Here is a 71,553-nt window from a genome sequence, read left to right on the forward strand (position 1 = left end):
CATGGAAATCCTGAAAAATACAACTCTGGAGGCAGGCAAAGCCAGCAGCATCACTGGGGTATCTTGGCTGTGGATTCAAATGCTCTCCCACCCTCCCATAAAGCAATACAGTGGGACATCAAGGCAAATATTCCAACAGAGTGGGACCCTGGAAACCACTTTCTCTTCTGCCTGGGAAACATGAGCAGATCCTTTTTGTTGCTGCTGTTTAAGAGTCTGTGGAATTCATTCTAGTCCGTTACATGGTCCTACAAATATTCTTGAAACCTATTGTCTAGAGAGCTGGTCCTTCCTGGTCAGAGTCCATCCTTCCTCAGAATTTTTCCTTACTATTTCTCCATGTCAGTTGGAATGAGAAAGAAGAAAAAAAATTTCAAATCATATAAAAAAAAAGAGACACTGCTTCTCAGCGAGAGTGCTGGGCTCTGAGGAGCACTGCTGGTTTAGCCACATTCAGGCAATCAGAGCATGATGTGCAAGAGTGACTGGGTACACCAGGTGCTGCCTGACATCCTAAAAAAGCTGAACAAGGCAGTTTCAACCTTGATGAAGCAACAGATTTTCCGTGGTAGAGAATTATAGTTGGTTAAAAAAACTAAGTTCAATTTGACTTTCAAACACCAAATTTTTACACTTTTTTCAGAAATAAAGTTAAGTCTCTGCATGATAAATCTAAAAACACCTCTTCAGCTCCAGGTGCTGAAAAATGTTCCAGCACAACCAGGAATGTGCACCTAATTTAATGCAAAAAAATCCAGAACTGAAGAAAATAGGAGACTTTATCTATCTTAAAAATAGACTGGAAGACCTGGGGAAGAAATGGTTAACTCTGCCTGTTGTCATCAGGTACTGCTGTAAGTGTTCTCTATACATAGTTCCAGGAGAGCCATGGCACCAACAAAACACATCTTAAATCTACTGTGGGACCGAGAGCCTGGGACAAGCACAAGTTTTGAGAGAGGAAAATGTTGAAGTTCAAGATGGGAGCACAGGAAGGGGTTGATTTTGAGTTGGGTACTAAAATGTGGTCCAGTCTGACTTTTCTTATAAGAGTAGGAAAACTCTGAAACCTCGAGCTAAAAAATGTAATTTCCAAATGCACTGATCTTAGTAATTTTAAAGTTTTCTCTTTAAATTTTAAATTAAATTTAAAATATAAATTATTTTAAAATAACTTATTTATAACAACTTTTCAGTTTAGTCTCTATTTTAAGATAATCGAGTTTCTTTAAAAAAAAAAATCTGTGTGTTCTCTATATTCAATTGCAGCAAAAGTTACCTTTGGTTTTTTTTGAGGTGGGGGTGAAAGTCTATGATCTCTTCTTCTTCTGGTGGGACTCCTTGATGGCTGAAGAGGTAACGTGTCATCTGCGTCGTCATCCTCAGACTCAGATTCAGAGTCACTCAGTTCCTCTGTCTCACCACCATATTCAGCATCCATCCTGAGCAGACCTTCCTCAATTGTTCCAACTTTTTTATTTTTTATCAGAACTTTGAATTTTAATGCCTATAGAAAAGAGGTTGAACAATAGTAACTAGAATTACTTAGGTTTTCATCTCTTGGTGTTATTTAACCAATCTTCAAAGTTGTTTATTAAATATAATGATGTGAGGTTGCAAAATGAATTAAAATAGAGTGAGGCAGAAGCCAAAGCCAAAGAAACCAAACAGAATCTGGGGATCAATGTACACAACAGAATGAGCCTATCTAACACCATGACAGGAAAAAAGGCTCTCTTCCACAGGAACCCAGATGCTGAAACTATGAAAAGATAAAAGTAGAAAGCTAAGTAAGAGCCAAAAGTGATAGCCAGGCAAGACATAGAAGGTATATTTTTTTACTTATTTTTTTACTTCTATTTTAAGCCTAAATGTACTTCTATGTGTATATACACACTTAAAGATGTGTCTGCTATTCATTTGGAATGTTTTCATCTATCACTAAGCCTGCAGGAAATTTGTTATTTGATTAATGCCTTTGTGCATATCTCTCTGGTGTACCAAATGAAAACTTTTGTTTATAACTCGTGTTATTTTACAGTAGAACCTTATGCTGGTCTTACCTGGCCAGGGAAACAAAAGTTTGGTGATTTTGCCTAAGCAGTTTCTCTATTTTTAAATGGACGTATATCAACCTCCATAATATGTAATGTAAAGGGAGAAAAACATCATTGAATTATATTGATTCTAACAGCATGGCTTTCATCTATGGAACAGAATCCTATGAGTATATATTTCACTTCAATTTACAAAACTATATTAATAGTAAAGCTTCTATTATGCAGCAGTACATCTGTGCACAGGAGCTGTCAGGGAGTAACAGGACTTACTGTCACTCTTGAATAAAGTGATCCACAAAAATGTTCTTTGAATTTCCTATGCTCTAGTGGAAAGGAAGATTACACTACTGGGAGTGTGGCGGGAAGAGGGAACAAAAAAATTCACAATAAATGAAAGGTAACTGAAATGCTGTGTTTTAAGGTATCCACGAAGTAAATATGAAAGGTATGGATAACAGAAATATATAAAGCCAAAGTTTTTTAGTAGAAACCAGAGCCATAGGCAAGGATAGAGACATTCCATTTATTTCCATTGCAAGCTCCATTGCTCATAATCCCCCTATCGCTTCAGATCTCGTGTTGGTAGTTTGCCAGGGTGCCAGTGGAATGAGACATCCTATGCCCAATATCTATCAATGCCATGCTGCTGGAAGGTTTGATTAGTCTCTCTGCACTGGTGACTCAGGATAAGGATGCCCTTTAACATTGCCTTCATTTCTTATTAATGCACTCTTTTTTTTATTTTTCTCTGGTATTTTTAGAAGAGTTTTAATATGATTAATGCTACTCATGTTTTTTAAGAGTTCTGAATTTTGCTTTGCATGTTCACATTTCCCAGTATCTAAAAGCAATTCTATCCACTTTTGATCTTGTATTTTGTTATTCATGGGAAGACTTCATTCTACAAATAAAAAAAAATAAAATAAAATAAAAAAAGACCTGGTATACAAGGGAAGAAAAAACTATCTATGGTTACATTACTGCCTCCTATATGCAAACATAACTTTAAGTAAAAAAAGACAATAGTGTGTGTGTGTAATGATATAAAAATGGGTCATGATGTCAATCAGTCTCTAAAATTCTGTTTGCGAGCTGTTAGCAAAAACATAAACATCCTGAGGTAGGAGAAGTTTTTTAAGGTTTGCTTTGTTTTCTACAAAGGTAACATTCTAAAATCATGGTTCTTTTCAGAAACAGTTACAAAAATACTCCAGAGAATTTGCTATTTTTTGGCCAGAAGCAAATGACAATAATAGTTACCCCCAATCACTGAAAGTGAAACACAGAGTGAAAAAATGGCATAGGCTTTTGTCTGAACTTCACACATCTTCAAAAAAACTTATAACAAATGTATGGTTACAAATTCAGTGACTGTGTGAAATCTGAGTTCTTTAATTGGTAATCAGCACTGCTAAACATGTGACACCTTTTTCTCTACATGTCCAGGTCTTCTAAGAGAGCTGAAAAGCCTTTTAATGAGCTGAAAGTCTGAGCATTCACTATAACTTCTCCTTTCTAGTTTTATTATGAAAGGCAAAATATGTTAAAAATACATTTGCTGTTTACTTCTATAAAAACTGCAAGCATACTAAAAAATTCAAATATGTAAAACATCATAGGACCTCCCTAGAGCATAGTGGGACTTCAAGACTGGCATAAGCAAAAACCTCGAAGTGCAATCAACTAGAACAAATATTTACATAATTAAATGAACAAAACCTTTTTCTTGTACATTCTGGTTAATGGGATGTACAACACAAATCAGCTGAAGTAATGCCAAGTTTCCAAGATAAAAATCACAAGCACTTTGGATCGGGCAAACCCACCTATTGATGACTACAATTAATGTGAAAATTCAGTGCCCAGAAATGTAAGGAACAAACCCTGGATTTGAGACAGAAGTATTAAAGACAGAATAGCTTCTCCTGTTTAAATTGAGCTTGTTGTTCTCCCTTCTTCTCTCCTGACCAGCTGTAGGTGCTCAGTTAGAGGAATATCAAGCCTTGAAAATCTTGCTAAGTAACAAAGTTAAAATCTCTTCTGAGTTTTACATAATATTCTATTTCAAGAATGATACTGCTGCCTTAAATACTGATATAGGGTTAAGATACAACACCTCCTGTGAAGTCTGACACAGGGAAAGGTTTTGAGACAATGACAAGATTTGTTAAGTACAACTGTTAAAAAAACCCAACACCAGCTATCTTTAACGAATCACACTTAGTGAAGTGTGAATGGATGTCTTTGTGGCAGCCTTATAAATCACAGTTATCATCTACAGATACTTTATATCAATACTGTATACTTATTATACAGATATTTTTAATCAATACCACCAGCAAGGTCTGAGCTCTAGGCAAACAAATACTAATTATATCAGGAGCAGCATTTTAGCTACCTCATAGCAAGTTTTCCTACAACACATTTACCCAGTGAGAAGCACCCTACCCTGAAAATTCCATTTCTGCGTTGTGCTCTGTAGTAGACTTCAGGTAAGTCTACTTACCTTAAGTCTACTTAAGGATAAATAGCTGTGCTATAGCTGAAACTATATTCTACATGGGCAACTAAATCTCTGGATGCATTGGAAATAAGTCCAGATGATTGCAGAGAAAGATGGTTACAGGTTGGCTCAGAGTCTTCATTGCACAGATTCCTTACCAAAGTTCAATGGTCCAAGAAGATGCCTTAACAAACAAACCACATGATTTTTATACACCAAATAAGCCATTGACCCAAGACCTACCTGGATAGTGATATAAAATATGGCAATGTCTTGTTTTTAGTTACCTCCTGAAGTTGCTTTACAATGCAAAGAAGCTATTAACAGATAATGACTGTCACATGTTTACCACATTTCTGGGAAAATCATGTTCCCTCAAGAGTGCAATGCCTAAAAATAGTGAAGGAATTAGATGAGTCTTCTGTATGTACTTACTACAGCCTAGAGATTCCTGAAATTTTATGAGAAACAGTATGGATTTTTTTATTATTATTTTTGAGGTCATCACCAAGACATACCACATTCTCTTTTTTTTTTTTTCATATTTTTTGTAAAGAATAGATGCCATAGACTGATCAAAAGGCATAAGAGTGACTAGAAACATTTTGACTTGCTAAGAAACAAAAGTATTTCTGATGCAAAGACTTGGTCAAGACATTTGCATATGTGAATGTGTTGGTCAAAATAAATAGGAATTAATCTCATAAATGAAGCAACAGAATTAGATGTGCTTAATCTTGAATTTCTCACTGAAAACACTCACTGTGTAGAGAAAGCTCTCCTTTTTATACTGAGTAGATAAAGGTGAAGAAAAGTGTGAAGGATGAGTCCTGGCTTATGGAGTTAGCTGGTTTTCCCCATAATAGCAGAATTTAAAATATCCATAGCCCATGAAGTTGTACTGGAGGCCTTCTATTGATCTTTCTCAAGGATCTCATTAAACAGATCCTTTTATTTGGACACCACAGGTTTAACAACCATAGGGAAGCCTTGGCAATCCTGGCCAGAAATGCTTCTGAGACACCACAATACAGTAATTGATCTTGCAGCTGTGTGGTAAACATTAAAGAGAACTTGTAAAATCACAGTAGTTGCCACTTCACTTTCAGTTAATCACACATCAATATCTCATTCCAACTTTGTGACAGGAAACCTGCAAATAATAAAAGATTCCTAACTATCTGATATATCTATCCTGTCAGCAGTGTAAGGCAGTTCAATGCTCTACAATGCAAAATAATTGAGGAACAAACTTTCATCAAAGCATCAATGTGCTTACATTCTTTTCTGTGTTATATTGGATGCCCACATGCTCCTTTCAATTGCTGTCAGATCTCTTGAGAGGAAGAACACAGCAGGGTAAGTAAAACCTTCTCTCTTCTAGCATCCTGATATTTTCTAAGTTCATCCACAAATTGCTGCATAAGGCACTTCATTCCTTCACTTTCTATCAGCACATCACCAGGAGTGCTGGTACAACCAGCAGAGATGTCTGGCGCCCGTCACTGATGTCAAATCTAATTTAATGCAGGACCTGACTCAAAGGACCTGTTATTCCAGTGAAGATTAGAGGGAGTTCATGAAGTCTCTTTAGAAGCACCATGATGGCCAAGACTGGGAGCAGAGAACTGTATCAGGTCTGTGGCTTTGGGTGGCAAAACATCTTCTTGGGAAAGAGATGGGACAGGTGAAGCTTAAAAGCAGCCTCAGTTTCTCATGGGATAAGGTTTGTGGGAAAGAAAGAAGTAGTGCAAAAGTCTTCTCCTTCCTCCATATGTAGAGGAGGAATTGTGTGCTGAGATGCCACAGAATACAGGAATTGCAGGGCATTAATAATATCAATATAGTCAGATGGAAGTGTGAATATATGACTGAAGGCAAAGAATTAAAAAACCTTTAGTCCTGAAATTTTCTGGGGTTTGTTTTTCAGATGAAGCATGTGGGTACGGAGGAGCCCGCTGGGCCCGAGATACTGGCCCTCCCCTGGAGAGGAGATACTTCACTGTAAGAGCGACACAATGTCGCTCCCAGGGGTCTTTGAGTTAGTTATGTTAAACTGTTGTGTTTCATTGGTGTTCCCCCCTGCTGTCCCACCCCGATACAGGTATCTCGGGCTTCTCCCCGCCCCTCTCCTTCCCCATAAATATCCCAGGTTTTCCTCTGTTCGAGAGATTCGCTGTTACCAGCACCCTTTGCCGAAGCTTTGCCTGAATAAAAGGTTTTGCCTTAGTGGAACGCTGGACCAGCTGTCTCGTCCCTGCTTCCTGTGTTGCCTGCCGCTGCTGCTGCCAAGCTGAGCTAAGCTGAGCTGAGCTGAAATCACTATACTATTACTGAGCTGAGCTGGAATCACTCAACTGCTCGAAGCTGCTCACATGCGCTTCGGGCTAGCCTTTCTCAAGGCTGCTTCTGGAGAAGTTGCGGTGTTCCGGGCTTTCCGTCGCCGCGGCAAGTGGCGCCCGACCGTGGAGCTTTGAAGAAGCCCTGAAGAAGCGTCCGCCTGCACCTTTAGCTGCGAGGCGAGCCGCCGTTGGAGCCGCTGCCCCTCGAGGAAGCTTGCTTGCGTTCTAGCAAGAAGCGATCCAAGAGGCTGCGACCGGGACCCTCGCTGACCATCTGGGGCAAGGGAAAGCCCCTGAGGACCGGCCGCCAGGTGACCACCCACCCAGCAGCTTTGTTTTCGCCCGCCGGCATCTGCCGAAGAGAAATTGTAAGTGTATCCCGTGAAAGGTTTTTTCTTCGGGCTTTTTTTCTTTTTTTTTTGCTGTTTTACTGCTGGGTGGGGAGTGAAAAAGGATGGGGAATGAGTCCTCTGTATTGAGGCTGACCCCACCTGAGAGGGACTTTTATATCCAAGCTGTAACTACCTTAAAAGCGGGAAATTTTAAGTTTTCTAAAGGGGATTTAAAAAGATTTATTCATTGGGTTTTTAAGCATTTTAAGATTAATTCAGACTCTGCTAAATCAGGAATTTTTTGGGATAATGTGGGGAGAAAGTTATATACAGTTCAAGCTAAAGGGGATTTTTCTGTTGCAAAGTTTTTTCCTGTGTTTCAAAATATTATTTTCTCATTGGAAAAAGAGGGAAAAAAAGAAGAGGGAGTTTTGGGTCCCCAGTTAAACCCCCCAACCCCGTCAGCCCCTCCAGGTGTCCCTGAATCCCTTTCCCTATCTGAGAGCCGGTCGGCGGGTGGACGTTGCCCCCAGGCACAGAGCTGCTGCCGACTCCCTGACAGCTTCCCACTGTCTCTCTACCCATACCAGGGTGGCAATGGCCATGCCGCTCTGGGTCTTTCCTCTACTCTCTCTCCTATGCCCTCACACCCGGTTGTGTCCCTCCCAGTTCCTAGCGTTAGCACAGATGGCGCCGGCAGCGTGGCCAGCCCCGCCATTTTGTCCCACTCCCACCCCGGTTTTCCCGCCCTCGATGCCCAAAATGGCCACTTTCCCGCCTTCACCCCTTCTCTTCCTGCCGCGTCCTGCAGCTCCTCCCCCCCCACTGCGTCTTTGGGTGTAACCGCGTCGGGCCCTCCCCTATTCATTGGGAAACCCCTCCCCATCGCGGACCCCGCTCCTGTCCCTTTGTGCCGGGGCCCCGTCCCCAGCGGCGCGCCCGCTCCAGGGTCCCTGTGCCCCGGAGGTCGGGACGGCTCCGGCCGGAGCGGGGCCACCCCCGCTTCCCCACGCAGCCACAAAAGGGCCAGCTCTAGACACCTGAGCCGGCCCCGTGCTGCTACCAAGCACCCCCCATCTCCACTAGGAGATGAGAGCAGTGAATTTTCTTATTCAGATTCTGAGTATGAAGATCACTGGGCTGAGGTGCAGAGGGAAGCCACACGGGCGGGGAACTCTGCTCTGTCCCAGAAAATACTTGCCTTTCTGGTAATAATGAAGAGAGACAGGACAGGGGCACAGATTGCTGCGTAGGAGTCCCAGAACAAATTAAAACAGACAATGGACCTGCTTACACCTCTCACAAATTAAGAGACTTTTTCAATGAGTGGGGGGTGAAACACACCACGGGCATTCCTCATTCCCCTACAGGGCAATCAATAGTAGAAAGAACCCATCAAAACCTAAAAAGACTCCTTGATTACCAGCGGGGAAGAACCCCGGGAATGGGATCATTCCTCCCATTGAGAGGCTCTGTAAGGCTCTATATGTCATGAACTTTCTAAATTGCTCAGCTACAGAGCCTGACCCCCCTGTAATACTGCACTTCTCTAACTCAACTCATGCCAAACTCACAGAGAAGCCACCAGTGCTGATCAAGGATCCTGAATCACAACTGGTATCGGGACCCTTCCCACTGATTACCAGGAGTAGAGGGTATGCGTGTGTGTCCACACCATCAGGACCTAAGTGGCTCCCAGGGAAAAATGTAAAACCTTATTTAAGTCCTACAAACCCTGCACCAGATTCAGAACTTTCAAAGTCTCCTGAGACCCACACAGGTCCAGAAAAACAGCAGCCCACTGCAGCCTGGAAACGGAGACGTCCTCGGAGTCCACAGAACCGACCTGCCACCAGACCAACAACCAGACAGAGGCCAAACTGTCCTGCTACCAGGGCCGCAACGAGACGACTGCCAACGTCACGCCTGACACCGTGACAGTACGCAAATCTTCTTAACTCCCTCCCCCTTCCCCTTCTTGCCCTCGTTGCCCAGCCCAAATTGCCAGTTTACACCAAAATGCACCTCTGTGCTGCTGGTGGTGTCAGGTCATGTGTCCCCAATACACAGAATAACCTTGCTTATAATTGTTTGGTTTTTTGTTGGTTTTTTTTTAAAGAGGGGGGAGATGGGAGAGGAAAGGGAGAAAGAAAATAGCTCCCCCCCCCTCCAAAAATTAGAGCTAATCTTTTATGTCCTGTTGTAGAAAATGGAGAGCAAAACCATCCTTGAGTTCCGGATGTTCCTGATTATCTGGATGCTCCTGAAAACATCAGCTGTGGATGCCTGGCTAGTAGCACAGCCCCAGGAGAACGTGTGGATCACCCTCGCAAAGACACTCCAACAAGACCACATGTGCTTGTCCACAGGCAGTGCCACCAACCCTCTAGACCTTTTGCTCCTGGCCCATGGACATGGCTGCGAGGAATTTAACGGACTGTGCTCTTTGACCTCCTCAGCCCCAGTGAAGGCATCCACGCCGTCATCCAGAGACCCCAACATGCGGTCCGGTCCAGGAACTCCAGACTGAAAAGGAGCCCCAGTGGCTTGAGGACCTTTTTGAGAGCTAAGGGCTCAAAGGATGGGTTGCCTCCCTCCTCAAAAATATTTCTTTTTTTTGTTTGGGTTTTCCTAGTTGTTATTATCTTCCTGAGTATGTTTTCATGTTTTAAGAAGCTATCAGCTAACTCTCTAGGGGATGCCTTTTTAATAAATAAAGAAGTGGGAGTTGTGGGTACGGAGGAGCCCGCTGGGCCCGAGATACTGGCCCTCCCCTGGAGAGGAGATACTTCTCTGTAAGAGTGACACAATGTCGCTCCCAGGGGTCTTTGAGTTAGTTATGTTAAACTGTTGTGTTTCATTGGTGTTCCCCCCTGCTGTCCCACCCCGATACAGGTATCTCGGGCTTCCCCCCGCCCCTCTCCTTCCCCATAAATATCCCGGGTTTTCCTCTGTTCGGGAGATTCGCTGTTACCGGCACCCTTTGCCGAAGCTTTGCCTGAATAAAGGCTTGTGCCTCGGTGGAACGCTGGACGAGCTATCTCGTCCCTGCTTCCTGTGTTGCCTGCCGCCGCCGCTGCCGAACTGAACTGAGCTGAGTTGAGCTGAAATCACTATACTATTACTGAGCTGAGCTGGAATCACTCGACTGCTCGAAGCTGCTCACATGCGCTTCGGGCTAGCCTTTCTCAAGGCTGCTTCTGGAGAAGTCGTGGTGCTCTGGGCTTTCCGCCGCCGCGGCAGTCTTCCTTGAGTTTCTTGAAATTTTCTTCTGTTTTGTCGTGGAAGTTTTGCATGCGTGTTCCCATAACTGCAATTGTTGCCTGTTTGGGGCCATGCTTCTTCGCCATACCCAGCACGGTCTCCTCTCTGTCATCCCGCTTCATTATTGCTGTCATAGTTTAGGGCAAATTAGGGAGGAAAACTCCAAATGGGGATTTCCCCAGGGAAATGCCCCTCCCTACCAACTGGTCTGGGAAAGGGAAAAAAAAATAAAATTCCTTGGAGAGAAGTGGAAAAAGCTGTTTATTTAACAGAAATTTGAATAATATTAAATAATAAAACCTCTTGCTGTTCGATGGGATGGCAAGTCTAGGAAGAAAAGTCCTTTTCATGTGGTGTAGCTCGGCTTGCTCAGTTTCTTATCAGTTCCTCCGGCGCTGGAAAGTGCCAAGGCCCAGGCCCCGGTGGGCCACAGGCGTGAGCTCCCGGGGTTTGGCTGGGTGTTCAGTCCAGAGCAGGCTTGCACAGATCTAAGAAAAGGAGAAAACAAAGGTCCAGGGAACTCCTCTGCCTCAGCTAGCTAAAACTAACTAAAAGCCAGAGAGAAGCTCTGTCCCGCTGTCTGTCCGTGCTGCAGACACCACAGTCCAGGAGCGAGATGTGTGGGAGTGATGTTTTTCTTTAACACAAACTGCGGCTTCTTCTTCCCCCTCTCTTGCTCTCAGAGCCAGTCTTAAAGGTGCAGAACTTAATATATAACATAAACCAGACGATTGGGGATACCAGTATCATAAAGTCACCCCAGGACATTCCACCCCTTATCCCCATATCGTCAACTTATTATCAAAATTAATATATATATATATTTTAACTCTACAACACATACATTATATACAGACAAGGGCATTCATTCATGATCTTCACCCAACCATGAGATCTCTCTGAGGTACACATTGTGTTGTTCCATCTTTCCGCATTATCCACCATGTGCAACCCGGTCCCTGAGCAAAAACAACTCCACGAATGGGTTTGCCTGCACTCAAAGAAGAATTGATCCAAACTGTCTTTCCTAACAAACCTCTGAGATGTACCGCTGGGACTTTGTCTCCATCTACTATATTCAGGGCCTCGGATTGGGCTGGGCCTGCTCAGTTGGTGGAACCTCGGGTGTTAACTATCCAGGTGGCCTTTGCTAGATGCTGCTCCCAATTTTTGAAAGATCCCCCACCCAACGCTTTCAAGGTAGTCTTTAGCAGTCCATTGTACCTCTCCACTTTCCCTGCAGCACGTGCATGGTAGGGGATATGATACACCCACTCAATGCCATGTTCCCTAGCCCAGGTGTTTATAAGGTTATTCTTTAAATGAGTCCCATTGTCTGATTCAATCCTCTCAGGGGTGCCATGCCTCCAAAGGGCCTGCTTTTCAAGTCCCAGGATGGTGTTCCGGGCAGTGGCATGAGGCACAGGGTAAGTTTCCAACCATCCAGTTGTGGCTTCTACCACTCATTTCCAGTCAGGCTCACATCAGCTTCTACTAAAGTAAAGTCCTGTGATCCCCCTGTCACACCAGCAATAGAAACAGATTCTGCCCCTACATATCTTGATGGGATTAGGGTGCACTGTGCACCAGTGTCAACCAAGGCCTCATATTTTCGTGGTTCTGATGTGCCAGGCCAACGAATCCACACAGTCCAAAAGACACGGTTTTCCCTAGCCTCTACCTGGCTAGAGGCAGGGCCCCTCTAAGCCTTGTTATCCTTCTTTCCTTGGGTATATGTCTTGGAGGTTCCTTCAAGAGAATCAGACATGTCATCATCATACTTGTCAGTTTGACTACAGGCTACTGGAGCAGCTTTCTTTTTGGTGGAGTATCCCTCCTGAGTCTTGCTGTCTTCTAATTCATGCACCCGTTTTGCCAGAGCAGCAGTAGATTTTCCATCCCATCTTTTCATGTTTTCTCCAGAGTCACGTAGGAAAAACCACAGATCAGCTCGTAGCCATTTCTCTCTATCTGGGGAACTTCTGCGTTGAGTACCAGGGCTCCTGGTCTGTACTGCCGAGACTGGAAGAAGGTCCTCCCTGAGTTTCTTGAGATTCTCCTCTATTTTGTCTTGGAAGTTTTGCATACGTGTTTCCACAGCTGCAATTGTTGCTAAAGCAGAAGCGTATTCTTGTGGCTCAAGTCGAACAAGTTTTTGCCACATCACAGATGTACATGGCACCAAGTCTGGATTTCTAGTACCTAAGTCACCCACAAAGACAATCTCTGCTATTGCCATTTCTCTCAAGTGCTGAATCCCTTGTTCTATGGTTTTCCAACAAGTTTGCTGTATATAGAGATCGTCTGCACACAGATATCTTTGTGCCACACTTCTCAGGACCCGTTCCCAGAGACTATAAGGGTCAGCTCCCCTCATCACTTCTTGATCGATAACCGGATCGTGTGACAGGGATCCCAGATGCCTCGCTTCAGTGCCATCCAGAACTGTAGCCTCACCTGCAGCATCCCACAGACGGACTAACCAACTAATTATAGATTCATCAGGTCGTCGAGTGTAATCTTTTCTCAGGCCATGAAGGTCCTTCAGGGAGAAAGGTTCACCAGTGCCTTCTGATTTTTGATCAGTTGCTGGTCTTGAGGGTCCTTCCCCCGCATCGCCATTATCATCATCTACTGGCCGATCGGTTTTGGTTTTGAATTTCATACCTCTCGTGGTAGGAGCAACAGACACTGGCTTAGGCTCACTGTCCGGTTTGGCCACTGGCTTAGGCTCACTGTCCGGTTTGGCCACTGGCTTAGGCTCACTGTCTGGTTTGGCTGCTGGCTTAGGCTCACTGTCTGGTTTGGCTGCTGGCTTAGGCTCACTGTCTGGTTTGGCTGCTGGCTTGGCTGCAGCCGGAGTGACTGGGGTAGCTGCTGATTTATCTGCCTGCCTTACAGTATCTAGCAGCGTGCGATAAGCATACGCTAGGGCCCAGCTTATTGCAATGATATTTTTCTTCTTAGAATCATCACAGCAATACTCTTCCAGATATTTCCCTACTTCATCTGGGTTCTGAATTTGTTCACGTGAAAATTCCCAGGCTGGGGGATCAGAAAATTCCTTCAGAGTTCGGCCAATTCTCTCCCATTCTCTACACCACTCAGGATTTCTCACACCTGAGTCTACTTCTGGGACAGGGGTCTCGTTGGCTCCTCTGGATATCTCAGCCCTCATTCTAGAGAAGTTGCAGACCATATAGAGGAAGCTTAACAGCTGAACTACAAGGAAAGTGACCAGGAATGTGGTATCCTTAACACTCAGGGGAAACTGGATATTCTCAAAGAGGAACATAACAGATTCAAAGGAGAAGAAGGAAAGAAAAGGCTGAAAAGCCTCATCCCCTGCTCTTCCTCTAACAAACTGGGTACAATTACTAATGAACTCCCAAAATGTGCAACTGGGACTGGGAGGCAGAGTCGGGCGAAGAAACCATAAGCCAAACATACCTGACAGAAACTTCAGTCGTTCTATGAATTTCCTATAAATCATTATCACCAAGCCCAGCACAATAACCATTCTAATCCGTGCCTCTCTACTGTGAAAGAGGGCAAAGACAGGTATTAAAACCTCAAACAATTCTAGGGACCAGATCCACATGAAGGCCTCCACCCCGAGAGATATTATGTATCCAAACAACATGGCTACTGACTGCTTTATCCCAATACAGAATAAATACAACCAAAAATACAACCAACAATCAGTACAGGTTTTTCCACTTTCTCTTGCCCCGCACTGGGCGCCAAAAACTGTATTTGTCCTAGTTTAGGGCAAATTAGGGAGGAAAACTCCAAATGGGGATTTCCCCAGGGAAATGCCCCTCCCTACCAACTGGTCTGGGAAAGGGAAAAAAAAATAAAATTCCTTGGAGAGAAGTGGAAAAAGCTGTTTATTTAACAGAAATTTGAATAATATTAAATAATAAAACCTCTTGCTGTTCGATGGGATGGCAAGTCTAGGAAGAAAAGTCCTTTTCATGTGGTGTAGCTCGGCTTGCTCAGTTTCTTATCAGTTCCTCCGGCGCTGGAAAGTACCGAGGCCCAGGCCCAGGTGGGCCACAGGCATGAGCTCCCGGGGTTTGGCTGGGTGTTCAGTCCAGAGCAGGCTTGCACAGATCTAAGAAAAGGAGAAAACAAAGGTCCAGGGAACTCCTCTGCCTCAGCTAGCTAAAACTAACTAAAAGCCAGAGAGAAGCTCTGTCCCACTGTCTGTCCGTGCTGCAGACACCACAGTCCAGGAGCGAGATGTGTGGGAGTGATGTTTTTCTTTAACACAAACTGCGGCTTCTTCTTCCCCCTCTCTTGCTCTCAGAGCCAGTCTTAAAGGTGTAGAACTTAATATATAACATAAACCAGACGATTGGGGATACCAGTATCATAAAGTCACCCCAGGACAATTGCAAAAGCAGAAGCTTATTCTTGTGGCTCAAGTCGAACAAGTTTTTGCCACATCACAGATGTACATGGTACCAAGTCTGGATTTCTAGTACCTAAGTCACCCACAAAGACAATCTCTACTATTGCTATTTCTCTCAAGCACTGAATCCCTTGTTCTATAGTCTTCTAATGAGTTTGCTGTATATAGAGATTGTCTGCACACAGATATCTTTGTGCCACACTTCTCAGGACCCGTTCCCAGAGACTGTAAGGGTCAGCCCCCCTCATCATCCCTTGGTCGATAACCAGATCGTGTGACAGGGATCCCAGATGCCTCGCTTCAGTGCCATCCAGAACTGTAGCCTCACCTGCAGCATCCCACAGACGGACTAACCAACTAATTATAGATTCATTAGGTCATCAAGTGTAATCCTTTCTCAGGCCATGAAGGTCCTTCAGGGACAAGGGCTCACCAGTGCCTTCTGATTTTTGGTCAGTTGCTGGTCTTGAGGGTCCTTCCCCCGCATCGCCATTATCATCATTTACTGGCTGATGGATTTTGATTTTGAATTTCATGCCTCTCATGGTAGGAGCAACAGACACTGGCTTAGGCTCACTGTCTGGTTTGGCTGCTGGCTTAGGCTCACTGTCTGGTTTGGCTGCTGGCCTGGCTGCAGCCGGAGTGACTGGGGTAGCTGCTGATTTATCTCCCTGCCCTACAGTATCTAGCAGCGTGCGATAAGCATACTCTAGGGCCCAGCTTATTGCAATGATATTTTTCTTCTTAGAATCATCATAGCAATTTTCTTCCAGATATTTCTTTACTTCATCTGGGTTCTGAATTTGTTCACGTGAAAATTCCCAGGCTGGGGGATCAGAAAATTTCTTCAGAGTCCGGCTCATTCTCTCTCATTCTTTACACTACTCAGGATTTCCTGCACCTGAGTCTACTTCTGGGACAGGGGTCTCGTTGGCTCCTCTGGATATCTCAGTCCTCATTCTAGAGAAGTTGCAGACAATATAGAGGAAGCTTAACAGCTGAACTACAAGGAAAGTGACCAGGAAAATGGTATCCTTAACACTCAGGGGAAACTGTTTTTTTATTTTCAAAGAGGAACATAACAGATTCAAAGGAGAAGAAGGAAAGAAAAGGCTGAAAAGCCTCATCCCCTGCTCTTCCTCTAACAAACTGGGTGCAATTACTAATGAACTCCCAAAATGTGCTACTGGGACTGGGAGGCAGGGTCGGACGAAGAAACCATAAGCCAAACATACCTGACAGAAACTTCAGTAGTTTTATGAACTTCCTATAAATAATTATCACCAAGCCCAGCACAATAATTATTCTAATCCGTGCCCCTCTACTGTAAAAGAGGGAAAAGACAGGAATTAAAACCTCAAAAAATTCTAGGGACCAGATCCACATGAATGCTTTCACCCCGAGAGATATTATGTATCCAAACAACATGCCTACTGCCTGCTTTATCTCAATACAGAGTAAGTACAACCAAAATACAATCAGTAATCAGCACAGGTTTTTCCAAATTCTCTCGCCACACGTTGAGCACCAAGAACTGTATTTGTCCTAGTTTAGGGTAAATTTGGGAGAAAAACTCCAAATGGGGGTTTCCCCAGGGAAAAAAATTCAAATGACCCCTCCTCCCCAACTCGTCCGGGAAAGAAAAAAATTTCCTTGGAGAGAAGTGGAAAAAGCTGTTTATTTAATAGAAATTCAATAATATTAAATAATAAAACTTTTCGCTGTTTGATGGGATGGTAAATGTAGGAAGAAAAGTCTTTTTTATGTGGTATAGCTCGGCTTGCTAAGGTTTTTATCAGTTTTTCTGGTGCTGGAAAGTGCCGAGGCCCAGGCCCCGGTGGGTCACAGGCGTGAGCTCCCGGGGTTTGGCTGGGTGTTTCTCAGTCTAAAACAGGTTTGCACAGATGCAGGAAAAAAAAAGATAAAAAAGGTCTAGGGAACTCCTCTGCTGCAGCTAGCTAAAACTAACTAAAAGCCAGAGAGAAGCTCTGTCCTGCAGTGTGTCTGTGCTGCAGACACCACAGTCCAGGTGCGGGATGTGTGGGAGTGATGTTTTCCTTTAACACAAACTGCAGCTTCTTCTTTCCCCCTCTTTGCTCTCAGAGCCAGTCTTAACGGTGCAGAACTTAATATATAACATAAACCGGACGACTGGGGATACTAGTATCATAAAATGACCCTAGGACACCAGGTTTAGGCTGGACAATAGGAAGAAATTCTTCCCAAAAACGCTGATTGGGAATTGGAATGGGCTGGCCGGCAGGAGGTGACAGAGTCACTGTCCCTCTCCAGTGGCACTTAGTGGCACAGTCTGGGTGACAGGGTGGTATGAGGGCATTGCTTGGGCTTGATGATCTCAAAGGTCTTTTCCAACCAATTGGATTCTGCCATTCTGTGATCATTGGGACACTCTGGGGAAGCAAGGGGCCCTTGTGACACTGCGGGGCCTCACGGAACTGACAGGACCACAGTGACCCTGTGCAGCCCCATAGAACCAGGGGTCCATTGTGGTGCTGTGGGGCCAAAAGGAACCAAGGGGCCTTTGTGATACTGGAGCCTCATGGAATCAAGGGCCCATTGTGACACTGCAGGACCTGGTGTGACCAGGGGTCCATGGTGACACTGCACAACCAAGGAGAACATTGTGGCACTCTGCACCACACAGTGGCCTCATGCAGCCAAGGGGCCACAGTGACACTATGGGGCCTCAAGGAATCCAGAAGAGCGCTGTGACACTGTGGCCTGGCTCTGAGCCAGAAACCAATGAGCGGCAGAGACCTTGCTTTTGAAGGGCGTCACATTGCCAAAGCTGAAGCGTCCGAGTATCAAGGAACAACTTGAGGTTACCAAAGTCCCAGCACCCACGTTCCATTCCCTCATTTCAAGCTGAAAGCAGAGCTCCACTTGTGACTCTGCTTTTTAATAATAAATGTAAAAATTCAACAAAATTCCTTTAGAAAGACCCCACAAAGGTTCACATTGTGAGAGCTCACTCGAGGCAGCCCCAACTCCTGTCCTGGTTCAGTCCCTGTCAAGCCCACTGTGGTTTCCAGCTGCTTTGCTCTAGCTCCCCCCAAATCACCATTAATTCCACTGAAACAAAACAAATCCAAGTCCTTGTGGGTTGGGACAAGTGCAGGGAGAGGTCACTCAAGGATCACCATCACGGGCGCAACAGCCCAACATGGGGAAATGAACTGAACTTAGGACTGAGCAAATCAGTACAGGAGAATGAGGATTAAAATCAATCTTAAGAAACACCTCCTCCTGCTCCTGAATTTTTCTGTCCGGGCCGCTGCTCGCAGGGCACAGAGAGGGGCCCGGCCATGTCCCTCAAAACCTCCCTGGGAATCGCCCCAGAGCCCTCAGCCTTCCTTGTGTCCATGCTCGGGGCCTCTTGTCCCTCCCAGTGGCTCCCGTGGCTCTCCCAGTCTGTCCCAGTCACTCCCAGCGACCCCGCCTGTCCATCTCGACCCCTGCGTGGATTTGACGCCCGTCAGCCAATCAGAGCGCGGGTCTCGGATGACTCATCAGTTGCCAGGCAGATCCCCAGAGCCGAGTGCCCGCGCTGGACCCGGCCTCCCAGTGCCCTGCGCTTCATTCACAGTCCCTCGCAGTGCCACCACAGTCCCCTCCAGCGCCACCACAGTCCCGCCCAGAGGCCCCAGAGTCCCTCCACTCCTTCTTAGCCCGTTCCCATTCCACTTCCAGTGTATTCCCAGTTCATTCTCACTTCCCTCCCAGACCTCCACGCTCTTATCCAGTGGCCCCACATCCACTCCCATCTCTTTCAGTGCCACCCAAGTCCATTCCCACTCCCTGCCAGTCCATTCCCAGTCCCTCTCAATACCAAACTGCTCCTGTCCTCTCCCTCCCACTGCCCCCCCCCCAGCTGATCCCAGTGTGTCCCCGCTCTCTCCCAGTGCCCCCACCGTTTCCATCTCCCTGGTGCCCTTTAACTCCCAGCCCGGCCCCGGCCGCCTGCTCTGCTCCGAGATGGATTTCTACCCTGCTGAGATCCAGCGGAGCTGATCCCAGGGCCAGCAGGAGCTCTCGGGGCACGTGGTGGCCACTGCCATGACCCCAACGAGGACTGGACCCAGCAGCTCCCGGTGCTGCTGGAAACTGCCCCCGGCAATGCGGGTTCAGCTCCAGCTTCCAGGTGGAGCACGTCAGCCTGGAGCACCCCCTGAGCCGGCACTGGGGCACGGCCCGGCCCCCACAGCGCCGGGGGCAGCGGGGGAGGCCCCGGGGAGCCTGGGAGGGGATTGGGGTCTGCTGGGTGTAACTGGGAGGGAGTTTGAGAGAGACTGGTTTAAACTGGGAAAGGGAGTCAGGTGCCTAGAATGGCTGAGAAGGGGTTTGAAGGATATTGGGGAGGGTGGGATGACATTCTGGGGATCCTGGTGGAAACAGGGAGGGATTTTGGGGGTGCTGGGTGTAACTGGGAGGGATCTGCGTGAGCCAGGAGGGGCTGGAAGGAGACTGGGGCTGGAAAAGCAAAGGTTCGGATGAGGCTCTTTGTGCTTGGAAGAGTCTGGGAGGGGTCATGGTGAGTCCCGGTGGGACTGGGAGAGGGTTTGGGGGTCGTGGGGCAGTGGGGGGGCAACTGGGAGGGGGCTGTGGGATCCTGAGAGGAACAGGAGGGGCTTTGGTGGATCCTGGGGAGGCTGGTGTTATAGATACATATCACATTGTTGGCTTTTCACAAACATTAAAATGAATGTTATGTGTATAAGAATGAAAAATTTTGTTGTATTAATATAGTTTTCTTTATTTCTGTTATTGAGGAAACTTAGAAATAGTAGTATAATACATATATGTTAGGCTATGGCATAGTATTAAAATAAAAACTGCTTTTGTTTGTATAACCCAAAGACTAAGAAAAAATAGCTAGAGAACCCCTGCATTCATAAACTATCTTATCCAGATGAAGACAGCAGTGACCAGAACTCTGCGGGAGGAATTTATTGCATTTCTGGTATCAGGGAATGTAAATCTCAATGGCGCCAAGAAGATTGATCTATTGGGAAGGGGGCAAGAGAAAACTAAACAGAAGAACACCAAAGATCCTAAGAAAAATGTATGAATATGTATGAGAATTTATGGATATGTAGTAGGATTCTGTTATTAAGGGACAATCCCTTGTTAGTAAGGGGTACTCTCTTGGCTGAATGCAGAGACACCCAGCCATATCTGTATACTTTATTTTTATCTCCTAATTGTCTTTTTATTAAACTTTTAAATTCTATAAAAAATATGTGAACCTTGTTTTTCACACTGGGAAGGGACTGAGAGGAGGTTTCAGGGGGTCCTGGGTGCGCTGGGGGCAACTGGGAGGGTGCTTGGAGTGTCTGTGAGAGGTTTGGGGGGTCATGACCCCTGCAGACCCCCCAGAGATGCTGCTGGACCCCGGCTGCAGCAAGAAGCTGACAGGGATTGGGGACTCCATATTGGGCTTTGTGTTCCTGGTGCTGGGGCTCAGCTTTTGCCTGCACAAGAAGGTTGGGGGGGGGCCTCCCCCTGAGTATGTGTGCTCCCCTGGGGCCCCCAGCCCAGTGTCACCCCCTTTTCTCTACCCACAGAGTTCCTGAGCCACCGGCGGCCGCAGCTGCTCCCCATGGCCTTGGGCCCAGCCAGGCCCCCTGCTCTGTACCCGTGATGATTTTGGGAGGGGGTCGTGTGTCCCCCCAGCCCCGCTGTCACTTTGCCCCCACCATGCTGCTCCCAGTGTTCCCAATAAAGCTTCCCAGTTCTCCCTAGTCCCATTTATGGGGGCAGTGGGGAGGGACTTGGGGAGATTGTGCAGGGGGGCCGTGATTGGGGGGAGGGGAGCAGAACATGTGTCCCCACCTGTGTCACCCAGCTCTGGGGGTCCTTGGGAGGCACCTGAACCCCAGCATGGCACCCAGCAAACCCCAAAAGCGCCAGGACCCCGCAAGGCCGCCAGGGAAATTTGGGGAGGGAGCGCATGGGGAGCACCCAGTCTGGGCCAAGAGCCCAGTGCTGCCCCAGCCCGACCTGCCCCGGGGCTCCATCCTGGCTCCTCCTGTGGGATGCGACTTCGATGGGAAAAGGAGGGGACAAGGGCGGGTGCTGGGACGGGGTGGGGAGCAGGACAAGGAATGGAGGAAGAGGAGGGCAGAGGAAGGAAAGGGAGAAGAGCCGGAGAGGACAAGGAGGAGGGATAAAGAAGGAAGAGGAATGGGATTCGTACCAACCCAATTTGGGGGATCCCAGCCCCCTCTGTTTCCCCACTCTTTTGCCCCCTTTCAATCATCCTCTCACTCCCCAGCCCTGTTGCCAGTGCTTGGGTCTGGGGGTTCCAGGCCCCTCCTCCTCAGTCTGGGGATCCCATCCGCCCTTTCACTCAATTCTGGCACCTCCTGGCAGCTCTTTCCTGGGAGAAATCCTCAAGTTTGGGGATTTTTAGGGTGCAGCTTTGGAGGGGGACAGCTCTGTCTGGCTTTCCCCTCCCTGGTGTGGCCTCTCAGCTGCCCTCCACACCCTGGGGGTGCTGGGATTTCTCCCCTGGGCACAAGGACTTTCCTTCCCTTCCAGGAGCCCAATGCCCAGCTGGGGCTCCAGGGCAGGGGGGTCCTTGAGCAGCTGCCCCAGAACCTCTGCCAGGGGCTCCCAGCGCAGCTGCAGCTGCTCAGCCTGGGCTCCCTAAAGCCCTCAGCAAGCCCCAAGTCCCTGCCAGGAACCCTCAACTCCCTCAAACCCAGCATCCCCCACAGCTCCTGCAAGTTCCCCCCCGGCACCGGCCATGGCCATGTCCCCACATGTCGCTGGCCATGTCTATGTCCCACAGTGTCTATGTCCCTCAATGCCCCCACTCATTCTTAGTTCATTGTCTTTATTTTTACCCCAATTTCAGGTGTTTTCAAAGGATGAAGAGAAATGAGAGGCAAATCAAGGCCAAAAGGATTTCCGTGTCTGTGGCGGCTGAGGATCCCCATGCTTGGGTGTCATCTAGAAAACCTTAGATTGGCTTTTGCATGTGGAATAGTTTGTTGTTGTTGTTGTTTAGAAGTTGTTCATTGTAGAATGGTACTGGTTGTGGTTTTTTTGTGTGTTCCAATTGAATGTTTAACTGTCATAAGCATTATCCCTATTTTTGTAGTCCCTTACTCATTTGCTTGTTGCTATTGATGCATTGCTTGTAAGTTTAATAATCTCTTTTAAGTTTGTTACTTTTGAGGTTTTCAAAGCAAATCCCCTCACCAGCAGCATTTTACAAAGAATTTTGAACCTGCCTCAGAAGACTTGTAACTTGACACCACAGCAACGGTGAATACTAATGAGGAACTTTCCCTCCAAAACCTCAGTTACCCCAACGACAGCAAACTGTTGGAGGAGAAGATGTTACCAGCACCAATCAACAACAGCTATAGGGGTGGGACTGCCAGCAATAAACTGAGGGGACAGAGATTATAAAAGGACCTGTGAAGTTTGAAGAACTGCCCTTTAACTGTGGATTAGCTGCAGCTGAGGACCCGACACTGCAGACTCCGGTCTACATCTCTTTTAGAGACTTTTTATATAAATTTGAATGCAGATTAGCTGCATTCACTGCAGTGCCGCTGAGTTCTTGCTTTGGGACCAAAAACGCCGGTTCGGCCAGAGGATTCCTCAATCTTCAGACCTGGGACTTTTTTTAATTTCTTCTCTTTTTTTCTCCCTCACCCATTATCCCTTCTTCCCCTTTGTCTTTTTCCCTTAATAAACATCCTAGTTTATTTAAACCCCCAAAGTTGCATCTTTTTCCTCACATTGGGTGGGAGGGAAGAACCCTTTTTGGAGGGGTTTCCACCCCACTGTCTCCAAAATCTCAGTCTTTGCCCTGATCCATCAACATTTAGCTGAGGAAAACACCCTTGGGCAATAGGAAATCAAAACTGTGCAACCACCGAGGTTGGAATAGTCCTCCAAGACCATCCAGTATTCCTTGATGCCACCAGAAGACAGGATTGAATGAAAAAGGTTTTCTGGCATTGAAAAATCAACAAATATGCTCTCTCCAAGGAATTCCCATTCTCAGTCAGTGTCCTGATGGATATTCCTGCCCCTGCGTTCATCCACGTGCCAACAGAGAGCCAGGAAGATGTGGAGCCTCCAGCCAGGTGTCTTCCCAACACAGATCACCAGGACCACGGATCACCAGGGCTCTGCCCAACGGAGGTCACTGGGGATCATCCAACGCTGATCCTTCCATGAGGAATGGTGCTGGAGCAGCGCACAAAGCTCTTCCCACACTTTCTGCAGGGCTTCCCTTACTGGTGCCTCTATTGGTGTTGGGTCAAGTGAAAGCTCTGGGTGAAGCTCTTCCCACACTCAGAACACTCATAGGGCCTCTCCCCAGTGTGGATGCACTGGTGTTTTCTCAGGTCAGAGCTCCACCCATAGCTCTTCCCACATTCCAAGGAGGTACAGGGTTGTTCCCCTGTACGGATCACCTGGTGCCTGATCAGGGCCCAGCTTTCTCTGAAGCTCTTCCCACATTCCCCACTCTCATACGGCTCTCCCCCATTGCAGATCCTCTAATGCTGCATCAGGTGGCCCTTCTGGCTGAAGCTCATCCCACATTCTCCACACTCATAGGGTTTTTCCCCAGTGTGGATCACCTGGTGCTGGATCATTTTGGAGCTGTAGCTGAAACCCTTCCCACATTCCAAGCACTTCTGGTGCTTCTGCCCGGCCTGAGCCTTCTCCCCCAGCTCTGAGCTCTGGCTGGATCTCCAGACACCTTCCTAGACCAGGAGGGACATTTCCTCCCTACAGCTCCCTGGGCTGGGTTTGCAGCCCCTCATCATCTGGCATGTCCAAGGATTTTCCTCCTCTTCCACCCAGCCACTCCTTGGGAATAAAAAATCCTGGTCTGGAGGAAAAAAGAGGAGAGCGCCTTGGTCTGGGGGCTCCTCCTTGTCCAAGTTCATCTCAGGAAGTCATTGGGCATCTTGTGTCTGTAAGAACCTCCAAACCACCGAGATTCAGTCCAAACATCCTCCAAACATCAAGACACAGATCAGAAACTCACCAAATATCAAGATTCAGAAAAAAATCTCTTCCAAAATTGAAAGATTCAGCCTGTGCAAAAAAATCAAAGCACCAACATTTAGCCCAATAAAGCTCAGAAACACCAAGATTCAGCTCTGTGAAAATCATGGATCCACCTCCCCGGTCACCTGCTGCATGTGGGGGGGGCAAGACTCCTGGGGCTGGGGGGGCTGCAGATACAGGGAGGGCTGGAACCTTGTGGTGCTGCCTCTTTCTGCTCTTCCTCCTCCTCCTGTGTCCCTACTCTTCCTCACACTCCTGCTCCCGTTCCTCCTTCTCCTGCACAATCACACCTTCTCCTCCCATGATCACTGGTTGACCATTTTGTTCTTCAACCCTGCTATCCCTTCCCTTCCCCTCCTGCCCCCAGGCCCAGCACCCACTGCCGTCTCCCTCTTCCCACCCCAGTCCCACAGCATCCCTCTGCAGGGGCAGGGATGCAGCTGGGCCAGCTCATCCTGGGGCAGCACTAGGCTCTTGGCTGCTTCCATCCGCACTCGCTCCCGGCTGCAGCTGCTCAGCACAGGGGGGCCTGGCCTTGGCACTCCCCTTTCCCCAAGTTTCCCTTGCAGGGGGCACTGGGGCCCAGGGGTGGTGCAGGTGGGCTCCAGGTGGGGAACGCTGGCAGCTGCGGGTCTGCCTGGACACTGGTGTTGCTGTGTGGATGAAATTATTTCTGTTGCAGATCCTGGCCAGAATAAAGTAATGCCTTAATTTTATGTTGTTGGAGAGCTTTTGCTCTTCCCACAGTTCAGGTGGCAAGATTACACCATTAGAATGTTTTTTCTTTATAATCCTACTTTTATATTGCCAGTTCGGTTTGGGCCAGGGGTGTAAGAATCAATTTTCATTCTTAGGAGAAGAAGTAGAAAAAATGTTCATTGCTTTAGACTCTTTGTCCATGTGTTTGTGTGACTGTTAGAAATTGAAAAATTTTGGTATGGGTTTTGCAGTGTTCACCTTTAAGCTGCAATTGCAAAATGGGAAGAGCTTTAAAGATGATCCTTTAACTGGTAAACAGTTAATAGAACACTATTCAAAAAAATCACCAAAACCCTAGCTTTTGGAGGGGGCAACATGTGAGTCACAGGATGGTGCCCTGGAAGACAAGCTTCCTTCCAGGCAGCCAGGAGAGGAGCTTTAGAAATGCAAATTAACACTACTGGGGCAAAGTGTGGACCCTGCACCAGGGGCTTCTTGGCTGGGGGAGGAACTGATACAGGAAACGCATATATATATGAAAATTCAGAATCTCAGAAACCGGTAATGTGCTTAAGCAGGTAGAGAAAGAGAGGAATGACGGGTTTGTCTTTACAAATAAGCTGTGGGTCTGCTGATAAGAGGCAGCTATCAGTGAGAGACAACAGAAACAATGGGATGGATTCCACTAAAAGATGAAAGAGGCACTGAAAGAACACTATGAATTCCATAAAAGTTAAGAATTAAGAAGGGATTATGCATTGGGGGTGGGGGGAAGACATCGCAGGTATCAGGCATTCTGGGAAGTCTGTATCTCTCAAGTACCTCAGCCTCTGGGGAAAGAGAGAAGGGAACAAGCAGCCAGGAGTTAGGATAAAAAGGAGGCTGCGCCCTCCAAAAATTTGACAGACCCCAGGGGAATGCCCCATGGCCTCTCCCTTTATTCGAATAAAGTAAAAGGACTCCTCTGTCTCCTTTTTGGACATAAACCTCTGGCGTTTGTGGATTAATTTTCCTGACAAGAGGAAACAAAAATACAGCTTATTTAACAATTTTGTAAAAGGTAGAAACAACTTGTAACAGAACACAAAGGAATTTAGTTGCTAGGCGAAGACCATAAAGGTAAGATGTATATTGTGAAAACTCAGTGAAGCAAGACTTAGGTATTGTGAAAGCCCAAAAAAGCAGAACCTGTGGCTTAAGAAGCCAGCAAGAACCAGACTCCTGGTTTTGACCAGGACAAACTGACCCAGGAGTTAGCTGAGCCTCCACTGCACCTGCCCAGAGACGGGGCTCAATCAGCAAACACTGAGGAAGATGTCTTGACTTCATCACAAAACTCTCTGCCCATGAGACCAACTGGAGGTGCAGCACCACACAAGACTCATTAAAATATTAAAAGTGAGAAGGCAGAGAATGGCCGGGGAATGGGCAGGCAGGGAGGTGTGGGCTGGTCGGATCAGTGTGTATTTAAAGCTGAAGCTTGTCTCCACCGGGCATTCATGTATGGTGGAGAATCCCCTATGCCTCCCAGCAGGAAATAAAACATTCTGGCTTTACAATTTTAATTGCAAAGTCATTATTCCGCAACACAGAATTGGGCTGATTCCCTCTGCCCCTCAACCCAAGCTCTGCCTTCTGGCACAAGGGGAATTTGCACAGCTAAAGGCAGAGCCCACAGTGAGGATACCTCACTCTGCAGCAGAAATTGGTTAAGCTGGAAACAGCAAATGGAGAATGTTGTGAAAACTTCACTAAAACAAGTGGAAGGAATCATCCCTCTCCACTCTCCAACCTGTGCTGTCACTGTCTATGTTATATAGCATGTATCAGACCACTGCAGAGGTCTGTTTCTCCTGTCACAAGTTCAGGGAAATCAGCTGGGAATCCAAGTACTTGATGCTTTAATTAGAGAAAAGGAGTCAACTGATGCAGCCCTGCCTGGAGGGAGCACCCAAAAAGGGGGAAAAGATGAATGGCCACCAGAACAAATCCTGCAACACCATGGACCAGCCCCAGGGAACCCTAACAAATTCATATCAGATACCAGGGAACTAATTTATCCATGGCATAATTAGATTACAGGATGTCCTCAAAACAATACCCAACCAGACAGTTCCAGCTCCTGACCTTCCTGCCCACCAATCCACCCAGATGAGGAACACAACATTTCACCGTGGGATGGGATCAGATTATCTTTTATCAGGAAAAGGAGGGGTTTGTGGAAAGTTAAATGACTCAAACTGCTATTGGCAAATAGATCACAAAGGAAAAGCAGTGAAACAGATAACAAGGACCTAAGAAAGCAGCCCGTGTACTGGTCCAAACATGGAACAGATGGCAGTGGAACACATCTCCATGTTTCCCTGGCAGACCTTGGGTTAAACAAATGCTGTTTCTCCTCTTACGTTCTTCAGCAACTCTCATCTTTTCACCATGCACAACACCTTGCTGAGTGCAGATCATTCAGCAGCTGAGCAAGGGGATGCAGGGGGCAGCCAGGCCTCCTGAGCCAGAAACAAAAGGACAGCGAATGAGGTCACTGAGAGCAATCCCAAAATCAAAGAAGACCCAGGAAGAAAAAACAGTCAGTGAGTGATCTGCTTGCAGATAGGGCCAGGGACTTGTATATACGGAAGCAATGAGCAAAAGCAACAGTTTCAGAAAATGTTACTAATTGACAAGGACCGCTGCTCAGATAAAGTCCCGCTAAAATCCTGAACTTACAGAAAAAAAAAAAAAAGACTTAACAGAGTAATCAATATCGGATGTTATACAAAGAGGATACTTATTTACCGGGACATGGAGTAGGCGAATCGGGAAGTCTGAACCTTCCAAGCACCTCCGCCAGTGGGAAAAGGGAGAGGGACATGCGGCCGGGAAAATTAGAACAAAAACGGGGCTGCGTTCCCCAGCAACTGGAGAGAGCGCATGGCAAATGCCCCATGGCCTCTCCCTTTGGGCAGCAATAAAGTCACTTGCACACCACTCCTCTGGCTCCTTTGGCCACACAAACCTCTGGCGCCGGGAATTTTCCCGCCCAACCCCGGGCACAGTGCAGACACCTCCGGCCTCCCGACACGAAGCGGGACGAGCCAGCGCTGCTCCGCCACCACCTCCTGCCGAAGCCGCAGCGGGAAGGAGACCGCGGGCAGCCGCTCCCGCAGCGCCCTCAGCCCAGGGCCAACACGGGCCGGCCACGGCACAACCCGTCACAGCCCTTCGCCGCCCCCTCCGCCCGCACCGAGCCCCGAGCCCCGGCAGAACCGAGCGCGGCTCCCACCTGCCATGGCCGGGGCCGCCTCCGAGCTCCGCCGCCGCCTCACCGGGCTCCGGCCACTGCTGCCGCTGCTGCCGGGCCCGCACAGACGCTCCGGCAATGGGTGCTCTCCTGCCCCACGGCCGCCCTGGGGGCGCTAGCGGGGCCGGGCTTGTCCTTGCTCTGCCCAATCAGCGCGCGCCAGAACCACGAGTGACGGCAGAAGCAGCCAATCGCAGCCAGCGGCGGGCTCTGCACACGGCACAGCCCCGCCCCGCGCCCTCAGGGCCCCCCGGGCTGTGTGAGGGGAAAGGCGGGGATGAGGAACAGCCCTGGAACGGGCCCGGCCCGAGCCGCCATGGAGCTCGGAGCACAAGCAAAGTTCTCCGCAGCTCCCGGGCCGCCTTTCTCAGTCCTGGGTGTTCGGTGGCTCCGGCTCAGCGGGAAGCCTTGGAGCCTCACTTCTCCCACCCCTAATTAGGAGTATCAGTGCATTGCTCAGATTTCCCCCAAAAGGGAAAACTGCCCCAAACCCCTGTGGATGAGTGGGGGAGGAGAGAGATTTCTTGCAGAAAACTCAAAAAACTCAGAGCAGGATAATGAGAAGTAAAGGAAGACTCTTAAATCCAGTTTCCCCCTGAAACAGAGAAATTAAGAATTAGGAATCTTTTGTAAAATTGCTTTGCATAAAAGAAGGGGCTACAAAACCCGTGTGAAATGCTGACTGTTCTCATAATAGCAGGAAGAGAATAAAGACTATAGGATGAGATAAGGAGCTGGAATATGTAAACAGGACACAAGCCTAAATGCGCCATAGAAGGAGTGGTTTCCTTGGATTCTTTTTGATGTAAGTTAAAGGGCCAGGAGACATTCTGCTCCCTTTAATAAGCCTTCATTAGATAGAACTAGGCCTAGAGGTGGGGGCTCAGGGTGCACACCGCCACTACTGCTCCCCATGGTCAACGTCGAGGAGGAGTACCACACAGGCCTGTCATCATCCACTTTTGGCAGGACTGGAGCCTCTATCCTCGCCGGGATCGCCCAGAGACTCTGTCTTAGGCTCGAAAGTCCAGGGGTATCTTCCCTCTCAAGTCCTGCCCAGGTCATGGCAACTAGCTTGCTGGACCAAGATCGGCACCCCCAGCCTCCCCAGATCCCCGCTGCCTCCACAGCGTGGTCCTCCAGATCTTCCTTGAGAGTGGTTCATCCTCCAGGACTGTCTTCGCTCCCAGGTGGTAATATGATTTTAATATGCACCCATGTGCAAGTCTTTATCGGAAATTCAGAAGTTCGTTCTGGGTAGCAGCAGCTGAATTACCCAACGGGTTGGAAGGGAATAAGGGGTAGGGGTACAAATGCAAGGATAAAACAAGAACATCCTAACAATGAATCCTTTTGGGGCTTATAACACCAAACCCCTTAACCAGGGACCTAGACTGGGATTGGAACAAGAACATATAATTTGAACACTGGGTTTTTTATTTATAATATTTTGGACCCCTAAGCCAGAGGAAATGGAAAGAGGGGGTGTTATAAATTGGCGTGACAAAATAAAAGGGACAATTTTAAATAGTTTATAAAAGCCAATTTTTATCAATCCAGCAAGCAGTAAATCAAGCAAAAACCCAGCTGGGGGCAAGCCGGAGGACACTTGCTCTTAAGTGTCCTGCACACGGCGCGCACCTTGGCTGAGGAGGTTCCCTTTTTTATACAGTCCCTGCATCTGTGTCTTCCTGGATCGCATCAGCGCCTGCGCCTCCTGTTGCTAGAGGGTCTTCTTCTGCTTCTCGGTGGTCATGGGTAGGGTCTTCTTCAGTCTCGTGATCAGGTGTTGGTTTTAAAATTATTAACCAACTCCTCCTTCTTAAGCAACCCCCCTTTCTTGCTTGTGCCGGATACTGTGGACTGTACCTTTTCTGCAGCTGCAGTAGTTTCTTGTTTATGCAACAGGGTGTTTGTGTTAGGCATTTTTACAGTGTTAAATCTTAAAACAGCTTTAACAATCATATTATATTTAACAATTATATTAAATTTGATTAACAAACAATAATAATTTATTATGGGGGGGTCAAAATAACTGAAGAGAGCATGCACAAGGTAACAAGGTAGAAAGTTCACCTGAAGGAAAAGCTGACTTCAGCCCCAAAGATCCCCAGAAGACCACCAGAGTGACCAAGGAGCAGTGTGCAGCTGCAAATAGGCGTGGAACTAATTTTAATACGAAGTGGGGACAGGTGGGGTTAGCAAATGAATGTGTATTAGGTGTACTGTGCAATCTTACTTTGTAGAGAATAAAAAGGGAGAAACAAGTCTCCAAGGTGTGCATGCCTTTGGAGGAGATATCCCCCATGCACCTCAGCGCTGAATAAATTCATACCTACTCTTATAACTACTCTGCAAGTTATAGAGTCCTTTCTATCCACATATCATTTTGGCAAGCCAGCCAGGAGGGTCTCTGTCTGGCTGTGGGAGCAGCTGAGGAATGGATTCCCTGGCGCGCCCCCAGGACTTTTCCGGGAGGGACCCCGAGCCTCGGTTCGCTCACCACAGGGACAGAAAACAACCTGCTGGCCTGTGGATAAAGGTATGAATAAAATATCAAAGGAAGGGCTGCTGGTAAACAGAGACATCCGTCGTACAGCACAGTCCTGGTGGGCTTGCAAGCACCTGGCCAGGAGGGGCTGGAGACAGAGGGAAAGGGATTGATCCTGGCTGATAGTGTGGCCGATGAGGGGAGGGTTCTCACTGAGCTGATAAAGCAGCCCGCTAGCGACTCTGGGGGTGAGTCGAGCGAACCCTTGTTTTGTGTGAATGCTAAGTCCGGACACGTTGAGTCACTGAGTGAGTGTGGTGTGTGAATGAGCGAGTGAGATAGACCAGAGGTGCAGAGCGAGTATGGAGCTCTATCCGCGGTTCCGACCTCGGGTGACTGAAGCGGCCAGAGAAAAGTGAAGTGACTGGAGTCAGTGTGGAGTGAACCCAAGTGTAAATGGGGAGTGTTGTGCTTGAGTGTGAAGTGGTTAATATTTGTTTTAACTGTGGGAAGACGCTGGTATTGTTGCTTTAATAACCATCAGGGCATATGCTCCACGTGCAAAGTGGAAACTCTGAGGTTTGTGTGTGGAAAGTCACATTGGGTGCCCACAAATTGCAATTGTGTGTGAGATGAGTATTGGGAAGAGACAGTGGAATTGTGTGAGGAAAAGTTTGGATGAAAATGGGACAGGACAAGAAAGAGGAAATAATGGGCACTAGACAAAGTAAAGAAATCCCTAGAGCGAGTCTGCTAGGTTATATTCTTGCACATTGGAAAGATATTGCTGGACATGGGGGAACTGAGAACAAGAGGGATTTAATCAGATTCTGTAAAGACTGGTGGCCACTATATAAATTGGATGATGGAGCGAAGTGGCCACCTAGTGGGACTTTGGACTATAAAACACTATTGCAACTCATGCTATTTCTCAGGAAGGAAGGGGACAGAGGTATCATATGCTTCTATGTTTTTCTCCCTTCGAAATCACCCCAAATGGCAGAGGGACTGTGGGATCAGGGCTCCCTCTGACCCTCTGGTATTGGCCCTGGTGAAGGAAAATAAGACTAAGAGGGGGAGGCTTAAGCGGTGTTGTTCAGCGTGTTGCATAGGGCAAAGATGCACAAAATCAGATAAGGTTTAACAGACTGTGGCCCAGGAACAAGATCTGACAGACGATTTGCTTAAGCCTCCCCACATAAGACCAGAAAGGGATGAGGATGAGGATGTGGACTCGGGATGTAGACACCCCTCCAGTTGCACACCACACTAGACAACAGACACACATATTACAGGCACCTCTGCATGAGGCAGTGGCACCAGAGGGAGGAGTGGTATTGGTTGAAGTTCCCTTCTCCACAATCGACTTGGAGGCATGAGAAAAAGTTGCTAAAAATTACCACTGTGAGCCAGTTAACAGAGCTAAACATCTATGATATGTATTTGTCCTAGTTTAGGGCAAATTAGGGAGGAAAACTCCAAATGGGGATTTCCCCAGGGAAATGCCCCCTCCCCACCAACTGGTCCGGGAAAAGGAAAAAAAAATTCCTTGGAGAGAAGTGGAAAAAGCTGTTTATTTAACAGAAATTGAATAATATTAAATAATAAAACCTCTTGCTGCTCGATGGGGTGGCAAATCTAGGAAGAAAAGTCCTTTTCATGTGGTGTAGCTCGGCTCACTCAGGTTCTTATCAGTCCTTTCAGCGCTGGAAAGTGCCGAGGCCCAGGCCCCGGTGGGCCAAAGGCGTGAGCTCCTGGGGTTTGTCTGGGTGTTCAGTCCAGAGCAGGTTTGCACAGATCCAAGAAAAAAGGAAAAAAACAAAGGTCCAGGGAACTCCTCTGCCTCAGCTAGCTAAAGCTAACTAAAAGACAGAGAGAAGCTCTGTCCCGCTGTCTGTCTGTGCTGCAGACACCACAGTCCAGGTGCGGGATGTGTGGGAGTGATGTTTTTCTTTAACACAAACTGCAGCTTCTTCTTCCCCCTCTCTTGCTCTCAAAGCCAGTCTTAAAGGTGCAGAACTTAATATATAGCATAAACCAGACGATTGGGGATACCAGTATCATAAAGTCACCCCAGGACAATAATAAAACAACACAATCCAGATTGGAGTGATATACAATTATTAGTGGATACACTGACTGAGACAAAAAAACAATTAATTATAAGAATGGCTGGGGATCTGGCAGAAGATTATTATAAAACCCAACAATTGAATGTGAAAGATTATTTCCCACTCCAAAACCCACAGTGAGATCCAAACAGATTAGCAGAATTGAAAAAACTAGAAAGCTATCAGGAGTGGATCGCAAAGGGGATGGAAAGAGCCGTTCCCAAAACAATAAATTAGTCAGCCTTATATGCAATCAAGCAGGGGCCCTCTGAGTAGCCATCTGAATTCCTCGAAAAATTAAGAGATGCCATGCGTCGTCACACATCACTGAACCCTGAGTCTGAAGTAGGGATACAGCAGTTAGTTAATTTATTCCTGGGGCAGTCTACGGGTGACATAAGACGTAAACTCCAAAAGCTTTGGGGAGCAGATGGGAGGGTTAATGGGCCTAACTATGAAAAGGCAGTTTAAATTAGTGTTTCAGCTTCTCCTACGGACAACCACTGGGAAGTTTGTGATCATTAACTAAATTGGATCGTTGGTATAATTTTACATTAGTACAAACAGTGGATGTAGTATGCCTTTGGAGTCATGGTGATAAAGGGCTAACATTCAAATTTAAAATGAAAGCCGTGCCTATTGCAATGACCAAATCAACTGTAACCCAAGCTCAGACCACACCACCTAAAAGTGAACCTAAGATTGAATATGAAATTGATGAAGTTGGCCCATATGTAATAAGGAATACGGGACAACAACTGTAATTTAACCCAGTGTGATTTCTCAAGAGTATTGAATTAATAATGCAAACTAACATCTCTGAGATTCAGCCAGCCTGCTCCTCCTTCCTAAAGACATCATCTGAGGGCTGGGCAACATGGTTACAAAAGCAGGTACACTTCAGGGACAGAATGAGAAAAGACTTAACAGGAATATTAGGAACAGGGAGAGCATGTGCCCGAATGATGAATGGGAAGTGGCTGTCTTAGTTTAGGGCAAATTTGAGAGAAAAACTCCAAATGGGGGTTTCCCCGGTGAGGAAAAAAAAATTCAAATGACCCCTCCCCCCTGCAAACTGGTCTGGGAAAAAAAAAAATTTCCTTGGAGAGAGTGGAAAAAGCTATTTATTAAACAGAAATTGAATGATGTTAAATAATAAAACCTCTTGCTGTTCGATGGGATGGCAAATCTAGGAAGAAAAGTCCTTTTCATGTGGTGCAGCTTGGCTCGCTCAGGTTATCAGTCCTTTCGGCGCTGGAAAGTACCGAGGCCCAGGCCCCGGTGGGTCACAGGCGTGAGCTCCCGGGGTTTGGCTGGGTGTTTTTCAGTTCAAAGCAGGTCTGCACAGATCCAGGAAAAAAGGGAAAAAACAAAGGTCCAGGGAACTCCTCTGCCTCAGCTAGCTAAAACTAACTAAAAGCCAGAGAGAAGCCCTGTCCCGCTGTCTGTCTGTGCTGCAGACACCACAGCCCAGGAGCGAGATGTGTGGGAGTGGTGTTTTTCTTTAACACAAGCTGCGGCTTCTTCTTCCCCCTCTCTTGCTCTCAAAGCCAGTCTTAAAGGTGCAGAACTTAATATATAACATAAACCAGACGACTGTGGATACCAGTATCAAAAAGTCACCCCAGGACAGTGGCAAACTGTGAATGTGGAATCTTGTGTTACCCAGGAACAACAAGGGTTTATGTGTGAGGCTAACACCATTGATGCACAGGACATATGTTTAGACACTGAGCAAAGCATCTGCCACTTTGAGATTCCTCTAGACACAAGTCAGAAGAGTGTGCTTGTATATATTGGCCTAAAATGTGTATGTCCAAGAACTGCATGTGTTTCTGTAGAAATAGATGATAACAATGTAACCTTGCCTATTAGGAACCATTCTAATTTTTGTATTTGTAATTTTGTTAAGATTGTTGGATGTGATTTTTCATATCTGGCACTGGTTGCATCCCACCAGTTGATAAGATCTAATATACCATATATACACAATATACCATAAATTATTACCTACATCCATTGGAATGAACCTTACATTAACAAGACAGCTAATGAACCACCAAGACTTGGCAAAAATCCTGAAAGAGATTCAGGAAAATGGGCAAAAGACTGTGGTTACTGTCTATTATAGTGTAAAAGAGATAAGCAAAGTATTACAGAGGGTAAACCAAGAGACAAATCATCACTAGTTTTTGAGAGATCGCCAGTTTATTCACCAGCCTTCACAGAAGTAAACGTGAACACCGTTTATTTCTATCTTTAGCACACCTTTTATAGGGCTTTACAGGGTCTGCGGGCAGAGCAAGCTACTATTGGCTAACACACATAGGTTTACATTTTTTCTCCTACACACAAGGATATTGTTTTGCTTTACTCTCTCTTCTGCAGGAAGGTTTCAAGGACTTTAGCCTTTAATATCACGACTTATTTCAAAGACTGGTTTGTGCAGACAGGCCTTTACTAATATATAAAATATATCAACAGTCCCTGACCCTGAACTCCACTCTCAAGGGTGGAGACCGTTAAGAGTTGTGTCTCTCAAAAACCCAAGATCTAGGGAATTTTGTGGGATTTTTCTGGAATTTCATGGGATGTTTCTGGAATTTTGTAGTATATTTTGGAGTGTTGTGGGATTTTGTGGGATTTTGAAGACACTTGAAGAATTTTGAGGGATTTTTATTAGATTTTGTGGAATTTTGTGGGATCTTTCTGGAATTTGCTAAAGTTTTGAGAAGATTTAGGGAATTTTGTGGGATGTTTCTGGAATTTGGTAAGGTTTTGTGATTTATGGAATTTTGTGGCATTTTTGTGGGATTTTGTGGAGATTTTGAGAAAATTTAAAGGATTTCGTGGAATACTTCTGGAATTTTGTGGAATTTTTTGGGAATGTTGTGGAATTTTCTGGAATTTTCTGGGATTTTTGGGAGACCTGAAGACTTTTCAGGGATTTTTCTTAGATTTTGTGGAAATTTGTGGAGATTTTGTGGGATATTTCTGGAATTTTGTAGGCTTTTGAAAAGATTTGAGGAAATTTGTGGAGATTTTGTGGGATGTTTCTGGAATTTGGTAGGGTTTTGAGAAGATTTAGGGAATTTTGTGGGATTTTTCTGGAATTTTGTGGAGCTTTACTGGAATTTTGCGGGACTTTGAGGAGACTAAGACTTTTGTGGGAATCTTCTGGAATTTTGTGGTGATTTTGAGAAAATTTAGGGAATTTTGTGGGATATTTCTGGAATGTTGTGGAATTTTTGGAATTCTGTGGGATTTTGAAAAGACTTGAAGAATTTTGAGGAATTTTTCTTGAATTTTGTGGAAATTTGTGGAGATTTTGTGGGATGCTTCTGGAATTTGGTAGGGTTTTGTGAAAATTTAGGGAATTTTGTGGCATTTTTCTGAAATCTTGTGAAATTTTGTGAAAATTTAAAGGATTTTGTGGGATTTTTCTTGTATTTTGTGGGAATTTGACGAGATTTTGTGGAATGTTTCTGGAATTTTGTGGGATTTTTCTTGAATTTCTTGGAATATTTGTGGAATTTCATGGGATTTTTGTGTAATTTCATCTTTTTTTTTTTTAATTTTGAGGGATTTTTGTGGAATTTTGTGATTTTTTTGACGAATTTTGTGGGATATTGAAAAGATTTAGGGAATTTTGGGGGATGTTTCTGGAATTTTGGGGGGGTTTGAGAAGATTTTGGGAATTTTGTGGGATTTTTGTGGAATTCTGTGGGATTTTGAGGAGATTTTTTCGGTTGTTTCTGGCATTTTGTGGAGTTTAAGAAGATTTAGGGAATTTTGTGTGATGTTTCAGTAATTTTGTGGGATTTTTCTGGAGTTTTTAGGATTTTATGGAGGTTTGGGGAATTTTGTGATATTTTTCTGGAATTTTGTGGGAATTTCAGGAAATTTCGTGGGATTTTTGTAGAATTTTGTGGATTTTTTTCTGGAATTCTGTGGGATTTTGAGAACATTTTGGGAGATTTTTGTGAAGATTTTGATGAATAAAACAGGAGATAAAACAGGGAAAAACGCAGGAATTTCACACAAAAAAGGTGGAAAGCAAAATCATCCAAAGGGACCTAAACTCCATGCTAAATCTGCATGGTTTGGACTAACATCAGCCAAATGGGTTTAAAATCATCCCAAGGGGTCCAAAGTGCAACCAAAAGGGCATAAAAATGCCCAAACTGGTGTAAAACCCACTCCAAATGACCTAAAATCACTCTTGAATCTCCCAAATGGGTGCAAGATCCACCCTGAAAGTCGCTGGTTTTGCCTCAAATCACCCAAAGGGCCCCAACATCACCCAAAGTGGCCTGAAACGCCCAAAAGGGACCTGAAATCACCCGCAAAGTGCTCGGTTCAACCAGCATGGGGACTGGGAGCGAGACCGAGATGGAGACTGAGACCGAGACTGAGACCGAGAGCGGGCCTGAGACTGGGACTGAATCCGGCACCGGCACCGAGACCGGCACCGCTCCGGGACCGGGACTGAGACCGGGACCGGGACTGAGACCGGGACCGGCACCGCTCTGGGATTGAGATCGACACCGGGACTGGAATCGGCTCTGGGATCGCTCCAGGACCACCGCATTCATTCCAGGCAGTTTTGGCCGCGCCCCCGGGCGAGACTGGGAAGGGGTGGGAGGGACTGGGAGGGAATTGAGAGAGACTGGGAGGGAACTGGGAGGGAGCCCTGGGTGGGGCGGGCACACCTCAGTTCCCATCGTTCCAGTGCAGCCATCCCGGTCCATGTGGCCCCGGTTCATGTGATCCCAATCTCTGGTGCTGATCCAGATGGTCCCGGTCTGTGCAATCCCAGTCTGTGCAATCCCAGTCTGTGTGGTCCTGCATGGCACACACTCCAAGAGTCTGGAATTGCAGTTCCCAGCAAGGAAAAGATGTTCCTGCCCTTGAAGGCAAAGCTCTTGAGAAGGGGCCGAGAGCCAAGTCCAGCAAGATCTTACAGTGACATTTCCCTGCCAGCTCCCCTAACTTCACCCATGTTTGTTGTAGCTCCTGGATTGGGAATTAAATCAGGAGAAGGTCTCTGGTGGGAGCTGCCCTGGCTGAGGGAGACACAGAGAGAGTGAGCAGGCAAAGAGAGGCAGGGGAGAAAGGAGGACACAAACACCATCAGCTGAGAAGGCGTAACTGAAAACAGAGCTGCACCTGACTGAAAATGAATGGGACAGAAATCAGGAACTCTGAAACTTTGATTTCCTATCAAATACAGCCCACCCAGCCAGCCCCACACAATCCCCATCCCACCACTCCAAATGTGGATCCCACTTATCCCAATCTCCTTCCAACCCCATTTCACCTGGAATTGAGTAATTTGGGCATGGGATTGAGTTTTTCTGAGGTGGAACAAGCCTACCTCTAGCCTTATTAAATATCCGTACTCAACCCAGATGTGATACTAGGATTTCACCTTTTGAAATGTTATATGGAATGCCGTATGACTTTGAAATGCCTACTGATCACCTTGTATTAGAAAACCAATATCTTGCAGAATATATCACCAGGTTGATGAAGAGACGCAATGAACTATGAAAAAAGGGATTGATCACTCAGCAATCCCCATTGATGACACCACATCCAACCTGGAGATTTGGTTCTGGTAAAATCATGGAAAGAATGCTCTTTAAAACCTAAATGGGAGAGACCTTTTCTTGTTTTACTCACTACAGATGCTGCCGTGAGAACTGCAGAGTGTGGATGGAGTCATGCCAGTCATATAAAAGGACCCATACCAGCCCAGGACAACCAATCCTGGAAGATTACTAGCACACCTGGGGACTTGAGAATCACTTTAAGGAAATAAGAACTTTTTATCTGTACGAGGAATTTATGAACTTCATAAAGGTAGTTCAAAAGAGTTGGAATGGAATTAGGGCAGAATATGAATATCCCTTAGCAAATGATTACAGAGTATACTGTGGGAATCAGGAATGTAATTGTTATGCTTTTGTTTGTTTTGTTTGTAAAGTTTGCCAAAAACGATGGTGGACCCATTGCCATAGGGGAAGACCCCCATGAGGAATTTGTCAAATGTGTTATAGTTCTGAAAGAGAATCTACAAGGATAGCCTTAAAATTGGGGGAAGAAATTGAGTTATTCTAAAAAGAATCATCCTGGTGGTGGAAAAAATTTTGTTAAAGGAATATATTCTGAAAAGTACTGCTACCATCTGAATGAACCAATTCCACTGATAGTCCAAATTATTAAAGGGTATTGCCGAAAAACTCTGAAGGGAATCCGGTGTGACTCACCTTTGGTGAAGGATAAAAATTGTGACTCGTATATTAAGCGAGAAAAGGGGTAAGTCTGCAAACCTCCTGAAGACTACCCCTGCTGCCGAGAAGATGGTACACCCCGTGGCTCAAAGCACTTGAGTCGGCGGGCGAGTCAGAGAGGTAAGAAATTGTGGAGGAGGGAACCTGTTGAGTGGGATAATGCTGCAATGCTACAAGAATTGCCCCAGGAATTTTGAGTCCCTCACAAAACACAGAAAATCCCGAGAACGAAATACAAGGAGCAGACACCCTGGGGAAAAACAAAAGAGTAGTATCATAATACTCAACTGGCAGGGACTCTGTCCTTTTTGGCAAACTATTGGCTGAGTACTTTTAACCATTTGTTTCACTCCCAATGGAGAATATGGACATCAGCCCTTTAAGTGGACCCTATCTAGGTGGGAGGACCTACAGGTGATCCAAACAATAGTTACTTCTGCAGCTCCTAGCTTTCAGGCTACACTATGTCAATTGGTCCCTAGAAAACCTGGTTTAACTAGATTTGGGTTTTACATCTGTCCGGCTTCCAATCCAGGGCGAGGATATTGTAATTGGCCTACACATTATTATTGTGCTTACTGGGGCTGTGAAACTATTGCATTCCATTTGACACCAGGGGCAGGATCAGATAAATTTTTAAAAGTTGGATGGGGACCCTACGGATGTAAAACATTTGAACATGAACATGATCTCACTAGGATAAGAGGTAAAAGATGTTGGTATATGTACCTCAATATTACACAACCTCAAGATCCTTCCTGGGTTATAGGGAAAACATGGGGAGTTCGGCTCTGGGAACAGGGAACTGATAGGGGAGGATTGATATTAATCAGAAAGGAAAATGCTCCCCAACAACCACAAGACATAGGACCCAATAGTATAGTAAAAGAAGATACATCCGAGGTGGTAATAGAGGAAGATACACCTAAGGCAAATGCAACTTCAGTGAATCAAAATGACTCTCTAGATTTTGAGAGCATCCCCAGTCCGGAACCTCCACAAAGTACTGTTTGGAAGCTTATGCAGATTACTTATCAGCTTTTAAATGTGACCAAACCAAGTTTGACTGAAAATTGTTGGCTTTGTTTTACAATCAGACCTCCTTTTTATGAAGCTATAGGGGTATCTGAAAATCCCAGATGAGCTAATGGAAGCAACCCAGCAGAGTGCAATTGGAAAGATCCTAAAACTTCAGGTATTACCTTAACCCCAGTTACTGGACAAGGTAAATATATTGGACTGTTCCTCCACACCAGCAACACTTATGTGATAAATATGTTTGGATAAAGAGTAAACAAAAACCAGCAAAATGATTGATCCCAGTTAAAAATACTAAATGGATATGTTCTAAGAGTGGATTAACCCCCTGTGTTTCTACTGAAACTTTCAATGAGACCTTTGAATTTTGTGTACAGGTAATGATAGTTCTAAAGATCCTTTACCATTCTGAAGAAGAAATATATAGAGCTCAAATTACTCCAGAACACCACTTAGTGAAAAGGGAACCTTTTACAGCATTGACTGTAGCTACCTTAATGATCATTGGAGGAGCAGGTGTTGATATGGGAGTGGCTTCACTAGTAAAACAAAATCAAGAGTTTAGCTCACTGAGGGTAGCTGTAGATGAAGATTTAGCCAGAATTGAGCAGTCTATCACGGCTTTAGAAAAATCTGTAAAGTCCTTATCAGAAGTAGTGTTACAAAATAGAAGGGGGTTAGACTTAATATTTTTGCAACAAGGTGGACTGTGTGCTGCACTTAGGGAAGAATGTTGTGTTTATGCTGATCACACAGGACTTGTTAGAGACACAATGACTAAACTGAGAGAAGGGTTAGAACGAAGAAAAAGAGAAAGGGAGGCCAGCAAACTTGGTATGAATCTTGGTTTAATAGCTCCCCCTGGCTTACTACCTTGTTGTCGACAATCGCTGGGCCCCTACTACTTTTAATAATAGGATTGACCTTTGGGCCACGCATTTTTAATAAGTTGATAAGCATCATAAAAGGGAGATTAGAAGCTGCTCATCTGATGCTCATTAAAGCTAAAAATGAACAAATTTCAAGTGATATAGAAGAAGGAGAAACGCTTATTTTAAGTAACCAAGCATTACGTTTTAATTAACAAAATGTAGAAAGAAAGGGAGGATTGTGATGAGTATATAAGGAGTTTGTTCATAAAAACAAGAAAATAAAGGGTTAAGAAAGCTATTGGGAATTGAAAAGTTCCAAGCAGAACTGGCAGAAGCCCCAGGGACATCCTGTTGTTGAGCATAACTTGTATACTCATTTTCTTAGCCAAATATGAAGCTTGAAGCATAACTTGTGTATCCAAAATTTTAGCCAAAAATGGAGCTTAGCTTGCAGGTCAAGGGCGATGCTGTGAGGAAGAAGAGTACTTCCTCCCCACGACCACCGAAAGGCAAAACACGACCACCTAGCAACAAGCCGCGCAGAAGCAGAAGCAACCCAGATGATGCAGAAACTGGAACTGAAAAGACTATAAGGACTCTGAAGTCTGGGGAGGGAGGCGCGAGCTGTTGGTGGAGTGGTAACTCCCCCAGCCACCCAGCGCTGTTTTGCTTGCTGCCATTTGCTAAAATAAATCCAATTATTTTTTTTCAACAAGGATTTTGATTTTTATTAATATAACCCATAACAGTAAGCCCAAGGATTTTACTCTTGCAGTTACAAGGCTTTTGCACATCGGGGTCATTGACCAGCCGGTGGATATTCTCCACCCTGAGGTGTGGGAAAAATGTACCAAAGTGTTAGCCAAGGACACAATGTGCTTGGGTTGTGGGAAACACCTTAAGTCATGGGGGAAAGTTGTTGAAGTTCTGCAGAAGGTTATACAAGAGCAGTAAACTTGGAGAGCGGCAAAAAATTGTTGGCGACCCTGAAATTGGGTGTTGGGGCGGCCACACAGACATTGCAGCCCCCAGACGAGAGTGGCTCTGCTGAGCCAAAAGGGCCACAAGAAGGCGGTACGTCCCCTCAATTCCCAAATCCCAATCTGCCTACGGAGGGACAGCAGAGAGCAAAAACTTTCTGGAGGGAGTTAACAGAGGAAGCCAGGGGTGCCACAGGGAAACTGGAGTCTGAAGGAGCCTGGGTGGGACCACCGCCCTATGTGCCCCAAGATGGCGCCAAGCAAAAAGACAAAGAGCAAAGTGAAGATGTCCTTGGCCGGAGCAGGGAACAAACGCTGGCATTGACAAGCACACATAGATGGGAAAAGAATGAGGACGAGAAAGATAAAGTACGTGGGAGGGAACGAGAATGTGAAGTGAAGGAGACAAGAGGCGGGGGTGCTGCACAGCAAGAACCAGTGGAGAATGGAGAATGTGAAGGAGAAAGGGGGGGGGGGGGGGGGGGGGGCGAGAGGGGGAAAGGACAGGGCGGACCAAAAGAAAGGGGCGAACCAGGAGGGAGGGAATGGCCCTCCCACAAAGGACATAGGCGGGGCCGGAGCCCGACAAAAAGGTACAGGAAACAGGAAGTAGCCTGTCAGTCGAGTTCCAACTGTGGATCAGATACCAGCGGCGACGAGTGGTCCGTGACCAATTCCTTAGAGGAGGAAACAACAAAGATAAACAAGACTATCCCCCTCCACATTAAAAAAGAACTGAGAGGGGATACCCCTCTCACAGACTGGAGGGAAGTAAAGGCTTGCTTTTGCCAGCTGGGCCCCTTCAGCTGCGCTAGCGTTCCCAGTCTGGGTGACAGATGGGGGACAGAGGATCCACTCACCAATAAACCCTAAAGATATACAACCGATTGTTAAGGCAATTGCAGAGAAAGGGCTTAATTCTGCCATGGTCTCCACCCTCATAGATGGTTTTTTCGGAGCAGATGACATGCTCCCATTTGATATAAAGCAAACTTGTAGACTGATTTTTGATGGGGCAGGGATGATTGTTTTTAAACAAGAGTGGGAAGACAACTGTGTGAAACAACTAGCTCAAGTCTCCGGGGCAGATCACCCACTACACAGCTCCAGCCTGCAGCGGGTGATGGGCACAGACCCAATGATGATTACACCTCAGGCGCAGGCCCAGGGTCTGCAGGCCCATGAAGTCACAACGAGTACTCATGTGGCCAGAGAAGCTATTCGCACAGCCTCTAGAGTTATTGCCAAGCCATCACCATGGTCCACAATAAGACAAAATGAGAATGAGAGCTTCATGCAATTCGTAGATCGCCTGCAAGCAGCGGTCCACTCTTTGATCCTGCCTGCGGAAGCAAAAGGCCCAGTTTTGGCAGACTGCTTGCGTCAGCAGTGTAATTCGGCAACCAAAGAGATCCTATGATCTCTGCCCACAGGGTCAAACATTGCAGACATGATTAAACATGTCACAAAAGAAGAACATCTAGCCCCAATTCAGGTAGCAGTTCGTCCTACAATAGCTGATGTGATGGTATGTTTTAAATGTGCACAAGCAGGCCATGTGGTAACAAACTGCCCCAGGGCAGAGAGTCACATAACAGCGCCTTCCTCACATCAGAACTGACCTAGGGGACCATGTTGGGCCTGCAGGAGAAAAGGACATTTTGCTGAAGAATGTAGCCACAAGACTTGAAGAAACACACTTGTAGGAGCTACATAATGATAATTTTGCAGCCAACCCACACAAGTTAGGCAGTAGGTAAAGTGTGGTCGGTGTCTGCTCTTGCCCATCACGACATTTGGGTAAACATACAAATTATCAGGTTACTACCGCTAGTATCTCAGCTAATCAAACCCAAATCTTACCAGCTCGTGCTGTCTGTGTTATGATGCACAACCCCCTTTTTATGAGGGCGTTGCCCTTGATGTTTCTTTCAGCTATTCAGCAGCAGAGAATCTGCACCAGCGTAGGTGGGACACCCCCCAGAGAGGAATTTCCCTGAGTGTCTTGGTTTTAAAGCAGTAACTAAAAAAATTACTTATTTCTTGCTGTGAGATATGGATTAGAACAAGAGCAAAACAGGCTTAAAACTTAAAAGACATAAAGTTTATTAACAAAACTACAAGAATAAAAAAACCACTAGAATAAACTTCCAGAATACTCTTTTATCTCCCACTACTTGACCATTCCTTTGTACATGTGACAACATAGAGACAGAAAAACTTTAGAACTTCAGTGGTTAAAACAGTCCCAGTTCCTGCTACAGTCCTTTCATCAGTCTTTGTAGAGAAACAGAAGTCTCCTTCTGCTAATCTATGGAGTTTCTCATGAGAAAACTATTTCTGTTATAGTTTTCTATTTCCCTGATGCCAGCTGCCCAGAAATCTGTCATCAGTTCACTCCTGCCATTTCACCTCACTCTGAGGTGTGTATGGGCCATGAGTTTAGGGATGTTATTTTTAAGGGTGAGTTATTCAAAGGCAAAAGTCCTCTTCATCTGTCTCTGTGAGCTTTGCTAGAAAACAGTTTTCTCTTTGCCCTCAAGGCTTCAAATCTTTGCTTCACTCTGTTCTAGCACCTCACTGTATCACAATTACTCCAATTTTTGCTCAAAATCCAAACTTTGAACACTCCATTCCTCCCTATATACCCTGTCATGAATTAAAGGAGTTTTTTCAGGACACTATTGTCCATCTCCATAGCTTTAACAGAAAAATATTTCACCTTATAAATTCCTGAAAAATCCCGCAAAATTCCCTAAATCTTCTCAAAACCCAGCTGAATTCCAGAAACATCCCACAAAATGTCCACAAATTTCCACAAAATTCAAGAAAAATCCCTCAAAATTCCCTGTATCTCCTCAAAACGCTACCAAATTCCAGGAACATCCCACAAAATCTCCATAAGTGTCCACAACATTATGGAAAAATCCCACAAAATGCCAAAATCTCCCCAATATTCAACAAAATCCCTCAAAAATCCCACAAAATCCAAGAAAAATTCCTGAAAATTCACCAAGTCTCCTCAGAATCCCTCAAAATTCTTCAAAAACTCCACAAAATTCCAGAGAAATCCCATAGAATTCCCTAAATCTTCTAAAAACCCCACCAAATTTAAAAACATCCCACAAACTCTCCACAAATATCCACAAAATTCCAGAAACATCCCACAAAATTCTTCAAAAGCCACACAAAGTTCCAGAAAAATTCCACAAAATTCCCTAAAACTTCTGAAAACTCTACCAAATTCCAAAAACATCCCACAAAATCTCCACCAATTTCCACAAATCTCAAGAAAAATACCTCAAAATTCCGGAAAACTCCTCTATATCCCACCAAATGAGGGAAAAATCCCACAACATGCCCTAAATCTCCTCAATATCCCACAAAATTACAGTAACATCCCACAAAATCTCCACAAATGTCCACAAAAATAAAAAAAATCCCTCAAAATCCCCACAAATTTCCATAAAATGTAAGAAAAATTCCTCAAAATTCTCCAGGTCTCCTCTGAAACTCTCAAAATTCTTGAAAAACGCCCATGAATTCCAGAGAAATCCCACAGAATTCCCTAAATTTTCTCAAAACCCCATCAAATTCAAGAAACATCCCACAAAATCTCCACAAATCTCAAAATCTAAGAAAAATCCTTCAAAATTCTACAAGTCTTCTCAAAATACCACAGAATACCAGAAAAATACGCAAAATTCCTGAAAAATATCACAAAATTCTTTAAATAATCTCAAAACCTTACCAAATTACAGAAACATGCCACAAAATCCCCACAAATCTCCAAAAATTACAGAAAAATCCCTCAAAATTCCAGAAAAATCCCACAAATTCCACAAAAATCCCAGAAAATTATTTAAATCTTCTCAATATCACACAAAATTCCAGAAATATTTTACAGATTCTACAAAAATCCCACAAAAATCCACAAAAATCCCACAAAATTATTTCAATCTCATCAAGATCCTATAAACTTCAACAAAAATCCCTCAAAATTCCCCAAGTCTCCTCAAAATGCCACAAAGTTTTTCTCCTGGCCAACAAGTGGCCATTGCTGAGAACTGACAGCAGTTGGGACCATTGAAAAGTGACATCAACCTGGGAACACCACTTGAAGACCTAAGGCCGGCAATTCCTTGCTCTCTTTGCTTTCCGCCTTTTCAAGAGGTACCAGGGCTCCCCTTCAGCCTCCTTCCCCCCAGGCCAGCCAAGGCCACGGGAGGGGAGCGGGGCTGGCCGCAGCTCTGCACTTCCCGGGGAGGATGGAGACTGGCAAGTGACAGGAGCCCCTTCTCAGAGGCTTGGCTGGGCCTTGCACAGAGGGGCTGCCGGGCCAGGCCGCTCCCTGCCTGGCCTGCACTTGCTGCCGCTGCTCAGTTTCACCACACACTGCCCACTAAAGATATGCAGGGAAAGAGATGAGCTTGCAGCGTGCTCAGATAATGGCCACACTCCCCACAGCAGCCATGGGAAAAAATCTTCTAGCGCAGACAGCTCCAGCCACTGCTCCAGCAGAGATCCCGGGACCATCCACAAGGCCTGGGCAAGAGTTGAACCTGCTCACTACTCAGATGAGTCTTGCAAATTCATCCTTTTTTCCAGAGATAGGGGAAGAGAGAGAGAGTGATCAACATGGAAAGAGACAGCATAAACTGTTGTGAGGTGCTTCAGGGAAGGCAGAGAGTTAGTTTCAGATAAGCATTGTTACAGGAGAGGCATGGCTGTAAGCCAAGCTAGTGAATTTTGACCTCCTGCTTTGGGGAATGGGCGTGTGAGACCTGGATGAAGTTGTCCCACCCCAAACCCTTTGTGAAGGGTGGCCCAGGAGTTCTGATTGAGTTTGAGTCCCTGGGGGGTTTCTCCCTTGCTGCGTTTCTAGTGGTCCCTGACCCTGAACTCCACCCTCAAAGGTGGAGACCCTCAGGAGTTCTGTCCCTCAAAAACCCCTGCCCTGCCTTTGCTGGGGGCTCTTTGTTGTGGATCTGAGTTTGTTCCCGTGCTGAATAAATGGTTTCATGAACAAAGGCCCATTTCGCTGGTCCCCAGAACCCTGCGGCTTCCCTGGCCGAGATCCTGAGGTTGCGGACTGCAACAGGTGCCAAGGTTGGAGAAGTTGGTGCGAAAACTCGACTTTGTGCTGTCAATGTTTTGAGTGTTGAGCCAGCACCAAATCTGTGCAACTCTATGGGAAGGAAATAATAAGGAAAAATGATGTAATTTAAACAAGGAAATGCTCTTGGCACTTGATGTGCACAAATGCACAGCAGGAGAGGAAGAGCAGAGCAGCTACAAGTTGCCAGTACTTGCAGAAGAATGAATGGAAGTAACTTCCTGTTTAGGCTGGAAATTCGGAGAAAATTTGGAGCCATCCAGAAGGGTGTTGAAGTGAAGCAGCTGTCTAGTGACAAGAGACAGATGGAGAAGTGAAACCCCAAAGGAAAGGCTTTGAATGTGGAGTCTTTTGGATGTTGGGGTCTTTAGAAACAGATCTTGCGAATCCCATGGGTGATGTAGGCAGCTTGCCAAGGGAGCATCCCTGTCCCCATGCCAGGGAGCTGCTGCTCTGGTCGCACAAGGTGCTTTGGGTTGTACCTGATGGCTCAGCAGAGCTTGGGGAACTGCCTCAATGTTTTTTGGATTTGAATGGCATTTGGGTCAAATCCAATTTCTCCTCTGCAGGATGGTCTTGAGCTCTGACGGGTTTCACTTGAAGATTTCTTTAATCTATGCCCCAGCCCAAAACCCCCCAGCAGATCCCCTGCTCCTCCCACTCTGTGTCTGCCCCAGCTATGATCCTTGGAGCTTTTCCCTTCAACTAAAAAGAACTGGAAATTGGCTGGGTTTTGTCACCTCTTGGCAACAAAATTGTCTCCTGTTGTGCAGCTCAGGGGGAAAGAAACTTCTTCCTCCCTTCAGTTTGCTGCAACCAAGTGTTTTGTTCCTCTTGGTGAAGAACTGGGAAGAAAGACTTCTTTTTAAGCTGAGGGAGCCAAATTCAATTCCTTTATTATTTGGAGCAAAATTACCAAATTATTTACGTTGAAAGTAACTCCAAAATTTTTAAGAGATTTTTTGAGAAAATATTTCTCTTAGTGACTGATTGCAAGTGGGTATGGGAAGAAACTCCTTGCCTTGAACCATTCAAAGCAGTAATCTCTTCCCACAGAGGAATAGCAATTGCATTTTCTGGCTGGAAAAATAAAATAAAATGAAATAAAATCAAGTAGTAGTGGAGCAAAGGAGCTTAAAGCCAATCTCTATGTGCTGCCAATGACTAAATTAAATGCACAGGGCTCCTATCAGCTGGGCCAGACCAAACGCTGTTTTTGGTTTCTTGGGGGTTTTGTCAGAAATCTTTGTAGCACCAATAGTTCATGGACTTCTCTCTCCTGGCTTCAGCCATTCCTGCTGCCCATCATATCTTGCTATTATAAGGCAGGTCTTTTCATGATGTTGTCTTTGAAGTCAGATAGCTGAGCCATTTTCTACTTCTAGCCCCAGTTTTCAGTAGGACCAACATTTTCTTGTCTGGGAGTGTATTCAGTGGTGGCCACACAAGTGAAGGCAAGGAGGTGGCAGGTGATAATTGATGAAACTTCCTGTAATGGGAAAAACTCAGCATTCAATTTCCATCTCCTTAGAAATCTCTATTTTTCTTTCTTTTCCTGCCTCTTGTGCTCTTTGTGGCTGCTCTAAGTTTAGTCCTTGGAAATGCAATTCTATGGCTCCAAATGATTTGGAGACAGAATAATCTTGTACATAAAACCAAATCAATTTAACTTTCCAATATGAAGGCAATTTGACATCCAGGCTTGGGGGGAGCTGGCAGTAGTTAGTGCCTGGCCAATGACAGAACACAGAGTTCATCTGATTGAGGTGAAATTTCATTCACTGGAGACAAAGTCAAATTGCCTCGTATTTGCTCAGCACTACAAATCCATTGGAAGCTGGTTGCCAAGACTTGCTGCAAGTGCTGAGTGATGGGATAAAGCCCTGCAATGGCACCATGAAATGGGAGAGCTGGAGAGAAATCTCAAAGAATGGCATTTCCAAGCATTTTCAGGCGCTGATATTGTGCTGCTGGCTTGGTGCTGTCCAAGGGGCTGATTTGAATGGTTTTAGAGGAACTAAGCTGGGCAGTGAAATGCACCTCAGGCAGAAAATGCATCTCTGGTCTCAGCAAGTGCCTTTATCTCCCTTCATGCTGCTCAGCACTGAAATCCTGCAAGGACTGAGGGAATCTGAGGCTTTGGGAATGGCCAATAGTGAGAGATTTTGGTAAGATTTGACTCAGGAGATGGAAGCAGCAGCAGAAGGTGCTGTCATCTTCATCCTTGTGTTCTCCTGCGTGCTGATGCATTGTGAAGGAGGCAGGATTCCATCAAGTACCTTCTGTATCTCCTGTGGCAAATTCTTCCATTTCTTAGAGTTTCAGGCATGTGTTGTGTGGCTGTGCTGCACCCCAGGGCCAGGCTCTGCCTCTCTTTGCTCTGGCTGGTGCTTCCAAGCTGTCCTCTGTGATTTTGATTTGCAAGCCACCTCTCTGACCAGCTTCCACTTTGCTTGAAACATTCAGCACCATGTTGGGTGCTGAACAAGTCCCAGAGCTGGGGAGAAGGATTTGAGCATCAATTTGCATCAGAGTTGTTACAGTGGGGGAAATGTCGCATCCCTCCTGTGCCTGGAGTTGCTAATCTTGTTGCAAACATTGAACAGCTCTTCAGCTTCTCTCACGATACCTAGATTTGATTCCTGCTTTGATTTCACACCTCTTTCATGCAGGTTTTTCCTCTGTCCTTGGCTAAAATTGCTTGGAGTGAAGTGTGTGAAGTGACTGGGGAGAGCTGGATAGAAGGGACAGCTCTGAGAAGTGTGTGGTACATCACTGACATCCTTCCCGTGATCTTTGCACACAGACAAAAAAGTATCAGTTTGCATGGCTTGAATCTCTGGCTCTGTGTCATGGGGTGACTTTATCTTTAAGATAGCTTTGGGAGCTAAGGAAGTTGAAGCTGCTGGTGGCTGATGGAAGTCTTTTCTCCTGACCAATTATCGACCATTTCTAAGAATTGACAGCAGTTTTGACCATTGAAAAGTGAGATCAACTTGTGAACACCACCTTAAGATGTAAAGCCAGAGTTCTCTGGCTCGCTTTTTGGTTTCCAGCTTCTGAAAAAGTAACAAGGCTCTGTCTCGGCCTTCCCCCCCCCCTTCCCCCCTGCCAGGCCAGACAAGGCCGCAGAGGACAGAGCAGGGGGAGAGGAGAGAAATGGAGCTGGCCAGCTTGGCTTAGTTTGTAGTTTCTGCTGCTGAACTGAAACCTGACACTATGAACATCTGCAGCTTTTCCAAGACTTTAATTCTTTTACTACCTAGATCAAACGTACAGATTACTCCTTTTTCCCAGAGAGACAGAGAGAGAGAGACACAATCAACATGAAGAAGACAGTGAAGAAAATAGTTAAGTTTTAGATGGGGAAGAGAGAATAAGGAGATGCTTTATAAGCTGAAATATCTTTCTGTTAAAGCTATGGAGATGGACAATAGTGTTCTGAAAAAAAGTCCTTTAATTCATGACAGAGTATATTGGGAGGAATGGAGTGTTCAAAGTGTGGATTTTGAGCAAAAAGTGGAGTAATTGTGATACAGTGAGGTGCTGGAACAGAGTGAAGCGAAGATTTGAGGCCTTGAGGGCAATGAGAAAACTGTTTTCCAGAGAAGCTCACAGAGACAGGTGAAGAGAACTTTTGCCTTTGAATAACTCATCCTTAAAAATGACATCCCTAAACTCATGGCCCATACACACCTCAGAGTGATGTGAAATGGGAGGAGTGAACTGATGACAGATTTCTGGGCAGCTGGCATCAGAGAAATAGAAAACTATAACAGAAATAGTTTTCTAATGAGAAACTCCATAGATTAGCAGAAGAAGACTTCTGTTTCTCTACAAAGGCTGGTGAAAAGACTCTAGAAGGAATTGGGACTGTTTTAAACACCAAAGTTCCAAAGTTTTTTGTCTCCATGTTGTCATGTGAACAAGGGAATGGTGGGTAGTGAGAGATAAAAGGGTTTTCTGGAAGTTTATTCTCGTGTCCTTATTCTTGTACTTTTGTTAATAAATTTTCTTTATTTCCTTTTAAGTTTTAAGCCTGTTTTGCTCTTGTTCTAATCCATATCTCACAGCAAGAAATAGATAATTTTTTAGTTACTGCTTTAAAACCACGACATTTATTTGGTGCGTTGGCCGGGAAAACGCAATTGGAAAATCTAAACCACTACAGTCTGGAAATCCTGCGTGTTGCACAAGCTGTGCTGAGCTCATCTGGCTCTGAAATATCATCTCTGCACCTTAGGCAGGAAGAGCATCAGAGTTGTGAAGAGATGAATAAAAATCAGTCATAACCCAAAAGCAAACCTTGGCAATAGACATGTGTAGCAGGTGAGGAGACTGAAAGCTTTCATTCTTGTTGTGGGAGAATGAATTCAGCAATAAAAAATCCTGTCTCTTGGCATTAAAATACGTCAGTTTCAGCTCTGCCCCAGCCCATCAATGTCCCTGTGTGGCTGGGGGTAGGTTCTCCCCCTGTAGCTCTCTGCAGGTTGGTGCTAATTCAAGATGTTCTGGCAGGTTGCAATGTTTTAGTGCCCGAGCAGGGAGTGCAGAACAGGGATTCCAAGCGCTGACATCTGCTGTGCTAGAAAGTCCAAGGGACAAATTTGTGCCAATTAAGGTCTCCCCTTGAAGTAGGAGGAACAATTGATGCTGTGCTTGTAGCAGAGTGTGGTGACAGAGGGGGTTTCCAAAGGAAATGTTGGCGCATGTAGGCCAGAGGCCCCTGTGCTGAGGCTCCCTCCAGGCTGGCTCCAGCCCCTCAGGGTGCCCAGGAAGCAGGCTGCCCGCAGCCCAGTGCAGCCTCCTTAGCCCTGGGGCTAGCCAGGGAAGAGCCATGGATGAGGCTGAGCCCTGCTCCCATGTGGGATGCCATGGGACAAGGCCCACTGGGATTTGCCCCTCCAGCTCCCAAGTGTGTCCAGAGAAACTGCAAGGAGAGGGTGAGCTCTGTCAGTGGGACCCCCTGTGCACAGGGAGCCCACTGCTGGGGTGGCTGTGCCAGCTCCCTCCGGGACATCCAGCCCTGGGAACCTGGAGCGAGTGGAAAGCACAACTTTGCAAATGTGCCCAAAGCAAATGCAAAGAGAACTGGGGTGTGAAAAACAAAGAATGTTTATTTGTAGAAGAAAAGGAACAAAAATGAACTACACAACATATGTACATTTTAAGAATATTTGTAACAACAACAACCTATAGAACCTATTTACCTAAGAACATATATAAGAAAACTATATGAAACGTTATTTACAGAAAACTGAAGCAAACTCTAAAACCTCTATGGTGAACACAACAACTCTAAAACCTATGTACAGAAGGGTGTCATCTGTGTCTGGGATGTGCATCAGTCCTGGAAGAAAATCAAGTAGCACGGTCAGTGCAGTCAGGCATGGAGGGGTGTTCCATGTGCTCCCGGGCTGGGACACTGGCACAGGGGGACTCTGCTGCCAGAAGTGAGCCTGGCTGGGGCTGGGGGCTGTGGCCCAGGCACTGGAACAGGGCTTGTGTGGCCCAAAGCAAGGCCAGGCCAGGCCAGGGATGGCCAGCAGAATCCAGTGCATGGGCTAGCGTGTCCCTGAGCAGGGAGTGCCCAGCCCAGCCCCAGCCTGGCAGCAGGGGACCCGCTCTGCCCGTGGGGAGCACCTGCCTGTTCTGCTGCTGGCATCGGTCTTCATCCCAAGACCATGTCCTCCGCCTCGTCTTCTAGATCAATATCCATCTCCTCAGTGTGATCTTCTATCTCCACCTCCATTTCTTCTTCTGTCTGGTCCACATCCACGTCCATTTCTTCCACTCCTGTATCCTCTCCATCAACTTCCATTTTTTCTTCTGTGATAATTTGTGTATCCACCTCCATCTCCTCCTCTCGGTCTGGGACAGCCTGCAGAGGTAGCGAAATCTCAGAGTGGGGTCCCTTTCCCACACTATCCCACACAGCTCCAGCCCACACAGGCAGCTGCGGGGTGTCCACCTCCGTGGAATAGTACCATACCTTCTTTGGAACAAATGTAGACATCCTGCAGGGATGGATAGACAACTCCAGACAATGGCAAGGTTTCAGGACTGCTGGGGGTATCAGGGAGCAGGTGGCAACAAAGTGACAGGGGTAGCTGTGGAGCAGGGTGAAGAGCGTGCTGACACAAGGAGCCAAGGGTTGTGTTGTGGCCGTTGCTGGATGCTGGAAGTTCTAGCTGGAGCGTGCACTGTGACATCAGTGCCAGGAGCCCAGGCCCAGGCTGAAGAGGACAACGGAGACCATAGAATGATGGAATCCTTGGGTGGCTGGGCTTGGAAGGGACCCTAAAGACCATCTTGTTCCAAGCGGAGCAATCTTCCCCCAGAATATGTTGCTCAGAGCCCTGCTCCCAGCTGGCCTTGGATGTTGCCAAGGATGGAGCATCCGCAGCCTGTGTGCACAGCCTGGGCCAGTGCCCCAGCAGCCTGAGTGGAAAAGAGCAGCTTCATTAGATGCAACCTCAATCTCACTCCTGCAGTTGAAAGGCTTCTCCTCTCTGTGCCCATCTTTCCTAGAGCTGCAGGGAGGCCTCGCCAGCACCTTCTCTTTCCAGGCTGAGCATCCCCAGCCCCACATGGACAGCAGTCCGATGCATGGGGGGTGAAGGCTAAAGGGTAGCAAAGAGCATCAGGAAGTGAGAGATGGAAGCTTCTGGAGATGGAAGCTTTTGGAGATGGAAGCTTTGCCTCTAAATGTAGAAAATCAAGAAAAGTGGAGGGGGAAAATGGTGGGACTCTGGCTCTGTTCTAACTGGCGAAGATTTTCTTTTCATCTTTTCTGTCGTGCTGCCCCAAGTTTTGTTGTTTGAAAGGAGGTTTGGCAAGATATCCATTGTCTTCTCCATTGGTGAAACACTGAACAACATCTGGGCAGGCTGATGATGCAGAGCAAAACCTGCAAATATCAACTGGGGATCCTGATCCTGGGGAATGCCGCTAAAGCCAGCCGAAAGCAATTTCTGGAAAGTCAAGCCTGGTTGACGTCTCCTGGAGTTGGGCTGTGCCAAATTCACCTGTCATTTATGAAGAAGGAAAAAAACTCAAACCAAAAGAGAAAAAAACACAAAGAAACAAACCCAAAGAAACCAATCAAACAAACAGATAAAAAACCCCAAATAAAACCAAAGGCAATGAGAAGTTAGGATTAGTTGTAAGGATATCACAGCAGGTGAATGGCTGCTTCCTACAGGATCTCCATCCAAAGCCACCTAGAGAACTTCTCCAAAATATATCCAGCAGGAGAAATCTAAAAAGTGATCCATGGCCGCTTTGGGGGCAGCTCTGCATTACGGTGAAGGACGAGCATGCAGTGGTACAGATGCAGCATTGCCCACCCTCCAGGCTGCTGTTTGCTCTGCTGAAAGACTCTTGCAGGACTGTGGCCCCTCTCCATGCAATGGAAATCATTGCCACAGCTCTCAGTTGAGGCACTGGCATTTCCAGAGCCAGATTCAGGCACAATCCTACTGCCTGCTGAGCATCTGGGAAAGATCCTGAGCATCTTCAGGCCTAGAAGCACAAAAGAGCTCAGGCTCTCCCTGAACTGGGTTTTCAGGGCAGGTTTCCATAGCTCTGCAAGATTTCTTCATCCCTCAACATGTCTGACTTTATGTCCAATGATGCATTTGGCTTCCTTCCTTCCTCCTGTGTGCCCCTGAGTAACCTTGCACGTGGATGGAGGAGATTGTGTACAGGACGATTGATTCCTGGATTGCCATTTGGCTTCACTGTCACTCAGTTGAACATGGTCCTTATCTAAGAAGGACTTCCAGGAAATGGGTAGGAGTTTTGGCTCTGAGAGGAGCAGAAAGCACATTTTCTACACCAAATTGCCAGCTGATGCAGTTTCCCTGCCAAAATAGTGATTCTCATTCATCTTCCTGGGAAGAATGTGAAGACCCATTCAGAGATCCCAGGTTCAGCTGGCCTGTGGCTTTGTGTACCTCATTTCACATGTCCAATTTCAAGGGCCACTAAAAGAGGCTTATGTTTGCCTTGCTAGCCAGAAGTGCTGTAGGTATTTCCAGGAGAAAAGGAAAAACATCGCTGTCCTGTGGTGTGGTAGAAATGCCACCACAATTGTGACTCTGTGAGCAAAGCCAGCCAGTGCTTTTTGGCACCGCAAGAGCTGAGAGTGTGGCAGAGCGGTTTTGATACTCTTTTTAAGAGTCCTGAAAACATTGTTCCCAAAACAATCCACAACTTTGCAAATGTGCCCGAAGCAAATGCAGAGAGAACTGGGGTGTGAAAAGCAAAGAATGTTTATTTGTAGAAGAAAAGGAACAAAAATGAACTACACAACATATTTACATTGTAAGAATATTGGTAACAACAATAACAACAACAAACTATAGAACCTATGTACCTAAGAACTTATCTAACCAAACTATAGGAAACGTATTTACAGAAGACTTAATCAAATCCTAAAACCTCTATGGTGAGCACAACAAGTCTAAAACGTATATACAGAAGGGTGGCATCTGTGTCTGGGATGTGCCTCAGTCGTGGAAGAAAAACAAGTAGCACGGTCAGTGCAGTCAGGCATGGAGGGGTGTTCCATGTGCTCCCGGGCTGGGACACTGGCACAGGGGGACTCTGCTGCCAGAAGTGAGCCTGGCTGGGGCTGGGGGCTGTGGCCCAGGCACTGGAACAGGGCTTGTGTGGCCCAAAGCAAGGCCAGGCCAGGCCAGGGATGGCCAGCAGAATCCAGTGCATGGGCTAGCGTGTCCCTGAGCAGGGAGTGCCCAGCCCAGCCCCAGCCTGGCAGCAGGGGACCCGCTCTGCCCGTGGGGAGCACCTGCCTGTTCTGCTGCTGGCATCGGTCTTCATCCCAAGACCATGTCCTCCGCCTCGTCTTCTAGATCAATATCCATCTCCTCAGTGTGATCTTCTATCTCCACCTCCATTTCTTCTTCTGTCTGGTCCACATCCACGTCCATTTCTTCCACTCCTGTATCCTCTCCATCCACTTCCATTTTTTCTTCTGTGATAATTTGTGTATCCACCTCCATCTCCTCCTCTCGGTCTGGGACAGCCTGCAGAGGTAGCGAAATCTCAGAGTGGGGTCCCTTTCCCACACTATCCCACACAGCTCCAGCCCACACAGGCAGCTGCGGGGTGTCCACCTCCGTGGAATAGTACCATACCTTCTTTGGAACAAATGTAGACATCCTGCAGGGATGGATAGACAACTCCAGACAATGGCAAGGTTTCAGGACTGCTGGGGGTATCAGGGAGCAGGTGGCAACAAAGTGACAGGGGTAGCTGTGGAGCAGGGTGAAGAGCGTGCTGACACAAGGAGCCAAGGGTTGTGTTGTGGCCGTTGCTGGATGCTGGAAGTTCTAGCTGGAGCGTGCACTGTGACATCAGTGCCAGGAGCCCAGGCCCAGGCTGAAGAGGACAACGGAGACCATAGAATGATGGAATCCTTGGGTGGCTGGGCTTGGAAGGGACCCTAAAGACCATCTTGTTCCAAGCGGAGCAATCTTCCCCCAGAATATGTTGCTCAGAGCCCTGCTCCCAGCTGGCCTTGGATGTTGCCAAGGATGGAGCATCCGCAGCCTGTGTGCACAGCCTGGGCCAGTGCCCCAGCAGCCTGAGTGGAAAAGAGCAGCTTCATTAGATGCAACCTCAATCTCACTCCTGCAGTTGAAAGGCTTCTCCTCTCTGTGCCCATCTTTCCTAGAGCTGCAGGGAGGCCTCGCCAGCACCTTCTCTTTCCAGGCTGAGCATCCCCAGCCCCACATGGACAGCAGTCCGATGCATGGGGGGTGAAGGCTAAAGGCTAGCAAAGAGCATCAGGAAGTGAGAGATGGAAGCTTCTGGAGATGGAAGCTTCTGGAGATGGAAGCTTTGCCTCTAAATGTAGAAAATCAAGAAAAGTGGAGGGGGAAAATGGTGGGACTCTGGCTCTGTTCTAACTGGCGAAGATTTTCTTTTCATCTTTTCTGTCGTGCTGCCCCAAGTTTTGTTGTTTGAAAGGAGGTTTGGCAAGATATCCATTGTCTTCTCCATTGGTGAAACACTGAACAACATCTGGGCAGGCTGATGATGCAGAGCAAAACCTGCAAATATCAACTGGGGATCCTGATCCTGGGGAATGCCGCTAAAGCCAGCCGAAAGCAATTTCTGGAAAGTCAAGCCTGGTTGACGTCTCCTGGAGTTGGGCTGTGCCAAATTCACCTGTCATTTATGAAGAAGGAAAAAAACTCAAACCAAAAGAGAAAAAAACACAAAGAAACAAACCCAAAGAAACCAATCAAACAAACAGATAAAAAACCCCAAATAAAACCAAAGGCAATGAGAAGTTAGGATTAGTTGTAAGGATATCACAGCAGGTGAATGGCTGCTTCCTACAGGATCTCCATCCAAAGCCACCTAGAGAACTTCTCCAAAATATATCCAGCAGGAGAAATCTAAAAAGTGATCCATGGCCGCTTTGGGGGCAGCTCTGCATTACGGTGAAGGACGAGCATGCAGTGGTACAGATGCAGCATTGCCCACCCTCCAGGCTGCTGTTTGCTCTGCTGAAAGACTCTTGCAGGACTGTGGCCCCTCTCCATGCAATGGAAATCATTGCCACAGCTCTCAGTTGAGGCACTGGCATTTCCAGAGCCAGATTCAGGCACAATCCTACTGCCTGCTGAGCATCTGGGAAAGATCCTGAGCATCTTCAGGCCTAGAAGCACAAAAGAGCTCAGGCTCTCCCTGAACTGGGTTTTCAGGGCAGGTTTCCATAGCTCTGCAAGATTTCTTCATCCCTCAACACGTCTGACTTTATGTCCAATGATGCATTTGGCTTCCTTCCTTCCTCCTGTGTGCCCCTGAGTAACCTTCCACGTGGATGGAGGAGATTGTGTACAGGACGATTGATTCCTGGATTGCCATTTGGCTTCACTGTCACTCAGTTGAACATGGTCCTTATCTAAGAAGGACTTCCAGGAAATGGGTAGGAGTTTTGGCTCTGAGAGGAGCAGAAAGCACATTTTCTACACCAGATTGCCAGCTGATGCAGTTTCCCTGCCAAAATAGTGATTCTCATTCATCTTCCTGGGAAGAATGTGAAGACCCATTCAGAGATCCCAGGTTCAGCTGGCCTGTGGCTTTGTGTACCTCATTTCACATATCCAATTTCAAGGGCCACTAAAAGAGGCTTATGTTTGCCTTGCTAGCCAGAAGTGCTGTAGGTATTTCCAGGAGAAAAGGAAAAACATCGCTGTCCTGTGGTGTGGTAGAAATGCCACCACAATTGTGACTCTGTGAGCAAAGCCAGCCAGTGCTTTTTGGCACCGCAAGAGCTGAGAGTGTGGCAGAGCGGTTTTGATACTCTTTTTAAGAGTCCTGAAAACATTGTTCCCAAAACAATCCACAACTTTGCAAATGTGCCCGAAGCAAATGCAGAGAGAACTGGGGTGTGAAAAGCAAAGAATGTTTATTTGTAGAAGAAAAGGAACAAAAATGAACTACACAACATATTTACATTGTAAGAATATTGGTAACAACAATAACAACAACAAACTATAGAACCTATGTACCTAAGAACTTATCTAACCAAACTATAGGAAACGTATTTACAGAAGACTTAATCAAATCCTAAAACCTCTATGGTGAGCACAACAAGTCTAAAACGTATATACAGAAGGGTGGCATCTGTGTCTGGGATGTGCCTCAGTCGTGGAAGAAAAACAAGTAGCACGGTCAGTGCAGTCAGGCATGGAGGGGTGTTCCATGTGCTCCCGGGCTGGGACACTGGCACAGGGGGACTCTGCTGCCAGAAGTGAGCCTGGCTGGGGCTGGGGGCTGTGGCCCAGGCACTGGAACAGGGCTTGTGTGGCCCAAAGCAAGGCCAGGCCAGGCCAGGGATGGCCAGCAGAATCCAGTGCATGGGCTAGCGTGTCCCTGAGCAGGGAGTGCCCAGCCCCAGCCTGGCAGCAGGGGACCCGCTCTGCCCGTGGGGAGCACCTGCCTGTTCTGCTGCTGGCATCGGTCTTCATCCCAAGACCATGTCCTCCGCCTCGTCTTCTAGATCAATATCCATCTCCTCAGTGTGATCTTCTATCTCCACCTCCATTTCTTCTTCTGTCTGGTCCACATCCACGTCCATTTCTTCCACTCCTGTATCCTCTCCATCCACTTCCATTTTTTCTTCTGTGATAATTTGTGTATCCACCTCCATCTCCTCCTCTCGGTCTGGGACAGCCTGCAGAGGTAGCGAAATCTCAGAGTGGGGTCCCTTTCCCACACTATCCCACACAGCTCCAGCCCACCCAGGCAGCTGCGGGGTGTCCTCCTCCGTGGAATAGTACCATACCTTCTTTGGAACAAATGTAGACATCCTGCAGGGATGGATAGACAACTCCAGACAATGGCAAGGTTTCAGGACTGCTGGGGGTATCAGGGAGCAGGTGGCAACAAGGTGACAGGGGTAGCTGTGGAGCAGGGTGAAGAGCGTGCTGACACAAGGAGCCAAGGGTTGTGTTGTGGCCGTTGCTGGATGCTGGAAGTTCTAGCTGGAGCGTGCACTGTGACATCAGTGCCAGGAGCCCAGGCCCAGGCTGAAGAGGACAACGGAGACCATAGAATGATGGAATCCTTGGGTGGCTGGGCTTGGAAGGGACCCTAAAGACCATCTTGTTCCAAGCGGAGCAATCTTCCCCCAGAATATGTTGCTCAGAGCCCTGCTCCCAGCTGGCCTTGGATGTTGTCAAGGATGGAGCATCCGCAGCCTGTGTGCACAGCCTGGGCCAGTGCCCCAGCAGCCTGAGTGGAAAAGAGCAGCTTCATTAGATGCAACCTCAATCTCACTCCTGCAGTTGAAAGGCTTCTCCTCTCTGTGCCCATCTTTCCTAGAGCTGCAGGGAGGCCTCGCCAGCACCTTCTCTTTCCAGGCTGAGCATCCCCAGCCCCACATGGACAGCAGTACGATGCGTGGGGGAGAAGGCTAAAGGGTAGCAAAGAGCATCAGGAAGTGAGAGATGGAAGCTTTTGGAGATGGAAGCTTTGCCTCTAAATGTAGAAAATCAAGAAAAGTGGAGGGGGAAAATGGTGGGACTCTGGCTCTGTTCTAACTGGCGAAGATTTTCTTTTCATCTTTTCTGTCGTGCTGCCCCAAGTTTTGTTGTTTGAAAGGAGGTTTGGCAAGATATCCATTGTCTTCTCCATTGGTGAAACACTGAACAACATCTGGGCAGGCTGATGATGCAGAGCAAAACCTGCAAATATCAACTGGGGATCCTGATCCTGGGGAATGCTGCTAAAGCCAGCCGAAAGCAATTTCTGGAAAGTCAAGCCTGGTTGACGTCTCCTGGAGTTGGGCTGTGCCAAATTCACCTGTCATTTATGAAGAAGGAAAAAAACTCAAACCAAAAGAGAAAAAAACACAAAGAAACAAACCCAAAGAAACCAATCAAACAAACAGATAAAAAACCCCAAATAAAACCAAAGGCAATGAGAAGTTAGGATTAGTTGTAAGGATATCACAGCAGGTGAATGGCTGCTTCCTACAGGATCTCCATCCAAAGCCACCTAGAGAACTTCTCCAAAATATATCCAGCAGGAGAAATCTAAAAAGTGATCCATGGCCGCTTTGGGGGCAGCTCTGCATTACGGTGAAGGACGAGCATGCAGTGGTACAGATGCAGCATTGCCCACCCTCCAGGCTGCTGTTTGCTCTGCTGAAAGACTCTTGCAGGACTGTGGCCCCTCTCCATGCAATGGAAATCATTGCCACAGCTCTCAGTTGAGGCACTGGCATTTCCAGAGCCAGATTCAGGCACAATCCTACTGCCTGCTGAGCATCTGGGAAAGATCCTGAGCATCTTCAGGCCTAGAAGCACAAAAGAGCTCAGGCTCTCCCTGAACTGGGTTTTCAGGGCAGGTTTCCATAGCTCTGCAAGATTTCTTCATCCCTCAACACGTCTGACTTTATGTCCAATGATGCATTTGGCTTCCTTCCTTCCTCCTGTGTGCCCCTGAGTAACCTTGCACGTGGATGGAGGAGATTGTGTACAGGACGATTGATTCCTGGATTGCCATTTGGCTTCACTGTCACTCAGTTGAACATGGTCCTTATCTAAGAAGGACTTCCAGGAAATGGGTAGGAGTTTTGGCTCTGAGAGGAGCAGAAAGCACATTTTCTACACCAAATTGCCAGCTGATGCAGTTTCCCTGCCAAAATAGTGATTCTCATTCATCTTCCTGGGAAGAATGTGAAGACCCATTCAGAGATCCCAGGTTCAGCTGGCCTGTGGCTTTGTGTACCTCATTTCACATATCCAATTTCAAGGGCCACTAAAAGAGGCTTATGTTTGCCTTGCTAGCCAGAAGTGCTGTAGGTATTTCCAGGAGAAAAGGAAAAACATCGCTGTCCTGTGGTGTGGTAGAAATGCCACCACAATTGTGACTCTGTGAGCAAAGCCAGCCAGTGCTTTTTGGCACCGCAAGAGCTGAGAGTGTGGCAGAGCGGTTTTGATACTCTTTTTAAGAGTCCTGAAAACATTGTTCCCAAAACAATCCACAACTTTGCAAATGTGCCCGAAGCAAATGCAGAGAGAACTGGGGTGTGAAAAGCAAAGAATGTTTATTTGTAGAAGAAAAGGAACAAAAATGAACTACACGACATATTTACATTGTAAGAATATTGGTAACAACAATAACAACAACAAACTATAGAACCTATGTACCTAAGAACTTATCTAACCAAACTATAGGAAACGTATTTACAGAAGACTTAATCAAATCCTAAAACCTCTATGGTGAGCACAACAAGTCTAAAACGTATATACAGAAGGGTGGCATCTGTGTCTGGGATGTGCCGCAGTCCTGGAAGAAAAACAAGTAGCACGGTCAGTGCAGTCAGGCATGGAGGGGTGTTCCATGTGCTCCCGGGCTGGGACACTGGCACAGGGGGACTCTGCTGCCAGAAGTGAGCCTGGCTGGGGCTGGGGGCTGTGGCCCAGGCACTGGAACAGGGCTTGTGTGGCCCAAAGCAAGGCCAGGCCAGGCCAGGGATGGCCAGCAGAATCCAGTGCATGGGCTAGCGTGTCCCTGAGCAGGGAGTGCCCAGCCCAGCCCCAGCCTGGCAGCAGGGGACCCGCTCTGCCCGTGGGGAGCACCTGCCTGTTCTGCTGCTGGCATCGGTCTTCATCCCAAGACCATGTCCTCCGCCTCGTCTTCTAGATCAATATCCATCTCCTCAGTGTGATCTTCTATCTCCACCTCCATTTCTTCTTCTGTCTGGTCCACATCCACGTCCATTTCTTCCACTCCTGTATCCTCTCCATCCACTTCCATTTTTTCTTCTGTGATAATTTGTGTATCCACCTCCATCTCCTCCTCTCGGTCTGGGACAGCCTGCAGAGGTAGCGAAATCTCAGAGTGGGGTCCCTTTCCCACACTATCCCACACAGCTCCAGCCCACCCAGGCAGCTGCGGGGTGTCCACCTCCGTGGAATAGTACCATACCTTCTTTGGAACAAATGTAGACATCCTGCAGGGATGGATAGACAACTCCAGACAATGGCAAGGTTTCAGGACTGCTGGGGGTATCAGGGAGCAGGTGGCAACAAGGTGACAGGGGTAGCTGTGGAGCAGGGTGAAGAGCGTGCTGACACAAGGAGCCAAGGGTTGTGTTGTGGCCGTTGCTGGATGCTGGAAGTTCTAGCTGGAGCGTGCACTGTGACATCAGTGCCAGGAGCCCAGGCCCAGGCTGAAGAGGACAACGGAGACCATAGAATGATGGAATCCTTGGGTGGCTGGGCTTGGAAGGGACCCTAAAGACCATCTTGTTCCAAGCGGAGCAATCTTCCCCCAGAATATGTTGCTCAGAGCCCTGCTCCCAGCTGGCCTTGGATGTTGCCAAGGATGGAGCATCCGCAGCCTGTGTGCACAGCCTGGGCCAGTGCCCCAGCAGCCTGAGTGGAAAAGAGCAGCTTCATTAGATGCAACCTCAATCTCACTCCTGCAGTTGAAAGGCTTCTCCTCTCTGTGCCCATCTTTCCTAGAGCTGCAGGGAGGCCTCGCCAGCACCTTCTCTTTCCAGGCTGAGCATCCCCAGCCCCACATGGACAGCAGTCCGATGCATGGGGGGTGAAGGCTAAAGGCTAGCAAAGAGCATCAGGAAGTGAGAGATGGAAGCTTCTGGAGATGGAAGCTTCTGGAGATGGAAGCTTTGCCTCTAAATGTAGAAAATCAAGAAAAGTGGAGGGGGAAAATGGTGGGACTCTGGCTCTGTTCTAACTGGCGAAGATTTTCTTTTCATCTTTTCTGTCGTGCTGCCCCAAGTTTTGTTGTTTGAAAGGAGGTTTGGCAAGATATCCATTGTCTTCTCCATTGGTGAAACACTGAACAACATCTGGGCAGGCTGATGATGCAGAGCAAAACCTGCAAATATCAACTGGGGATCCTGATCCTGGGGAATGCCGCTAAAGCCAGCCGAAAGCAATTTCTGGAAAGTCAAGCCTGGTTGACGTCTCCTGGAGTTGGGCTGTGCCAAATTCACCTGTCATTTATGAAGAAGGAAAAAAACTCAAACCAAAAGAGAAAAAAACACAAAGAAACAAACCCAAAGAAACCAATCAAACAAACAGATAAAAAACCCCAAATAAAACCAAAGGCAATGAGAAGTTAGGATTAGTTGTAAGGATATCACAGCAGGTGAATGGCTGCTTCCTACAGGATCTCCATCCAAAGCCACCTAGAGAACTTCTCCAAAATATATCCAGCAGGAGAAATCTAAAAAGTGATCCATGGCCGCTTTGGGGGCAGCTCTGCATTACGGTGAAGGACGAGCATGCAGTGGTACAGATGCAGCATTGCCCACCCTCCAGGCTGCTGTTTGCTCTGCTGAAAGACTCTTGCAGGACTGTGGCCCCTCTCCATGCAATGGAAATCATTGCCACAGCTCTCAGTTGAGGCACTGGCATTTCCAGAGCCAGATTCAGGCACAATCCTACTGCCTGCTGAGCATCTGGGAAAGATCCTGAGCATCTTCAGGCCTAGAAGCACAAAAGAGCTCAGGCTCTCCCTGAACTGGGTTTTCAGGGCAGGTTTCCATAGCTCTGCAAGATTTCTTCATCCCTCAACACGTCTGACTTTATGTCCAATGATGCATTTGGCTTCCTTCCTTCCTCCTGTGTGCCCCTGAGTAACCTTGCACGTGGATGGAGGAGATTGTGTACAGGACGATTGATTCCTGGATTGCCATTTGGCTTCACTGTCACTCAGTTGAACATGGTCCTTATCTAAGAAGGACTTCCAGGAAATGGGTAGGAGTTTTGGCTCTGAGAGGAGCAGAAAGCACATTTTCTACACCAAATTGCCAGCTGATGCAGTTTCCCTGCCAAAATAGTGATTCTCATTCATCTTCCTGGGAAGAATGTGAAGACCCATTCAGAGATCCCAGGTTCAGCTGGCCTGTGGCTTTGTGTACCTCATTTCACATATCCAATTTCAAGGGCCACTAAAAGAGGCTTATGTTTGCCTTGCTAGCCAGAAGTGCTGTAGGTATTTCCAGGAGAAAAGGAAAAACATCGCTGTCCTGTGGTGTGGTAGAAATGCCACCACAATTGTGACTCTGTGAGCAAAGCCAGCCAGTGCTTTTTGGCACCGCAAGAGCTGAGAGTGTGGCAGAGCGGTTTTGATACTCTTTTTAAGAGTCCTGAAAACATTGTTCCCAAAACAATCCACAACTTTGCAAATGTGCCCGAAGCAAATGCAGAGAGAACTGGGGTGTGAAAAGCAAAGAATGTTTATTTGTAGAAGAAAAGGAACAAAAATGAACTACACAACATATTTACATTGTAAGAATATTGGTAACAACAATAACAACAACAAACTATAGAACCTATGTACCTAAGAACTTATCTAACCAAACTATAGGAAACGTATTTACAGAAGACTTAATCAAATCCTAAAACCTCTATGGTGAGCACAACAAGTCTAAAACGTATATACAGAAGGGTGGCATCTGTGTCTGGGATGTGCCTCAGTCGTGGAAGAAAAACAAGTAGCACGGTCAGTGCAGTCAGGCATGGAGGGGTGTTCCATGTGCTCCCGGGCTGGGACACTGGCACAGGGGGACTCTGCTGCCAGAAGTGAGCCTGGCTGGGGCTGGGGGCTGTGGCCCAGGCACTGGAACAGGGCTTGTGTGGCCCAAAGCAAGGCCAGGCCAGGCCAGGGATGGCCAGCAGAATCCAGTGCATGGGCTAGCGTGTCCCTGAGCAGGGAGTGCCCAGCCCAGCCCCAGCCTGGCAGCAGGGGACCCGCTCTGCCCGTGGGGAGCACCTGCCTGTTCTGCTGCTGGCATCGGTCTTCATCCCAAGACCATGTCCTCCGCCTCGTCTTCTAGATCAATATCCATCTCCTCAGTGTGATCTTCTATCTCCACCTCCATTTCTTCTTCTGTCTGGTCCACATCCACGTCCATTTCTTCCACTCCTGTATCCTCTCCATCCACTTCCATTTTTTCTTCTGTGATAATTTGTGTATCCACCTCCATCTCCTCCTCTCGGTCTGGGACAGCCTGCAGAGGTAGCGAAATCTCAGAGTGGGGTCCCTTTCCCACACTATCCCACACAGCTCCAGCCCACACAGGCAGCTGCGGGGTGTCCACCTCCGTGGAATAGTACCATACCTTCTTTGGAACAAATGTAGACATCCTGCAGGGATGGATAGACAACTCCAGACAATGGCAAGGTTTCAGGACTGCTGGGGGTATCAGGGAGCAGGTGGCAACAAAGTGACAGGGGTAGCTGTGGAGCAGGGTGAAGAGCGTGCTGACACAAGGAGCCAAGGGTTGTGTTGTGGCCGTTGCTGGATGCTGGAAGTTCTAGCTGGAGCGTGCACTGTGACATCAGTGCCAGGAGCCCAGGCCCAGGCTGAAGAGGACAACGGAGACCATAGAATGATGGAATCCTTGGGTGGCTGGGCTTGGAAGGGACCCTAAAGACCATCTTGTTCCAAGCGGAGCAATCTTCCCCCAGAATATGTTGCTCAGAGCCCTGCTCCCAGCTGGCCTTGGATGTTGCCAAGGATGGAGCATCCGCAGCCTGTGTGCACAGCCTGGGCCAGTGCCCCAGCAGCCTGAGTGGAAAAGAGCAGCTTCATTAGATGCAACCTCAATCTCACTCCTGCAGTTGAAAGGCTTCTCCTCTCTGTGCCCATCTTTCCTAGAGCTGCAGGGAGGCCTCGCCAGCACCTTCTCTTTCCAGGCTGAGCATCCCCAGCCCCACATGGACAGCAGTCCGATGCATGGGGGGTGAAGGCTAAAGGCTAGCAAAGAGCATCAGGAAGTGAGAGATGGAAGCTTCTGGAGATGGAAGCTTCTGGAGATGGAAGCTTTGCCTCTAAATGTAGAAAATCAAGAAAAGTGGAGGGGGAAAATGGTGGGACTCTGGCTCTGTTCTAACTGGCGAAGATTTTCTTTTCATCTTTTCTGTCGTGCTGCCCCAAGTTTTGTTGTTTGAAAGGAGGTTTGGCAAGATATCCATTGTCTTCTCCATTGGTGAAACACTGAACAACATCTGGGCAGGCTGATGATGCAGAGCAAAACCTGCAAATATCAACTGGGGATCCTGATCCTGGGGAATGCCGCTAAAGCCAGCCGAAAGCAATTTCTGGAAAGTCAAGCCTGGTTGACGTCTCCTGGAGTTGGGCTGTGCCAAATTCACCTGTCATTTATGAAGAAGGAAAAAAACTCAAACCAAAAGAGAAAAAAACACAAAGAAACAAACCCAAAGAAACCAATCAAACAAACAGATAAAAAACCCCAAATAAAACCAAAGGCAATGAGAAGTTAGGATTAGTTGTAAGGATATCACAGCAGGTGAATGGCTGCTTCCTACAGGATCTCCATCCAAAGCCACCTAGAGAACTTCTCCAAAATATATCCAGCAGGAGAAATCTAAAAAGTGATCCATGGCCGCTTTGGGGGCAGCTCTGCATTACGGTGAAGGACGAGCATGCAGTGGTACAGATGCAGCATTGCCCACCCTCCAGGCTGCTGTTTGCTCTGCTGAAAGACTCTTGCAGGACTGTGGCCCCTCTCCATGCAATGGAAATCATTGCCACAGCTCTCAGTTGAGGCACTGGCATTTCCAGAGCCAGATTCAGGCACAATCCTACTGCCTGCTGAGCATCTGGGAAAGATCCTGAGCATCTTCAGGCCTAGAAGCACAAAAGAGCTCAGGCTCTCCCTGAACTGGGTTTTCAGGGCAGGTTTCCATAGCTCTGCAAGATTTCTTCATCCCTCAACACGTCTGACTTTATGTCCAATGATGCATTTGGCTTCCTTCCTTCCTCCTGTGTGCCCCTGAGTAACCTTGCACGTGGATGGAGGAGATTGTGTACAGGACGATTGATTCCTGGATTGCCATTTGGCTTCACTGTCACTCAGTTGAACATGGTCCTTATCTAAGAAGGACTTCCAGGAAATGGGTAGGAGTTTTGGCTCTGAGAGGAGCAGAAAGCACATTTTCTACACCAAATTGCCAGCTGATGCAGTTTCCCTGCCAAAATAGTGATTCTCATTCATCTTCCTGGGAAGAATGTGAAGACCCATTCAGAGATCCCAGGTTCAGCTGGCCTGTGGCTTTGTGTACCTCATTTCACATATCCAATTTCAAGGGCCACTAAAAGAGGCTTATGTTTGCCTTGCTAGCCAGAAGTGCTGTAGGTATTTCCAGGAGAAAAGGAAAAACATCGCTGTCCTGTGGTGTGGTAGAAATGCCACCACAATTGTGACTCTGTGAGCAAAGCCAGCCAGTGCTTTTTGGCACCGCAAGAGCTGAGAGTGTGGCAGAGCGGTTTTGATACTCTTTTTAAGAGTCCTGAAAACATTGTTCCCAAAACAATCCACAACTTTGCAAATGTGCCCGAAGCAAATGCAGAGAGAACTGGGGTGTGAAAAGCAAAGAATGTTTATTTGTAGAAGAAAAGGAACAAAAATGAACTACACAACATATTTACATTGTAAGAATATTGGTAACAACAATAACAACAACAAACTATAGAACCTATGTACCTAAGAACTTATCTAACCAAACTATAGGAAACGTATTTACAGAAGACTTAATCAAATCCTAAAACCTCTATGGTGAGCACAACAAGTCTAAAACGTATATACAGAAGGGTGGCATCTGTGTCTGGGATGTGCCTCAGTCGTGGAAGAAAAACAAGTAGCACGGTCAGTGCAGTCAGGCATGGAGGGGTGTTCCATGTGCTCCCGGGCTGGGACACTGGCACAGGGGGACTCTGCTGCCAGAAGTGAGCCTGGCTGGGGCTGGGGGCTGTGGCCCAGGCACTGGAACAGGGCTTGTGTGGCCCAAAGCAAGGCCAGGCCAGGCCAGGGATGGCCAGCAGAATCCAGTGCATGGGCTAGCGTGTCCCTGAGCAGGGAGTGCCCAGCCCCAGCCTGGCAGCAGGGGACCCGCTCTGCCCGTGGGGAGCACCTGCCTGTTCTGCTGCTGGCATCGGTCTTCATCCCAAGACCATGTCCTCCGCCTCGTCTTCTAGATCAATATCCATCTCCTCAGTGTGATCTTCTATCTCCACCTCCATTTCTTCTTCTGTCTGGTCCACATCCACGTCCATTTCTTCCACTCCTGTATCCTCTCCATCCACTTCCATTTTTTCTTCTGTGATAATTTGTGTATCCACCTCCATCTCCTCCTCTCGGTCTGGGACAGCCTGCAGAGGTAGCGAAATCTCAGAGTGGGGTCCCTTTCCCACACTATCCCACACAGCTCCAGCCCACACAGGCAGCTGCGGGGTGTCCACCTCCGTGGAATAGTACCATACCTTCTTTGGAACAAATGTAGACATCCTGCAGGGATGGATAGACAACTCCAGACAATGGCAAGGTTTCAGGACTGCTGGGGGTATCAGGGAGCAGGTGGCAACAAAGTGACAGGGGTAGCTGTGGAGCAGGGTGAAGAGCGTGCTGACACAAGGAGCCAAGGGTTGTGTTGTGGCCGTTGCTGGATGCTGGAAGTTCTAGCTGGAGCGTGCACTGTGACATCAGTGCCAGGAGCCCAGGCCCAGGCTGAAGAGGACAACGGAGACCATAGAATGATGGAATCCTTGGGTGGCTGGGCTTGGAAGGGACCCTAAAGACCATCTTGTTCCAAGCGGAGCAATCTTCCCCCAGAATATGTTGCTCAGAGCCCTGCTCCCAGCTGGCCTTGGATGTTGCCAAGGATGGAGCATCCGCAGCCTGTGTGCACAGCCTGGGCCAGTGCCCCAGCAGCCTGAGTGGAAAAGAGCAGCTTCATTAGATGCAACCTCAATCTCACTCCTGCAGTTGAAAGGCTTCTCCTCTCTGTGCCCATCTTTCCTAGAGCTGCAGGGAGGCCTCGCCAGCACCTTCTCTTTCCAGGCTGAGCATCCCCAGCCCCACATGGACAGCAGTCCGATGCATGGGGGGTGAAGGCTAAAGGCTAGCAAAGAGCATCAGGAAGTGAGAGATGGAAGCTTCTGGAGATGGAAGCTTCTGGAGATGGAAGCTTTGCCTCTAAATGTAGAAAATCAAGAAAAGTGGAGGGGGAAAATGGTGGGACTCTGGCTCTGTTCTAACTGGCGAAGATTTTCTTTTCATCTTTTCTGTCGTGCTGCCCCAAGTTTTGTTGTTTGAAAGGAGGTTTGGCAAGATATCCATTGTCTTCTCCATTGGTGAAACACTGAACAACATCTGGGCAGGCTGATGATGCAGAGCAAAACCTGCAAATATCAACTGGGGATCCTGATCCTGGGGAATGCCGCTAAAGCCAGCCGAAAGCAATTTCTGGAAAGTCAAGCCTGGTTGACGTCTCCTGGAGTTGGGCTGTGCCAAATTCACCTGTCATTTATGAAGAAGGAAAAAAACTCAAACCAAAAGAGAAAAAAACACAAAGAAACAAACCCAAAGAAACCAATCAAACAAACAGATAAAAAACCCCAAATAAAACCAAAGGCAATGAGAAGTTAGGATTAGTTGTAAGGATATCACAGCAGGTGAATGGCTGCTTCCTACAGGATCTCCATCCAAAGCCACCTAGAGAACTTCTCCAAAATATATCCAGCAGGAGAAATCTAAAAAGTGATCCATGGCCGCTTTGGGGGCAGCTCTGCATTACGGTGAAGGACGAGCATGCAGTGGTACAGATGCAGCATTGCCCACCCTCCAGGCTGCTGTTTGCTCTGCTGAAAGACTCTTGCAGGACTGTGGCCCCTCTCCATGCAATGGAAATCATTGCCACAGCTCTCAGTTGAGGCACTGGCATTTCCAGAGCCAGATTCAGGCACAATCCTACTGCCTGCTGAGCATCTGGGAAAGATCCTGAGCATCTTCAGGCCTAGAAGCACAAAAGAGCTCAGGCTCTCCCTGAACTGGGTTTTCAGGGCAGGTTTCCATAGCTCTGCAAGATTTCTTCATCCCTCAACACGTCTGACTTTATGTCCAATGATGCATTTGGCTTCCTTCCTTCCTCCTGTGTGCCCCTGAGTAACCTTGCACGTGGATGGAGGAGATTGTGTACAGGACGATTGATTCCTGGATTGCCATTTGGCTTCACTGTCACTCAGTTGAACATGGTCCTTATCTAAGAAGGACTTCCAGGAAATGGGTAGGAGTTTTGGCTCTGAGAGGAGCAGAAAGCACATTTTCTACACCAAATTGCCAGCTGATGCAGTTTCCCTGCCAAAATAGTGATTCTCATTCATCTTCCTGGGAAGAATGTGAAGACCCATTCAGAGATCCCAGGTTCAGCTGGCCTGTGGCTTTGTGTACCTCATTTCACATATCCAATTTCAAGGGCCACTAAAAGAGGCTTATGTTTGCCTTGCTAGCCAGAAGTGCTGTAGGTATTTCCAGGAGAAAAGGAAAAACATCGCTGTCCTGTGGTGTGGTAGAAATGCCACCACAATTGTGACTCTGTGAGCAAAGCCAGCCAGTGCTTTTTGGCACCGCAAGAGCTGAGAGTGTGGCAGAGCGGTTTTGATACTCTTTTTAAGAGTCCTGAAAACATTGTTCCCAAAACAATCCACAACTTTGCAAATGTGCCCGAAGCAAATGCAGAGAGAACTGGGGTGTGAAAAGCAAAGAATGTTTATTTGTAGAAGAAAAGGAACAAAAATGAACTACACGACATATTTACATTGTAAGAATATTGGTAACAACAATAACAACAACAAACTATAGAACCTATGTACCTAAGAACTTATCTAACCAAACTATAGGAAACGTATTTACAGAAGACTTAATCAAATCCTAAAACCTCTATGGTGAGCACAACAAGTCTAAAACGTATATACAGAAGGGTGGCATCTGTGTCTGGGATGTGCCTCAGTCGTGGAAGAAAAACAAGTAGCACGGTCAGTGCAGTCAGGCATGGAGGGGTGTTCCATGTGCTCCCGGGCTGGGACACTGGCACAGGGGGACTCTGCTGCCAGAAGTGAGCCTGGCTGGGGCTGGGGGCTGTGGCCCAGGCACTGGAACAGGGCTTGTGTGGCCCAAAGCAAGGCCAGGCCAGGCCAGGGATGGCCAGCAGAATCCAGTGCATGGGCTAGCGTGTCCCTGAGCAGGGAGTGCCCAGCCCAGCCCCAGCCTGGCAGCAGGGGACCCGCTCTGCCCGTGGGGAGCACCTGCCTGTTCTGCTGCTGGCATCGGTCTTCATCCCAAGACC

At 47.0% G+C, this 71,553-nt stretch overlaps 1 protein-coding gene across 2 annotated transcripts; it reads right to left on the reverse strand.

Annotated features, from left to right (window-relative positions):
• Window positions 1-1,363: 1,363 nt before the first annotated feature.
• LOC131586178 (uncharacterized) lies at window positions 1,364-28,026 on the reverse strand. Of its 2 annotated transcripts, XR_009279104.1 has the most exons (3): window positions 27,961-28,026; window positions 10,802-14,618; window positions 1,364-1,507 (listed from the first exon to the last, which is right to left on the reverse strand). XR_009279104.1 is itself a non-coding variant. In XM_058853036.1 (2 exons), the coding sequence occupies exon 2, from the start codon at window positions 14,142-14,144 to the stop codon at window positions 12,204-12,206; it is 1,941 nt and encodes a 646-aa protein (XP_058709019.1). In that variant the 5' UTR covers window positions 14,145-14,618; window positions 27,961-28,026; the 3' UTR covers window positions 10,672-12,203. The 2 variants fall into 2 exon arrangements, 1 of the variants encoding a protein (XP_058709019.1); XM_058853036.1 differs by lacking the exon at window positions 1,364-1,507 and having other exon boundaries at window positions 10,672-14,618.
• Between the last annotated feature and the right edge of the window lie 43,527 nt (window positions 28,027-71,553).

This window comes from Poecile atricapillus, chromosome 18, assembly GCF_030490865.1.
Source record: "Poecile atricapillus isolate bPoeAtr1 chromosome 18, bPoeAtr1.hap1, whole genome shotgun sequence".
Classification (NCBI taxonomy): domain Eukaryota; kingdom Metazoa; phylum Chordata; class Aves; order Passeriformes; family Paridae; genus Poecile; species Poecile atricapillus.

Bases quoted from the DNA above. Each gene is read 5' to 3' on its own strand.
- LOC131586178 (XM_058853036.1), bottom strand. From the start codon at position 14,144: ATGTTGTTTGGATACATAATATCTCTCGGGGTGGAGGCCTTCATGTGG.